Below are 72,089 nucleotides of genomic sequence, written 5' to 3' on the forward strand. Positions count from 1 at the left end.
TTTTTACCCTAGTGGGGTCTTTCCTGTCAGCCCTTTCTACATATTGTCATTCATAACTTTGCTAACACCACCACTAAAACCATCAGGCTTAAATTAATACAACAATGAGCGCAAGGGAGGGAGGCGAAAGGATTATTCTCTTTACACTTCACCTGCATTTCCTCATCAAGGCAGAATTCGAACACAGTAGCAAATCCACCTATTGGGAGTTGTGGTTCATTTATTAAAGCCAAGCTGGGCTCTCTTCTGTTTGGTTGCTCCTTTTCATGGTTTTGGGCAGCAGGAATGAGAATCCACACAGAGAAACTTCTAAGACCTCATGTCTCAGTCTGGTACCACCTCTTGGGCTTTGTTAAAGAAAGACCAACAGAGACAAGTCATGAAAAAGTCAATTAGTAGAAGAGTCCCAGTTGGGGCAGCCTAATCTCTCTGTCTTGTAACCATACAAATTAATCATTGCTTGGCTTTTCATTCCAGCTTGTGTTTTCTGTATCGCTGGAGAGGTTTATTTCCTTGGCTTGCTGTGTTGTGTCAATGGGCATGTGGGTTTTTAACACTGTGTTGTAGGCTGTTCAGGATCAGCTTCTCCAATCATGTTTTCCTTCCTTGATTTTTTTAAAAGAAAATGCTTTGTCAGCTTGACGGAGAACGCTGGTGGTCCCAGAGCTGCTCCAATGATATAATCCTCCATGATAAAGATATGTACATATCGTACAACGGAAGGAACAGTGAAACAAAGCGAATATATCCCATCGGGACATTTTTATATTTCCGGGTGAAATGCTTTTCTTTATTTTTATTATTTCTTTTGTTTTATCATTTCTACTTGTATACGTTTTTATTATCCATGAGTTCTAGATCCAATCTGGATTCACATGTTGTGTTTCACCTGACCAGAGTTACCAGCGTAAAGTCAAACCCTACTTGTATTAGCTATAGTACCAAAGAATCCTGCTTCTCAGTGTGGTCCTTTTTTTGTTGAGATAGTTTGATCCTTAAAGTGGACCTCTCATTTTCAAAAACAAAAACAAAAAACACCCTAATTGTGTTAAAATGCTGCCGCAATAACTACTGACCGGTTCTCTTACTTTCATTCCCCGGTTTTCGGTCCCTTTACCTATGGTTTGTAGCATTCAAAATCAATACTGCTGACTGGCTCAGGAGGTGAGATCACACTGCAGCGTCTACCATTGCCCTCAGTACCCACAATCCATTGCGGCCGGCATCGGGCACGTGCACTTCCGCTGTGTTTTGTTTCTGCGAAAAACACGATCTCTGCCTCACATTGATGTCAATGGGAGGTCAGAGACGGAAACACCCAAAGAAAGGGCATGTTGCTTCTATTTCCCGCGAGCGTTTTTTTATTGCTCGTGGGAAAAAACAACTGCGCCTCCCATTAAAATCGATGCAAGGCGATTTAGGCCGTTTTTTGGCGCTGTTTCCGATGCGGTTTCCTCGCCAGCGCCAAAGTACGCAGTGTGAACTAGGCCTAAACATGTATTCCCATCTTGCCGCTTACCTTCACTCCCAGCATGTCACTGCCTGCCACTTCCACGTTTGGGCCTCTTTGTGGGGGGTGATAATCCTCATTTTGGTTGACCGTCCAGGGCAGCAGCGATGTGCTGATATAATCGCACGGCTGCCCTGAAGGTGCGCGCTCCCAGTGCTCAACTGAATGTATCCAGGGTAACTGCACATCCAAAGAGCTGCAGAGAGGTGACTGGGCAGGAGGCCACCACGCTTGCGCCGTTAGGCGCGCTCCAAAGATCCCGGCCTCCCTCTACCTAACATGAATATATTCATTTTTGCTGTGATACCTAAGATGATTAATGAGATATGAATTCAAGCTATATACCTGACTCACAAGGCTTTTTTTAAATAAATGTATATGTAGTTCCTTGCAAATTAGCACGCCTGTAATAAATATAAAAAATAGTACGTTATATTATTCCCTTTACCTGGCTAAAAACGAATAGGTAACACACAGATAACAGTATGTATTATAGAGTTACCCTGAAGATGCTATGGGGCCCTTGAGGAAGCCTTATGTAATGAAGGGGTAGGGAGACAGACAGGTGAGCCCTAATCTACCCGCCACACAGTCCCTGCCTACTTGCAACGACCCGCCCTAGGCGACGGGGTACAACTGGGCGACGGTCCCTACACTCAATAGGTGCACGACAGACAAACAGACAAGGGTACAAAGAGCCGGGGAAATGGGGAAGTTGCCCACGGGAACACCGTGAGCAACAAGCGAGGTGAACGAGCCGAGTAAAACCAGGAGATGAGCGAGGTACAAAAACGCAGAGCAGAAGAGTGGTCAGTAAAGCCAAGGTCAATAACAAGCAGAGAGTCAGTAGTTCAAGAAGCTGCAGCAGGGCCAGGAAACCAGCAGAGAAGAATCACAAGCAAAGGAGGAACAGGAAAGGCAGGTATAAATAGACAGAGGGCGGGAGCTAGCTCCATCTGGCCAGGCTGTGATAGGCTCTCCCACTCCTAAGCCTGCCATCCTGAGTGGTGGAAGATGGAGTCAGTCTCACAGACATAGAAGCAGGTGCAGACTGATTACCTATGGGCGTGGATACAGAAGCTGTGCCTGGCAGATCCTTAACAGTACCCGCCCCCCCCCTTTTATGAGGGGCCACCGGACCCTTTCTAGATGGACCTGGTTTATTGGGGAAACGAAGGTGGAACCTCCTGACCAATACCCCAGCGTGAACATCCCGGGTGGGTACCCAAGTCCTCTCCTCAGGCCCGTATCCTCTCCAATGGACCAGGTACTGGAGGGAGCATCTGTGTCTGCACTAAGGGGGAACCTGTCATTGGTAGTGTTATGGGGGAACCCTTTGATTATGAGTGTCTGGCAGATCCTTTACACCTTATCTTGGGTTGGTTCTATTCCCCTTCTGCATGGGTGAAGTGAACATTCGCCAGACTTCCTCAAGCTCCATGGAAGGGGTAAACTTGACCGAAGGATTACATCACTCATATCTCCAATACGGGGTCGACTGAACAAGCCATGGGTCCTCCTGTACTTTGATAAAGGTGTCTAGATCTCCTCTCGTACTTTAACACTGGCAGATTAAATTGTTCTGTCTTGACATCAAATTTATCCTGGAATCTGTGAAATCTGTGAAATAACTAAAATATTCTAGAGTCAAATTCCATAATTATACTGGTACCAGGGTATTTTGGTAATCCAGAGAGTGCCTTAATTTCCTGTACTGGTCATTTTTTATACCTTTCCTCCACTTCAGATAATCTGGACCACCACCATATGGATACCTGTCTCTATGACCTTCAGATTGTCAATATTTGGACAATTCCAGTCTGTCTAAAATGGGCATAGAAAATATATTAAGTATATAACAGAAGAGTAGTAATCTAAAAATACATTTAGGTTAGGCTATAGTCACATATGCATTGGTGGCTCCGTCACAGATCCGGTCTAAAATACAGAGAAAAATATTATTTTTTCCAATAAAACAACGGACACCATGACTCAACCCAACAGAACCCATTAAATTTCGCTCAGGCACCGTTGGTGAGATCCGGCACTTACATTTTTTTTTTCGTTGTACTGCTCCTATGACAATGAAAAAACCCTAACGCAGATGTGATCGAAGACTTACCAAGATGTTTTCAAGTGACAAAGCTATAGGCCTAATAAAAAGCAATGCGTAGATGTTTAAGGCAAAACAACAGCAAATTGGTAATACATGCCTGGAGGAAAATAACACGGGCTACAAACTAAACACTGACAACAAAGTAAGTGTCTGGTCTATAGTCTGTATGGGTGTAAAAAATAAATAGAACCTTTGAATTGTGAATAAAGACAGCTTGAAGGAATGATTTTTGGTTTTAGGATGTGTATAGCATTAGCGACCACAATACTGGTTGACCAATGACATACAGTAGCTTGAATCTAGTTTACACTAAAAGCCACTGAAGACTACATTTCACTTCAAAGAAGACCAGACCTCAGAAATCATCAAATTATACTCCCAATGCCTGAAGTCTGCACATGGTTTACAGAAGGTTTTCCTGGCATCGCACATGTAATAGCTATGATCACAACAAATAAATATGGACTGTCTAATCAGCCAGAAATGAAATATGAAATAATCTCTGCTAACTGGAATTGGCTGATTGAATATTGAAATTCCATGCTTGACAAGAGGCCTCGCGGAAATGCTTGAAATCTACGGCCCTTCCAACCAAAGACCCTCAATTGTGGCCGCTGGTTTGCTTGAGTGTTTCTAATATAAGTAAACATGACACACAAGAGTCGTTTGTATTTTTTTTAATATACTTTCCAGTAGGAATATCCAAATACAGGTGATTCCTTTATTGACTCAGCTGAGTTAGATTTAAGATACAAGATATAAATACAACTTTGCGTTTAATATGTGCAGAAATAGGTTAAAAAATACTTAATTTAGTTGGTAATGAAATGCCAAACCAGGGACTGACTGAAACTACCCCGAGCCTCCAGGCTGGGACTAGTGACATCACAGCGCCAGGAGCAGTGACCTCACCATAGGTGAAATATTCAACTAATTGACTGGTCAAGTGTCAAATGTTAGCAGCGAAGCAGAAAGCAATCTTGGGGGGTTGGGTATCCTGATCTAATCAAAAATATAATTTTGCTACCTGAGCCTACAGACTGGGACTAGTGACATCACAACGCCAGAAGCGGTGACCTCAGCAAGTGTGAAATACTCAACTAATCGACTGGTCGATGGTCGAAATGTTAGCAGAAGCAGATGGCAATCTCGGTTGGCTGGGGGGACGGGTTGGGTATCCTGATCTGATCAGAAATATATCTTTGTTTCCCTGAGCCTCCAGGCTGGGACTAGTGACATCACAGCACCAGGAGCAGTGACCTCACAAAATGTGAACTACTCAACTAATCGACTGGTTGTCTATCAAATGTTAGCAGTGAAGCAGAAAGCAATCTTGAGGGGGGGGGGGTATTCTGATCCCATCAGAAATATATTTCTCTAGGTAATTTTAAAGGGATTTCCCACCTTAGATATTTATGACATATCCACAGGACCATTTACATCTTCCTGATCCTTAAGAAGTGTTGTGCTCGTCAGGCTTAGACCAGATTCGCACCACGTTTGGCCATACAGTTGAAATATATATGTCTGGAAACAAAAAAGACAAAAAAATTAAAAAACGTACCCAAAAGTACTGTTTACTGTATAGTATCCATAGGCTTCTATGGGGCAGACGTATGCCAATAGAGTATTGAAAAAAGTAGCCTTTCCAAATGTAGTGTTCTCCAACCTTTGGCTCTACACCGAAGATGATCGCACAATGGCACAATCTATTTATGTATCTATCCATTCATCCATCCAACAGCTTCGGGTTTCCAGACTACTGGTTGATACAGTTTTTAAAGGGATAATTTAGTTAACAATGTTGGTTTACGGTAGCTTTGCTCATCTCGATGGTCATTCTGAAAATACATCACATTTGTAATTTCATCGTCATTTCAGGCAATGATATGGTTAAGGATTTCATCCTGTCTGGATGTGTATTTGTACAAGATGATAAAACATATGGTGAAAGGAGCTGAACTGGTATAATTGTCTAAGGAATGTAGTTTTCCGCCCCAATCTTCCTGACATATCCACTTATTCCTCAAGGTGAACGTGAGAAATGGAGAAACCAGTGGAATTTGTGCAAAACCCCTGCACAATTTGGCAACCAAAAGCTGGACTGAGGAAAAGGAGATGATTCTGAAATCATCCACGTCTGGACACAATATCACAAGTCTCAGAATCCATGTAGAATAATGTTACAGATGTAACAAAGGTCAACATAACTTTTTAAGACTCCATTGTCCATTGTTATAGCATCATGATAATAACTCTGGATAATTCAGCAGATTTACTCGCAGTCCTACGTAGAACCACAAATAACACACATCACTGGGAATTGTCAAATTGCTAACTTTTTCATCCAGAAACTTCTAGATCTGACAAGCTTAGCTCTGCTACATTTTTGGTCACTTATGGTACGTAGCCAGTTGGACTGCCCAAAGGGTAATGGTGGCCATAGATGCCCAGAGAGAGCTGCAGGGTTCCAGCATGTTTCCAAGTGCCTGGGTAAGGCCCCATGCACATGAGAGTAAAAAAAAATCTATAACGCAATTACGGACCCGCCCGGTTCTATTAGCCGCAGAAACCTTTCCGTATCGCCATGGAGGGGTGTCCGTGCCGTAGAACCGTGCCGGGATATATGGAGCATGTCCTACCTTTCGTTTTTGTGCGGGCCGTGCTCCCATACTTTGTATGGGAGCACGGCACGAAAATGCGGCCCGCGGGTGTCGGCGGCCGGCCGTGCCTGCAATCACGGGCCGTGATTATGGGTATAGCCGTGTGCATGAGGCCTAACTGTCAGGGAATTGTGAGGGTCATTGTTCCCAGACCTCAACCAATGGAATCTTTTAATATATTTTCTTCTAAAATTGGAGAACCCAGTTTTCCCACATGAATATATTTTTTAGAAAAATCACATTCAACTTTAAAGGGAATGTATCACCTATATTTTTTTTAATTCAAACCAGATACTGATTAAAAAAAACAAAAAACTCAACAATTTTTTTTTTCTAATGATAGATATTTTTTATTTTATTTTCCGTACATGATTATGGGGGCAGCGAGCTGAGATTTCTTTACATTTTTTTTTACTATAGATAATGAAATGGAAAAAAAACCAAAAACATCAAAAATGGAAAAATATATGTTTAACACGTGGCGTTGTATTTTCGCAGTATCCCCTTTGATGGGCCAAATGGTTAAATGGCCAAGATCAGCGTTGTCTCCTATTTCACCGATTGGAGCAGGAGGCCAGCTGTCAATCACAGCCGTCATCCCGCAGGTGATGTCATGGGCACAAAGGCTACTACTATGCCGAATATTTACAGCGCTGGTCCTTAACTGCAAGCTATCAGCGCTGTTAATGTTCGGCGCTCAGCGCAAGTGACTTGTTGACATGGGCAAAAATGGCACAAGCCAGGGTATGACACAAACTACTATTGAGTCAATCTTGAGTCTTGACAATCTAACTCTGAGCTGAGTTTTTTTTTAAGACTGGTTTCTATGGATACAATGCCAACTAGTGCCTATTATGGAGTTGGCAGGCATGTCATGCCTAGCCAATTTGTCTCAGACCCAACGCTGAATTGGCACTAAGCCAAGGGCAGAGAAGAGGCAAGGAAGCTGGAACCTCTGTGCATCTTTTTATTTCCAAACCTGGGCGAAGAGACCACAAAGCAGGACAGGTTTATTCTAGTGCTAAATAAATATTAGAAAAACTGCAGTTTATTATCTGATCTCTGCAATCAGTGGTATAGAGATTTATAGTCATGTGACTATCAAAAATATCAAGAAGCTTTAAAGACCAATACAGTAGATTGTTCATTCCTCCGAGCCCCCGCCACAGCACTGATTAATAGTAACTGGTTTTATTCTACATTTTGGGGATCCCAGTTCGGTTTTTGAGACAAGCTCCCTTTTATTAGTCATGTATGTTTTGGAATTTATAAAAAGATGATTAAAGCCTGGTATCCATAGAACCTCTTTTAATATGTTCATGTATATTTCAGGAGGAACAGGACAGTGATCTTGGAGTTGTGCTTTTTGTTTTTTCTAGAAGCTCTATATCTTGACAATCCCTTAACCATATGCCCTGCTTTCAGAAACCATGCATATAGGGGGTCTTCCACAATTGCAAGGGGTGGCATAATGCTAGGATATGCCATTGCTTGTTGATAGGTAGGGATCCTGCTGCCGGGACCCCCATAGATCCTCAGAATAAGGACCTGTTCAACCAGAGGTTTTTTTACGTGGAAACCGCATCGGAATCCGCGCTAAAAAAATGCCTGAAACGAGACGCTCACGGGAAGAAAAAGCAACACGCTATTTCTCCCCCCGGTTCCGTCTCTGACCTCCTATTAAATTAAATGGAAGGCAGAGAAAGCGTTTTGCTAGCAGCGCTCTATGGCCGCGGCCGAAAAAACAATGCGAAAAAAATCCTCAAGGAATTTTGAGGCAGATTTTGTTCCAGCCTGCAAAATACTCCGTGTGAACAGGGCCTAAACGGCTGCTAGCCCTGTGTCTCCTTTAAAGTTTTTACCCTGCACAGTAGGGCTCGCAGACATCTTCTTTGCTGGGAACCGCAGAGCGGCCCTATTCACTTGACGACACCTGCACAGAAGGTAGCCAGGCTTCTGATCCTTTGCTTTTGGGATCGGTGGGGGTCCCAGAGGTCGCAATCTAAATACTATGTTATAACATTATGTGGTGGGAATATCTCATTAATACACATTTGCTCTGTGTTTTACTTAGATGTAGTAGTTTGGGTTCTAAGCTGCGCCATCCTTTGCTCATATTGTGGCACCTTCTGCATTCAGAGCTTCATAAGTTAGAGAGGACCTGTCACTAGGTCATATAAGTTGTACTGGTTTACTGACCCGAATAGCACGGTCTCCCTGATTCCAGTTCTGTTTTTCTTTTTTTCCTAGATCCTACCGTTCCCATGGCCCACTGTTATGTTGGCTCTCTCTATGTTGATTTACTGTAGCTAGCCAAGAGGGCGTGAACTACCCACAAGCTGCCTCACACTGATTGGTCAGCATATGAGACAGTGAAGCTAGCTCCACCCTGTTGGCTAACTACAGCAAATTAGCTTCTAGGGAAAAAAAAAAAAACTTGGGTCATATCTCTGATCCTGGAAAAAAAAATATAGCGCTGGAATTAGGGAGACGGCGCTATACTTAAAAAATATTCTCAGCAACCGGCAATTATCCCAGGGATATTGCTAGGAATGTCAATCATGTTATTTATATACAATTGTATCGACATTTAAGCTATTTCCTACAGACTATTCTAATTTGGAAAAAAATTTTTTATTGTCCTAATAAAAATGTAGTTGTAAAAGAAATAGCCTCAAACGCCATCCACCATCTACCGCACTATAACTCAAATATTCCTTTCCCTGAAAACGATGAGGTCAGCGTTCTGGAAAGTCCTGGGCATTGTATTGTTGTTGTTTTGTTTTTTTTTTCTTTCCAATCCAATTTTTCCTTTCTTCTTTTTTATTTTCAGAAGGAGCAGCAGAGAAATAAAAGGCAAAAAAGAAAAAAAAAATTGACAGAGGCGTCTGGCCAGTCCGACCACGTGAAGAGGTGGGTTCCATTGTAGGTGTTGACAGCTTAAAATAAATCCAGGGCCCTACCTAACATTTACAGGAAAGTTATAAAATCAGTGAAACAGCATGAGCGCGTTACTGTGGAGACCAGACACACACAATAAACAGCCAACACACCGACCAGTAGGCCTGAAATCCATCACTTTGCAAAAGCATTATATGCTGCTGAAATCTCTTTATTACCAAGCAGCCGCTTGTTGAAGTCTTAAAAAGTATTAACCTTTTCAGAGCCATGCCTACAATATGTCTGCATAACAAGCATTTATAGGTTATTATATGTATTTATATCTTTATATATTTATTAGATAGCAGATGATAGATTAAATACTGTAGATTTATTGATTAAATAGATGTCAGATAGATATTGTATGGATAAATTGATGGTTGTTTGGATAGATCGATAAATAGATAGATAAATAGATCGATAGATATCATAAATAGATATAATAAATAGATAGATAGATATCATAAATAGATAGATATCATAAATAGATGTCATAGATATCCTAGATAGATTGATATAGATATAAGAGATACATAAATAGTAGAAAGCTATGAGATAGATAGATAGATAGATAGATAGATAGATAGATAGATAGATAGATAGATAGATAGATATGGGATAGATAGATAGATAGATAGATAGATAGATAGATAGATAGATAGATAGATAGATAGATAGATAGATATGAGATAGATAGATATGAGATAGATAGATATGAGATAGATAGATGATAGATAGATAGATAGATAGATAGATAGATAGATAGATAGATAGATAGATAGATAGATAGATAGATAGATAGATAGATATGAGATAGATAGATAGATAGATAGATAGATAGATAGATAGATAGATAGATAGATAGATAGATAGATAGATAGATAGATAGATATGAGATAGATAGATAGCTAGATAGATAGATATGAGATAGATAGATAGATAGATAGATAGATAGATAGATAGATAGATAGATAGATAGATATGAGATAGATAGATAGATATGAGATAGATAGATATGAGATAGATAGATATTAGATAGATAGATAGATAGATAGATAGATAGATAGATAGATAGATAGATAGATAGATAGATAGATAGATAGATAGATAGATAGATAGATATGAGATAGATAGATAAATATGAGACAGATAGATAGATAGATAGATATGAGATAGATAGATATGAGATAGATAGATATGAGATAGATAGATAGATAGATAGATAGATAGATATGAGATAGATAGATAGATATGAGATAGATAGATAGATATGAGATAGATAGATAAATATGAGATAGATAGATAGATAGATAGATAGATAGATAGATAGATAGATAGATAGATAGATAGATAGATAGATAAATATGAGATAGATAGATAGATAGATAGATAGATAGATAGATAGATAGATAGATAGATAGATAGATAGATAGATAGATAGATAGATAGATAGATAGATAGATATGAGATAGATAGATAGATAGATAGATAGATAGATAGATAGATAGATATGAGATAGATAGATAGATAGATATGAGATAGATAGATAGATAGATATATATGAGATAGATAGATAGATAGATATGAGATAGATAGATAGATAGATATGAGATAGATAGATAGATAGATATGAGATAGATAGATAGATAGATATGAGATAGATAGATAGATAGATATGAGATAGATAGATAGATAGATAGATAGATAGATAGATAGATAGATAGATAGATAGATAGATAGATAGATAGATAGATATGAGATAGATAGATAGATATGAGATACATAGATATGAGATAGATAGATAGATAGATAGATAGATAGATAGATAGATAGATAGATAGATAGATAGATATGAGATAGATAGATAGATAGATAGATAGATAGATAGATAGATAGATAGATAGATAGATAGATAGATAGATAGATAGATAGATATGAGATAGATAGATAGATAGATAGATAGATAGATAGATAGATAGATAGATAGATAGATAGATAGATATGAGATAGATAGATATGAGATAGATAGATATGAGATAGATAGATAGATAGATAGATAGATAGATAGATAGATAGATAGATAGATAGATAGATAGATAGATAGATAGATAGATAGATATGAGATAGATAGATAGATAGATATGAGATAGATAGATAGATAGATATGAGATAGATAGATAGATATGAGATAGATAGATAGATAGATATGAGATAGATAGATAGATAGATAGATAGATAGATAGATAGATAGATAGATAGATAGATAGATATGAGATAGATAGATAGATAGATAGATAGATAGATAGATAGATAGATAGATAGATAGATAGATAGATAGATAGATATGAGATAGATAGATATGAGATAGATAGATATGAGATAGATAGATATGAGATAGATAGATATGAGATAGATAGATAGATAGATAGATAGATAGATAGATAGATAGATAGATAGATAGATAGATAGATAGATAGATAGATAGATATGAGATAGATATGAGATAGATATGAGATAGATAGATAGATAGATAGATAGATAGATTATGAGATAGATAGATAGATATGAGATAGATAGATATGAGATAGATAGATAGATAGATAGATAGATAGATAGATAGATAGATAGATAGATATGAGATAGATAGATAGATAGATAGATAGATAGATATGAGATAGATAGATATGAGATAGATAGATATGAGATAGATAGATAGATAGATAGATAGATAGATAGATAGATAGATAGATAGATAGATAGATAGATAGATAGATAGATAGATAGATAGATAGATAGATAGATAGATATGAGATAGATAGATAGATATATGAGATAGATATGAGATAGATAGATAGATATGAGATAGATAGATAGATATGAGATAGATATGAGATAGATATGCGATAGATATGCGATAGATATGAGATAGATAGATAGATAGATTATGAGATAGATAGATATGAGATAGATAGATATGAGATAGATAGATAGATATGAGATAGATAGATAGATATGAGATAGATAGATATGAGATAGATAGATATGAGATAGATAGATATGAGATAGATAGATATGAGATAGATAGATAGATAGATATGAGATAGATAGATATGAGATAGATAGATAGATATGAGATAGATAGATATGAGATATATAGATATGAGATAGATAGATAGATATGAGATAGATAGATATGAGATAGATAGATATGAGATAGATAGATATGAGATAGATAGATAGATATGAGATAGATAGATATGAGATAGATAGATAGATATGAGATAGATAGATATGAGATAGATAGATATGAGATAGATAGATATGAGATAGATAGATATGAGATAGATAGATAGATAGATATGAGATAGATAGATATGAGATAGATAGATATGAGATAGATAGATATGAGATAGATAGATATGAGATAGATAGATAGATATGAGATAGATAGATAGATATGAGATAGATATGAGATAGATATGCGATAGATATGCGATAGATATGAGATAGATAGATAGATTATGAGATAGATAGATATGAGATAGATAGATATGAGATAGATAGATATGAGATAGATAGATATGAGATAGATAGATATGAGATAGATAGATATGAGATAGATAGATATGAGATAGATAGATATGAGATAGATAGATAGATAGATATGAGATAGATAGATATGAGATAGATAGATAGATATGAGATAGATAGATATGAGATAGATAGATATGAGATAGATAGATATGAGATAGATATGAGATAGATAGATATGAGATAGATAGATATGAGATAGATAGACAGATGATAGATAGATAGATAGATAGATAGATAGATAGATAGATAGATAGATAGATAGATAGATAGATAGATAGATAGATAGATAGATAGATAGTTTGATAGACTAGATCAAGGTTTATAGCAGATGAGGCAGTTGAAGGCGGCAGCTGTAATGAAAATTGGCCCAAATGGGGTTGCACCATCCTTTTCCTCCATGGGTAGTGTGAACCCGCACTAGGCTCCCTCTCTACAGGGTCCTCCACTTTGGCCAATAATGGAATGGGAAAGCAGCCTGAGAGCCACAAGTCTGTTTAGTTCTGCAAGAAATGGGCAGGAGGTTTAACTGTTACAATGATGTTGTGGTGACATGAACCAACACCAGGTTATGGGACCCTCTCTACTACATCTTCACCCCCAAACTCCATTCCTACATTGTTGGATCTGATCCCTGCCTCAATTGCTTAAGTAAATAACAAGTAAGAAAGTTTCTTTACCATTATCTTCAGATCATCTCCGTTCTAGGTTTGCAATCTGTCGATTTTTTTCCTTTATAACTACAGACTAAAAATACACATTACTGGAAAATGTTGTAAAATACTCCATAAATACCCAGTACATGTGTATTTTGGATATATCCGTGCAGTATTGTACTTCTTCCCCGTCTCCTAGCACGTGTAATAGACAGATCAGCATTAAATCTTTGCAGATGGCGCATGTCTTCGCTCGTCTCCTCCACGTACCCGCTGCGTTGGGTTTTCATTTACCATTTTAACTGAAACGACATTGAATTTCAGCGAGAACCCACAGTGAGAAAAAAAATGTCAATGACAAAACTGCCGGCGTCTGAACGGAGTCTCCCCCTGGACCAGTAAAACACTGTTATGCAGACAGGAAAGAAAATAGATCATACAATTAATACCTTCGCTATATAATGCCTGTATATACTTCATGTTTCAGCTGTCATATGCCTCGAAGTCCATAATATCTTTCGGATTGCAGTGCGGCTGTAATAAAGGTCTTATAGGTACGAAATATGGAGTAGAGGAGTAAGAAGACTGAGCGGGGGAGGGCGTGGATGACGAAAATCATGTCATGGCTTATTTACCAGGGTTGTTACAAATTATGCAAAGGATAATCAGGCGTTTTGCTAGTTGAAGGAATTTTACATGGGAAAACTAATTCGGTAGCTGAGGTCTTGGGGTCGAATTTTCGGCATCCGGTTGACCATTTGGTCCATCATACCTATAGTCTATGACAGGTATAAACGGTTGGTGCGGGGACGGCAGAATGTAGGTCTCCGCAAACATTGGCTTCATGTCCCTCTCCCATATGAACCTCCACACAGCGCCGCACCTCACAGGTATTGCAATATAGTAATAACCTTCTGTCCTATAAGGCATGGGAGGAAGGGCAGAAGGATTTTCGGTTCGGAGCCCCTTTTATTTTGTTGTCATCTGTGATCTTTAACCCCTTAATTCCGAAGGTATTTTAAACCTTAGTGACCAAGCAAATGTTTACGTTTTTCCATCATCTCATTCAGAGAGCTATAACTTTTTTATTTTTGCGTAGTTGTCTAAGTACTTGTTTTTTTTGTGGGACAAGTTGTATTTTTTAATAGCACCAGGGTACTTATCATTTATTCATGAACTTTTATAAAAATTTTTGGTGGGGTAATAGGAAAAAAAACGGAAATTTCGCCACTTTTTTGTGTCTTAAATTTACGGCGGTTAACGGTTGATATAAATAACACGATAACTTTATTCAGCGGGTCGTTACGATTGCAACGATACCAAATTTATATGGTTTTCTTATATTTTACTACTTTTACACCGCAAAAACCCTTTTTTTCAAAATGATTTGTTTTTGTGTCTCATATTTCAAGAGCCGTAACTTCTTTTCATTTTTCCGCTGATGCCGTTGTGTGAGGGATTTTCTTTTGCAGGACGACTTTTAGTTTTTAATGGTGGCGTTTTGTTGTAGATCCGACTTTTTGATTACATTTTTTTGTAAGGCAGGATGAACAGAAAACACCAATTCTGGCACGGTTTCTTTTTTTTACGGCGTTCACTGTGCGGGTTAAATAATGCAATCGTTTTATAGTCGGGGCCGTTACGGACGCGGCGACACCAAATATGTGTAACTTTTTTCATAATAAACCATTTTGTAAGGGGGTAAAAGGGGGTTTTTAGTTTTGTTTTTACTTGAGACTTTTATTTATTTATTACAAACTTTTTGAAAACTTTTTTTAGTCCCACTTGGGGACTTTACTGTGCGATCATTTGATCGTTTTTATAATACACTGGAATACTTCTGTATCGCAGTGTATTACTGCCTGTCAGTGTAAAACTGACAGGCATCTGTCAGAGGCATGGCCTAACAGGCATTTACTGAAGGCAGACCTAGGGGCCTTTGTTAAGCCCCCGGCTGCCATAGAACCCATCTACACCCCGTGATTGTATCGCAGGATGCCGAGGGGGGTGAGAGAGGGTGCCCCCTCCCTCTAAAACGACTCAGATGCGGCGCTCGCTATCGAGCGCCGAATCTGAGGGTTTAAACACGATCGGAGAGCACTGCTAGTCCGATCGATGCCCTGAAGTCCGAAGCTGTTAGCAACAGCCCGGAATTCAAGAGCACCGCGCCTGATGCTGAAAAACATGTTCTGAAGCGCCGACGTGAAAAGGCGGCACTTCAGAAGAACTACCTTTAAGGGGCCGACGTAGAAACACTGTACGCCGGTCGTTAAAGGGTTAATACACCCGTTCTGCACAGGGTGGAATAGTAAGAACACAAGAGAGAAAAAAAGAGGATCCAGCGAGATGAACATACTGTGGGGAAACTATTTTTTCAATTCATTCGTTTGTGAACAGCAAATGACGGACACAGGAACAAAGTAATGTGACAAGGTGGTTAAAATGGCAAGGTATAAAGCAGCCTTAGTAAGAATAGTGAGAACGTCTGAGGTTTTCACGGACTTTGGTAAATATATCGCTACAATGAGGTCTACTGCTACTGTTTATGTCTTGACTTCTAACGCATTAAGTACCCAGTGGCAAGAAACGTTACCTCGGCTTCTGTTGTATGATCTCACGCTGCAGCAAGTTTTCAGACCGGCCTGTTTTGGGTCTTTAGGACGGAGCGTCTTTTTCGTTTCGTTCAGCATGGCATTCCGAGAGCCATTACTTTTTTTATTTTTCTGTCACAGTCATATTTTTTTTTTGCAGGACGGGTGACATTTTTTAATAGAACCATTTTGGGGTATATAGATTATTAGCTTTTTTTGGGGGGGGGAATGGAAATGAAACATCAATTCCACCGTGACTTTTTTTTCAATGATAAATTTTCGTTGTTCACTGGGCAGCATAAATAACATGTTACCTTTATTCTATGGGTCAGTATGATTACGGCAATATCAAATATGTATCGTTTTTTTTTTTTTACTACGTTTGTACAATGCAGATTTCACGGAAAAAATAGTTTTTATGTCGCCACATTTCTGATCCCCGATGTGGCAGTGGGATATCGGCTATATTGTAGTCGGCACCCGCTGCTGATGGCACAGGCACTGCTTCGGGGGTGCGCATAGGGGTTAATATTAAAGGAATATTAAACTTAGAAATGAATGATAAGAGTATATAGCAAATTAGATGCCTACAGTGTCTGTCAGTCTGCAGGATTTTCTGCATGCCCTGGAAACAAACAGTCTTACAGAAATCCTTGAACAGAGGTGGTCATTTCCCCCCGCTCCTTTCCATCTTCGGATAGCAATTTCTAGAGGGTGGGAGGCATCACTAAGGGTATGTTCACATGCTGAGCCAAATACGTCTGAAAATACGGAGCTGTTTTCAAGGGAAAACGGCTCCTGATTTTCAGACGTTTTTTGAGCAACTCGCGTTTTTCGCTGCGTTTTCGCAGCTTTTTTTTACGGTTGTTTTTGGAGCTATTTTCAATAGAGTCTATGAGAAAACGGCTCCAAAAACGTCCCAAGAAGTGTCCCGCACTTCTTTTGACGAGCCGTCATTTTACGCGCTGTATTTTGACTACGAAAGGTAAAATGACAGCTCGTCTGCACAGAACATCGTAAGGCCCATGGGCAGATGTTTGCCAACATATTGGAGCCGTCTTTTCAGGCGTAATTCGAGGCGTAAAACGCCTCCATTACGTCTAAAAAGAGGTCGTGTGCACATACTCTAAAGGTCCGCAAAATATATGGTGCAATGCTAGTTATGACCAGTAGAGGTCTGACAGTTTTCCTCAACCAATCTGTAAAGAGTAGTGGTCACATCTTTTTGTTTTGTACTGATCAGGGACCTAGCTAAATGCTCATAGGCTCTAATGTAAAAATTCTTCATAGGGCCCCCCTAACTTCTCTTCATGGCCGATGGCCGTGACCTGCAGCTTTTAGCTGTGTTACTAGGTCTCTTAAGTGGCCCATCGATGCAGCACTAGCAGCCGGGGGTGTTGCTAGGGGTCTTAAAAGATCAGGGGCACAGGCCCCAAGACATAGGTATATATATTGGAGAGAGCATACCTATAAGACTACGACCCGTATAGCTATGTCACTGGATAGGATTAGATACAGCGGCTCAACAGACATTATTACACATGATAGGATTAGATAAAGTGCCTCAGCAGACTGTATCACACATAAGATTAGATACAGCGGCTCAGCAGACAGTATCACACATGATAGGATTAGATACAGTAGCTCAGAAGACAGTATCACACATGATAGGATTAGATACAGTGGCTCAGCAGACAGTATCACACATGATAGGATTAGATAAAGTGCCTCAGCAGACTGTATCACACATAAGATTAGATACAGCGGCTCAGCAGACAGTATCACACATGATAGGATTAGATACAGAAGCTCTGCAGACAGTATCACACATGATAGGATTAGACACACTGGCCCAGCAGACAGTATCACACATTATAGGATTAGATACAGCAGCTCAGCAGACAGTATCACACATGATAGTGTTCATATACTTACCCTCCCTGCTCCTGATCCAGCTCCTCTTCTGCTCTGGGCGCTGCATTGGGTCCTGACTCCCCGGGGCGCTGAAAGTCATCAGGAGTCAGCGCTGCGACTGGACCCGATTCGGGAGTGAGGAGTTTAAGTATAAGGAGATGTTACTGTAGTAACCGGGGCCCATGTAGTTTAGTACATAGGTTCCTGTTACTACAGTAACTGTGGATAGACGTATGGGGGACCCCCTGGTCTCAGGGCCCAGTCACAATTTCGACCACTGCGACCCCTATAGCTACGCCACTGGTACTAATATTTTGAATAGTATTGATAATGAGCATGTACATACATATTTTCTTGCAGTGGGTAAGCTTTGCTTCAATTACGGTGGTCTGTTTGTCGTGTCTACATCATTTTTACCACCACATTTATTTTTATACATCCAGTTCAAATTCCGGAGATTGGAGAATTGCAATAAAAAGTGGCATACATGCCGTGCACCTGATCTATTATGTGTTTTAGGCACTTTTTGCACTACACTCGACAGTTTTGAAAAAGTTTCCGAAAAAGTGGCAAAGAGGAGTCATAAATTCACCTCTAGCAAGATGAGCAAAACTTACCATACAGTGTGTGCCACTATGATTCATTCAGTGCAGTTTCTGCCTGTCTGGTGTAGTATCATCCAGTCTAACTATTAATAAATCTCCCTCAATGATTGTTTATTTCATATAAACGTGATCCCATGTATCCAACACATTTCCAGCAGTAAAATACACTATTTCATAGTTTTAACATCTTGATCTTAGTGGACGGCTTTCGTTGAGGGATCTGTTACTGAGAGGCCCCCACAAACAATGGTTCTCTGCTCTGGTATATAGAAGGGGCCCCCCACTATTACAGTCATATGCCCTAACAGAGCATAAACAAAGGGAATGGCTAAGGCAGACAACCCCTTTGAAGACCTCTAGGTGTTATTCACATAGCAGTATTTATGCCCAATTTCGGTCATGATAGATAGATAGATAGATAGATAGATAGATAGATAGATAGATAGATAGATAGATAGATAGATAGATAGATAGATAGATAGATAGATAGATATGAGATAGATAGATATGAGATAGATAGATATGAGATAGATAGATAGATATGAGATAGATAGATAGATAGATATGAGATAGATAGATGTGAGATAGATAGATAGATAGATATGAGATAGATAGATGTGAGATAGATAGATAGATAGATAGATAGATAGATAGATAGATAGATAGATAGATAGATAGATAGATAGATAGATAGATAGATAGATAGATAGATAGATGTGAGAGATAGATGTGAGAGATAGATGTGAGAGATAGATGTGAGATAGATAGATGTGGGATAGATAGATGTGGGATAGATAGATAGATAGATATGAGATAGATAGATAAATAGATAGCTACAATAGATAGATAAATAGATAGATAGATAAATAGATAGCTACAATAGATAGATAAATAGATAGCTACAATAGATAGATAAATAGATAGCTACAATAGATAGATAAATAGATAGCTACAATAGATAGATAAATATAAAGACAAATACTATACATAGATAGTGTAGATCAGGGGTCTCAAGCACGCGGGACACAGAGCCGCTAATATAGGCTCTGCTCCCAGACTCTGGAATTCCCTGACATCGCTGTCCACATATGAACAGCGATGTCTGGGTCTTCCCCAGAGCGGAGTCCCGGGCAGAGCGCTAGTATCGACTCTGCCCCGGGAATCTGTAGAATTCCCTGACATCGGTGTCCATGTTTGGACACACGATGTCTGGGCCTTCCCCAGAGCCGGAGTCCCGTGCAGAGCGCTAGTATAGGCTCTGCTCCGGGAATCTGTACAATTCCCTGACATCGGTGTCCATGTTTGGACACACGATGTCTGGGGCTTCCCCAGAGCCGGAGTCCCGTGCAGAGCGCTAGTATAGGCTCTGCTCCGGGAATCTGTGGAATTCCTTGACATCGGTGTCCATGTTTGGACACACGATGTCTGGGGCTTCCCCAGAGTCGGAGTCCCGGGCTCTGCTCTGGGACTCTGTGGAAGCCTCTGATATCGTTGTCCATACATCGACAATGATGTCAGGGGCTTCCCCAGAGCAGGAGTCCCAGAGATGTCAGGAGCACAGCTGGAGTCCCAGGAAGAGCCTACTAGCGCTCTGCCCGGGACTCCAGCTCTGGCGTTGCCCCTGACATTTCTGTCCATATATGGACAGTGATGTCAGGAGCAGAGCTGGAATACCAGGCAGAGTGCTGGAATCGGTTCTGCTCCAGGACTCCAGCTCTGGGTAAGCCCCTCACATCACTGTCCATATATGGACACTGATGTTAATGGCTTCCCCAGCGTTTCAGCACAGAGCCTATACTAGTGCTCTGCTCCGGCTCTGGGGTTGCCCCTGATATCTCAATTCTGGTCCAGGAGGATCCCCTGACATTATTGTGTATGGACAGTGACGTCAGGGGCTCCAGCAGTAGAGAAATCCTCAGCCAAAGTGTCGGCAACGCTCTGGATTGGGATTCCACTCCTAGAGGGAGCCCCAATGGAGCTATCTACTTGGGGAGTGTGTGGCAGCATCTGCGGAGGGCACTGTGGCAGCATCTGCGGAGGGCACTGTGGCAGCATCTGCGGAGGGCACTGTGGCAGCATCTGCGGAGGGCACTGTGGCAGCATCTACAGAGGGCACTGTGGCAGCATCTACAGAGGGAACTTTGGCAGCATCTATAGAGGGCACTGTGGCAGCATCTATAGAGGGCACTGTGGCAGCATCTACAGAGGGCACTGTGGCAGCATCTACAGAGGGCACTGTTGCAGCATCTACAGAAGGGCACTGTGGCAACATCTACAGAGGGCACTGTGGCAGCATCTACAGAGGGCACTGTGGCAGCATAATAGAGTGCACTGTGGCAGTATGTACAGAGGGCACTGTGGCATTATCTAGGGGTGTGTTGCATTATCTACAGAGGGCACTGTGGCAGCATCTACAGAGGCCACTGTGGCACTATCTACAGAGGCCACTGTGGCACTATCTACAGAGGGAACTGTGGCAGCATCCACAGAGGGCACTGTGGCAGCATCCACAGAGGGCACTGTGGCAGCATCCACAGAGGGCACTGCGGCAACATCCACAGAGGGCACAGCGGCAGCATCCACAAAGGGCACTGTGCCAGCATACACAGAGGGCACTGCGGCAGCATCTACCGAGGGCACTGTGGAAGCATCTACCGAGGGCACTGTGGCACTATCTAAAAAGGGGCTGCCCAATCTTGAGATGTGTGTCTAGTAGACCCATAGGTGTCTAACCGCTGGGTCTTTGACTGCAGGTAATGTGGGTGAAAAACTAATAGGGCCCCAGCTAGGGATTCAGCTATTTGTTGTATGCCCAGCAAGGGTGGGGGTTAATAAGTTTCTTACCTCTGGCTGCTGCTCTTAGCCCCCTCCATCCGGGGGGAGGGGTTATGGTCCTTCTCCTTTCTCCATCCTTCCTAGTGCATTTAAGGAGCTATCTTCCGGGTCTCTGCCTCTTTTGGCCGTTACATTGCAATCTCCCTCCCTCCCGCCCCTTTTGAAAATTAATGTTCGGTGTTATATATTAAAAAATAAATAAATATAGAAAATAAAGAAAATAATAATAAATAAATGTAAAAAAAATAAATAAATAATAAAATAATAAGAATATTTGTACCAGCACAGGCATTCGTAGGTGCAGGATAGCTGGTTTGCCTTGCAGTTAGCAATACTTCAAAGTGGCAGATGGGACTGCCTTCAGAGCGGGGGTTTTTCTACAATTGTATTGTGTGGTATTTTGCACTTTTCTTGTGTTTATTAATTTATGTTCTGTTCATGGGTGAAATGTTGTTTTGTCACAGCTGGCGGTTTGGTAAGGTGAATTACCTACATGCCCACCTATGTCGGTAGGCCGGCATACGGGTGTTTACCTTAAAAAATGTTAAATAATATTTGTTATATTTATAATAAAAGCTGTGGCCGACCCCGAGTCAACCCACGTTAAAGGAACGTTTATGTTGTCCTGTGTCAATTTACAATTAGGCTATCCCTAGCTATGTTATCTAAGGGTTATGGTATACATGCAGTCTGCCAAACACTGCTAACTGAGACGCCGGACTGAATTTAGCGACACTTAGGCTGGGTTCACATGACCTATTTTCAGGCGTAAACGAGGCGTATTATGCCTCGATTTACGCCTGAAAATACGGCTCCAATACGTCGGCAAACATCTGCCCATTCATTTGAATGGGTTTGCCGACGTACTGTGCCGACGACCTGTAATTTACGTGTCGTCGTTTGACAGCTGTCAAACGACGACGCATAAAATGACTGCCTCGTTAAAGAAGTGTAGGACACTACTTTGGACATTTTTGGAGCCGTTTTCTCATAGACTCCAATGAAAACATCTCCAAAAACGGACGTAAAAAACGCTGCGAAAACGCCGCGAAAAACGGGAGTTGCTCAATAAACGTCTGAAAATCAGGGGCTGTTTTCCCTTTAAAACAGCTCCGTATTTTCAGACGTAATTGCAGTTATCGTGTGCACATACCCTTAAACTGGAAAACTGGATTGTTGAAATAAGCATGTGGAGAAATATCTCAAATTTTAAACCTAGCGCTATTATTATAGTAATGTAGTATTGTTATAGTAATGCAGTATTATTGTAGTAGTTCAAATAACTAATTGATTAACAATAATTTAGTATTGTATCAAATTTGAAAGTAATGCGGCCCGTCAACTTCCCATTTTTTCTATATGTGGCCCACTTACCAGGCCAAGTTTGAGACCACTGGTGTAGATAGATAGTGTAGATAGATAGATAGATAGATAGATAGATAGATAGATAGATAGATAGATAGATAGATAGATAGATAGATAGATAGATAGATAGATAGATAGATAGATAGATAGATAGATAGATGTGAGATAGATGTGAGATAGATATGAGATAGACATGAGATAGATGGATAGATATGAGATGGATGGATAGATATGAGATGGATTGTTATGAGATAGATAGATAGATAGATAGATAGATAGATAGATAGATAGATAGATAGATAGATAGATAGATAGATAGATAGATAGATAGATAGCTAGATAGATATGCGATAGATAGATAGATAGATAGATAGATAGATAGATAGATAGATAGATAGATAGATAGATAGATAGATAGATAGATAGATAGATAGATAGATAGATAGATATGAGATAGATAGATATGAGATAGATAGATAGATAGATAGATAGATAGATAGATAGATAGATAGATAGATAGATAGATAGATAGATAGATAGATAGATAGATAGATAGATATGCGATAGATAGATAGATATGAGATAGATAGATAGATAGATAGATATGAGATAGATAGATAGATAGATAGATAGATAGATAGATAGATAGATAGATAGATAGATAGATAGATAGATATGAGATAGATAGATAGATAGATAGATAGATATGAGTTAAGCAGTGTAGTGTTTGTCTATAAGACGCTGCTACATAAAGTTTCTGTGTTGCATTGAATACAGGACTGTGCGCATACCACCATCATGTACAGGCCAGGGTGGGATTACCTCGTCACCTTAAATAATTAGACCGACACCAACTTAACTTTTAAACGTGGGTTGACACGAGGGTCGGCCACAGCTTTATTTATTATTTATTTTCCAATATTTTAAAATAAACTGTTAACCGCTGATACCCGTATGCCAGCCTGCCTAAGGCAGAGCATGTAGGTCACTTCTTTTAATAGCAAAATTACCGCCACGAGGAGAATGCACATCCTTTACTGGGCATACCTCCTCCCCCCGACCCCCGGTCAACCTGAACAAAGCCTCCTCCATCCCATCCTGTAGTCCGGACAAAAAGATGTCCAACCCAATATCGGTGAGGTGGACCCCATCCTGCAAAAGTAAACACCTGTTATCTCCTTCCAATTGCCTATGCCGAATCACCACCCCTCCACCGGCCCTTACATACCTGGAGACCCTGGTGTTTAACAGGCGCCTCCCCCTTTCAATGGCTTGCAGGTCACGTGCACCTTGCCACTCCGCCCGGGGAATCACTTCGGACCAAACTAGAACTAACTGCGAGAAAAACGACGTGAACCTTTCAAGGTCAGATTGAATCAACGCTATCAATTCGCCTAGCCGGATGGAACACAGGTCGTTCCCGCCAACATTGATCACCAGCACCGTGGGAGTCGCGCGCTTCCTGCTAATAGCTACCACTTCAGGCAAGACCTCCAACCATCTCAGGCCACAAACTCCCCTCCAATGAACGTCAGCTCCCAACACACCCAACGAGAGACCTCCCGGTCGTACGGAAGCCCTTCGTTCGGCCCAAAAGACATACAAGTGCCCGAGGATCCATATCACGGGTCGAGAACCTGCAATGAACAAACAACGTCAATGTAAAATCAAATCCGGACGAATATAACCAGCAAAACATTCAGAACGCCACCGCCCAATGTGGCGGACCTCGCCGTCGGGCAAGCCCAATTTGCTAAATTATGAATATACAAAACAACTCATGCAGCACATGTGGGGCTAGATGCTTACGGTATAGCATACTACCCTAGTACTGAAAAGAGGCAACTCCTATATATACTGATATACACTAGAGACAAAATGGAGCATGATAGCCAAAAGTAAAAAGGAAAAACTTTATTGAACATATAAGCCCAATTCGCTGCCCGTAGTAGCAGCCCCAATACGAAAGGGATGGGTGCCAAACTGCTTGGGGGGGGGGGGACCCACACTAGATAGCGAGGACCTGAAAACCGCCGCAAACTGGAACCTAGTAAGAGGTTTCCCGTCAACATGAGATAGAAATTGAGAACCAGACAAACGTGCCCGCGAATAATGCACAACAGCCTGCACGGGGCAGGCCGGCCCAGGTACGGGCCGCAGGGATATCCAACAACCTTTACCGAATTTGTCCGTCTTGGACCTCCTCATGCGGAAATGAACGCCAGCGCTGGATAAGACAACATCGTTGACTAAAAGACCCCCTGGGCGGGCGGCTGACAAGGCAACTAATTTGGAAATGCGTAGGGCACCGAAAAACGCCAAAACAAAAGCCGCTGTGAATAAAGAAACTTCAAAAGGGAAAGAACAAACCCCGGCCAACCCCTGTAACAACTTTAGGAGGATCGGATAAGAGACCGGGCGCCTGGACTCCGGCCTAACCGCAGATTTCTTCCAACCCTTCAGCGCCTGAGTTATAAAAAAGGATTTAGTAACATCCGGCCAAGAGCGCAACTTTAAGAAAAAGGCCAGGCCTGAAAGTCGACGCTGCGCAACCGCTCCCGACGCCTCCCACTCACATAACTTCGACAAGTAAGTTAACACATAAGAACGAAGGATAGCTTCATCAGGCCCCAGGTCCCGCTCGCCAACAACATCCAGCCACTCGTTCCACGCCTTATTGTACGTCGCCCAGGTGGATGGGGCAAGAGATGATCTCACGAGGGGGGCCAGTTGAGATCCAGCATCCTCCACAACGAATCCGGGCAGCTGGCCCCCACCATGTCCGCCTGCGGGCAAAGCGAACGGAACACCTGCCAATTAAAACGCGACAAAGCATCAGCAACATTATTATGGACACTGGGGATATGACGAGACCTGAATAGAATGTTGTATTGGAGACATATTAACACCAGACGCCTGATCAACACAACCACAGGGGGGGGGGGGGGGAGAAGAAGTTAAGTGATTGACAGCATGAACAACACTGGAATTGTCTGACCAGAACACCACTGATGAATTAGCCAATCTTTTACCCCATAACTCGATGGAAACTATGATAGGAAACAGTTCAAGGAGCGTCAAATTCTTACACCAGCCCCGGCCGCTCCAGGATTGCGGCCAGGGGGCCGCGCACCACGAGGAGGCGAGTATAGCCCGCCGCCGTCCGTGAACAAATGAATCTCGTAGTTTGGCACCGGGGGGTGCCCTCCAGCATGTTTGCCCGCTGTACTCGGCTATAAAATTAAACCACACCTGGATATCACTCCTAGGGGCTGAATGAATGCGCACGTAATGTGTGGGGGACCGGGCGCCGGCCGTGGCTAATGACAAACGGCGCGAAAAAATACGACCCATGGGCATAACTCTGCTCGCGAACACCAACAAACCCAATAAGGACTGAATCTGCCGGAGCTGCAGCTTTTTGGCCACCATGGCCGCAGACAGGTGAGACCTCAACTTTAAAACCTTGTCCGCCGGCAAACGGAACACCATTTGGACGGAATCAATCTCGATACCTAGGAAAGACAATACCGTAATCGGACCCTCCGTTTTCTCTTCTGAAAGGGGAACGCCGAAACGGGCGGCCAAACTGCGAAAGGAATTAAGTAAAAATTGGCAAAGTGCCGACGCGGAGGAGCCTACGAAAAGGAAATCGTCCAAGTAATATGTAGTGGAAGCGCAACCTGTTAAGTCCCTCAAACCCCATTCTAAGAAAGAACTGAAGACCTCGAAATAATAACAGGAAATGGAGCAACCCATGGGTAAACACATGTCATAGTACAAATGCCCCTCCAACTGGCAGCCAAGTAAGTGGTAACAATCAGGGTGAACAGGTAACAATCGAAACGCGGACTCCACATCCGATTTTGCCATAAGGGCTCCCCGACCAGCCTGGCGTACTAACTCGACTGCCCTATCGAAAGAGACATACGAGACGGCGGACAGGCCCTCATCTATACCGTCATTAACGGAACTTCCCTTCGGGTATGATAGGTGGTGTATTAAGCGGAATTTACCGGGCTCATTTTTGGGAACTACCCCTAAGGTTGGGGAATGGCAATTCCGAAAAGGGGCCGGCCATCCTTGGACCTTGGACAACTTAGCTACGACAACCGCTGGGAAATCAACCGCCGATTTCAAATTACTCGAAAATGAGGGTGACGGGTTGTAAACTAAAGGGATAAAGAAACCAAATGAAAAACCCGTCCTAAGCAGGGCGGCTTTCCTCATCTTGGGGTAACGGTCTAGCCATCTCTAACATCTCTAACACGCGTATGGGGGTCCTCAATCCTACCCGTATTATTGGGACGCGGGCCTTGGGAGCTACGACGGTTGCAACGTATGGCTGGGTGGGCAGTCCCGCAGGAAGAGCCCTCGTGCTTAAACTTGCAGGATGCATAAAATTTGCAGTGGCCCTCATTGAAAAGCCAACAGGAACCATTACGTTTGATATTATGGGCCCCGACCCCTGCGGGAGAACCGCCAAATGCCGGTGGGGAAGGGGCCACTGGCTGAAAGGGGCGCTGCGACAACATAAGCCTTAGCCATATGTCGGTTGTTTTAGTATCCCAACCCACATCCGGTTTTTGCGCCATACGACTACGAAACTCCTCATTGTTTCGCCACCAAGCTGAACCCCCGTGGGACTTGTAAGCACTAAAAACAGTATCTAGGTACACAAAAAGCTTGAAAGATTTTTCCGGGCAATTCTGGGAAGCTACACAACCTAACACTGCAAAAGCCTGCAACCAAGTATTAAAAGTTTTTGCCACTTTTGGCTTAGCCGGAACGCCCCTTTCAAAGCGTCATTCCCTGTCAACCGTCGACTAATCCACTGACACTAAGGACCAAATATCAACGTATTCATTACGCGCAATTTTTTCCTGGGTATCGTCAGACAAGTGAGCCCCGAGGGGAGGAATGCCGCAAAAATAAGTATCCCTGAAGGCAGGCAAGGAAGGACCTGCCATAGACGTCTACGCCTCCACTAGCGTTTTTCCAGCCTCCGCCTGCGAGTCCCGGGGTGGCAGAGGCGGCTACCATGCCCGTCAACAGGGATCATAAGACATTAACTATCTCAACGTCAGATGTAACCCCTGAACCCAAGCCCGAAGGCAATAATACTCACTGCGTCCAGACGTCGTCACTGGGACCAGGCCCGTCGAAGGTGGAGAGGGAGGAGCAGGTGCTGAAGATGCTACTGGCACCTCTCCCATCCTTGATCTTGTGGACCGGCGCCGATCGAATGCCCGTGTGCTATGGCGACGCCCGTCATGGCTGCCCCTTTGACTGCCGTGGTGGGACGACCTAGTGCGAGAGCTAGACGATCCGGAACTCGAGGATGAAGGTGATCTTCTACGTCGCGGACGTCGACCGCTTGCACGCCGTGATGAGCGGCGTCTGGATGACCGCCGAGAGCGGGACCGACGAGTCCGATTGGTGCCCCTGGAGCTTACTGACGATGCCTTATCAGTGTTGTCCGCTACCACGAAACCAGGACCCAAACCAGCAGGAACTACCAGAGCAGTAATGGATGGGGGAGGAGGATGCGTAGGTAGTGGTGCCTGTTGCATCACTCTTGGCGGATCCTGGTCGCAATGGAAGAAATCCTCCTCGCTATCTCCCAGTGATCCGTCCTCTCCATCATTTAATGGGGGAGGTGACGTTTCATGCCACCCTCCAGTAACTCCACCTGGGGAAACATGCAGCGGGACCGAGCCCCTGGTGCTGTTTCTAGTGCCCATCACGCGACCTGGTGGAAGGGGGACCGCTACCGTACTAGTCTGAGTGGACAAAACTGTGTGCCTTTCGGCTACTGAGCGAGGCCTAGCTCTCCCCAGTCCGGTTGAAGATATCAGACCTGGAGATGGAGGGATCACGTCCTCTTCAGGCCGGTCTCGCGAGAGTTGCGGTGCGGCACTAGACTGCGCATGCGCGACCCGTCTAGAGGCCTCGGAGCGGACTTGTTGGTTGCTGGAGGGGGACAGCCGGGCTGGAGCGCCGCACAGAACACCGTGTGGGGAGCTGACAGGGCACGGAAGATTCCGGTGCCACAGTCTCGTTCAAAAGAGACTGCAGCCATACAGAGCCTTCGCTCTGAAGACGGAGGCGGATCGTCTCCTCAAGCTCTTGCCGGTTCATCCTTCCGACAGGTAATTGTACTCACTGTGACACTGTGTATGAACTGCAGACAAGTAACGGCCAGAAGAGGAAGATGTCTGCCCGCCCTTAGCTTATAAAACCCGGAAAGGGAGGGTGGGCCAGCCCGCCCACAAGACTGCCCCCCAAAACGCCCAGTGGGCCGGATGCCCTCAGTGCTTATATGGGCCTGCGCTCCTGCTGCCTAACCTAGAAAGGCACGCCCTGGCCATCAATGTCCCTCCTTTAACCCCTTCCGTGCCACACAGTCATGAGCCCAACGGCTAGTACGCCTGAGGGCTTCCAGGAAGCTGCCTTGAGACTGGAGGACTGGCAGCAGACATATTAGACCCGCAGCCTGAGGCACCATGTCCCACAGTGACACAGAATCCAGTCATGAGGTCATGTCGTCACCTCTCCATACTTCACCTTGACTGCTTCATCCAGTAAACATATAAAGTGCGCACCTCCTAACAGTCTGGTTTATCACAGGACTCCCCATGAACAGGGCCACTAAGAGGCGGGACTTATGAAGATTGGGAGTTTCTAGACAATTTTTGGCGCATTCTCTACTCCAGAGCAGCATGCGCCAGATTCATATATGCAGAGCATGCCTTGTTGATGAATCTGTCGTAGGGGGGAAATCTCCTGGTTAACAGAATAGACCATAAATGTCTGATAGATGCGGGTACAACCTATGAGAACTAAAGGAGGCGTTATTACTGTATGGAGCACTAAGGGGGCACTATTACTGAGAAGGGGCACAAAAGGAGCAGTGTTACTGAGGGGGCACTTTTATTGTGTGGGATACTATTACCATCTGGAGCACAGTGGGTGCTGAGTTTGTTTAGAGGATGGGGTATAGGTAGAGAGGATGCTGGTAAAGCAAGGAACTAACATGTCTGTGTGAAATTCTGCAGTATTCAGTAGCAGTATGGGGGTATTATTCAGTAACCGTATGGTGGTATTATTCAGTAACAGTATGGTGGTATTATTCAGTAACAGTATGGGGGTATTATTCAGTAACAGTATGGGGGTATTATTCAGTAACAGTATGGAGGTATTATTCAGTAACAGTATGGGGGTATTATTCAGTAACAGTATGGGGGTATTATTCAGTAACAATATGGCGGTATTATTCAGTTACAGTATGGTGGTTATTTGAAGGTGTTCAGGCCGCACTAGGTTTCGTATGGGTGCATGTGTAGGGCCCAACCCGTGTAGTATAAGAAAGGTACAATGCACACCAATTTTTTTCACTATCCAAAGATAGATTTTTAATATTCGTAAATATGCCAGTTTAAGTGCGACGTTTCGGTCATCTCTGACCTTCATCAGGCACAGTAATATCCTGGGTTCTGCGTAATGGCGCTTAATGTATGGCGGCTTGCTGCATGTGGAGTATGGGAGTCTTATTCAGTAACAGTATGGGGGTAATATTCAGTCACTGGTTATGGTGTGGCGGTATTATTCAGTAACAGTAAGGGGGTATTATTCAGTAACAGTATGTGGGTATTATTCAGTAACAGTATGGGGGTATTATTCAGTTACTGATTATGGTGTGGCGGTATTATTCAGTAACAGTATGGGGGTATTATTCAGTAACAGTATGGGGGTATTATTGAGTACCAGTATGGGGGTATTATTCAGTAACAGTATGGGGGTATTATTCAGTAACACTATGGGGGTATTATTCAGTAACAGTATGGGGGTATTATTTAGTAACAGTATGGGGGTATTATTCAGTAACAGTATGGGGTATTATTCAGTAATAGTATGGGGGTATTATTCAGTAACAGTATGGCGGTACTATTCAGTAACAGTATGGGGTATTATTCAGTAACAGTATTGGGGTATTATTCAGTAACAGTATGGGGTATTATTCAGTAACAGTATGGGGGTATTATTCAGTCAGTGTATGGTGGTATTATTCAGTAACGGTATGGGGTATTATTCAGTAACAGTATAGCGGTACTATTCAGTAACAGTATGGGGGAATTATTCAGTAACAGTATTGGGGTATTATTCAGTAACAGTATGGGGTATTATTCAGTAACAGTATGGGGGTATTATTCAGTCAGTGTATGGTGGTATTATTCAGTAACAGTATGGGGTATTATTCAGTAACAGTATGGGGTATTATTCAGTAACAGTATGGGGGTATTATTCAGTCAGTGTATGGTGGTATTCAGTAACAGTATGGGGCATTATTCAGTAACAGTATGGCGGTACTATTCAGTGACAGTATGGGGGTATTATTCAGTAACAGTATGGGGGTATTATTCAGTAACAGTATGGGGGTATTATTTAGTAACAGTATGGCGGTATTATTCAGTAACAGTATGGGAGTATTATTCAGTAACAGTATGGGGGTATTTGAAGGTGTCCAGGCCGCACTAGGTTTCGTATGGGTGCATGTGTAGGGGCCCAACCCGTGTAGTATAAGAAAGGTACAATGCACACCAATTTCTTTCGTTATCCAAAGATAGATTTTTAATATCCGTAATTATGCCAGTTTAAGTGCGACGTTTCGGTCATCTCTGACCTTCATCCTGGGTTCTGCGTAATGGCGCTTAATGTATGGCGGCTTGCCGCATGTGGAGTATGGGGGTATTATTCAGTAAAATCATGGGGGTATTATTCAGTCACTGGTTATGGTGTGGCAGTATTATTCAGTAACAGTATGGGGGTATTATTTAGTAACAGTATGGGGTTATTATTCAGTAACAGTATGGAGGTATTATTCATTAACAGTATGGAGGTATTATTCAGTCACAGTATGGAGATATTATTCAGTAACCGTATGGGGGTATTATTCAGTAACAGTATGGGGGTATTATTCAGTAACAGTATGGTGGTATTATTCAGTAACAGTATGAGGGTATTATTCAGTAACAGTATGGAGGTATTATTCATTAACAGTATGGAGGTATTATTCAGTCACAGTATGGAGGTATTATTCAGTAACAGTATGGGGGTATTATTTAGTAACAGTATGGGGGTATTATTTAGTAACAGTATGGGGGTATTATTCAGTAACAGTATGGGGTATTATTCAGTAACAGTATGGCGGTATTATTCAGTAACAGTATGGTGGTATTATTTAGTAACAGTATGGGGGTATTATTTAGTAACAGTATGGGGGTATTATTTAGTAACAGTATGGGGGTATTATTCAGTAACAGTATGGGGGTTTTATTCAGTAACAGTATGGCGGTATTATTCAGTAACAGTATTGGGGTATTATTCAGTAACAGTATGGCGGTATTATTCAGTCACAGTATGGGGGTATTATTCAGTGACAGTATGGGGGTATTCAGTAACAGTATGGGGTATTATTCAGTAGCAGTATGGGGTTATTATTCAGTAACAGTATGGCGGTATTATTCAGTAACAGTATGGGGTATTATTCAGTAACAGTATGGAGATATTATTCAGTAACAGTATGGGGATATTATTCAGTAACAGTATGGGGGTATTATTCAGTAACAGTATGGGGGTATTATTCAGTAACAGTATGGTGGTATTATTCAGTAACAGTATGAGGGTATTATTCAGTAACAGTATGGAGATATTATTCATTAACAGTATGGAGGTATTATTCAGTCACAGTATGGGGGTATTATTCAGTAACAGTATGGGGGTATTATTTAGTAACAGTATGGCGGTATTATTCAGTAACAGTATGGGAGTATTATTCAGTAACAGTATGGGGGTATTTGAAGGTGTTCAGGCCGCACTAGGTTTCGTATGGGTGCATGTGTAGGGGCCTAACCCGTGTAGTATAAGAAAGGTACAATGCACACCAATTTCTTTCGTTATCCAAAGATAGATTTTTAATATTCGTAATTATGCCAGTCTAAGTGCGACGTTTCGGTCATCTCTGATCTTCATCCTGGGTTCTGCGTAATGGCGCTCAATGTATGGCGGCTTGCCGCATGTGGAGTATGGGGGTATTATTCAGTAAAATCATGGGGGTATTATTCAGTCACTGGTTATGGTGTGGCAGTATTATTCAGTAACAGTATGGGGGTATTATTTAGTAACAGTATGGGGTTATTATTCAGTAACAGTATGGCGGTATTATTCAGTAACAGTATGGGGTATTATTCAGTAACAGTATGGGGGTATTATTCAGTAACAGTATTGGGGTATTATTCAGTAACAGTATGGGGTATTATTCAGTAACAGTATGGGGGTATTATTCAGTCAGTGTATGGTGGTATTATTCAGTAACAGTATGGGGTATTATTCAGTAACAGTATGGGGTATTATTCAGTAACAGTATGGGGGTATTATTCAGTCAGTGTATGGTGGTATTCAGTAACAGTATGGGGCATTATTCAGTAACAGTATGGCGGTACTATTCAGTGACAGTATGGGGGTATTATTCAGTAACAGTATGGGGGTATTATTCAGTAACAGTATGGGGGTATTATTTAGTAACAGTATGGCGGTATTATTCAGTAACAGTATGGGAGTATTATTCAGTAACAGTATGGGGGTATTTGAAGGTGTCCAGGCCGCACTAGGTTTCGTATGGGTGCATGTGTAGGGGCCCAACCCGTGTAGTATAAGAAAGGTACAATGCACACCAATTTCTTTCGTTATCCAAAGATAGATTTTTAATATTCGTAATTATGCCAGTTTAAGTGCGACGTTTCGGTCATCTCTGACCTTCATCCTGGGTTCTGCGTAATGGCGCTTAATGTATGGCGGCTTGCCGCATGTGGAGTATGGGGGTATTATTCAGTAAAATCATGGGGGTATTATTCAGTCACTGGTTATGGTGTGGCAGTATTATTCAGTAACAGTATGGGGGTATTATTTAGTAACAGTATGGGGTTATTATTCAGTAACAGTATGGAGGTATTATTCAGTAACAGTATGGGGTATTATTCAGTAACAGTATGGGGGTATTATTCAGTAACAGTATGGGGGTATTATTTAATAACAGTATGGGGGTATTATTCAGTAACAGTATGGGGGTTTTATTCAGTAACAGTATGGCGGTATTATTCAGTAACAGTATTGGGGTATTATTGAGTAACAGTATGGCGGTATTATTCAGTAACAGTATGGGGGTATTATTCAGTAACAGTATGGGGGTATTATTCAGTAACAGTATGGCGTTATTATTCAGTCACAGTATGGAGGTATTATTCAGTAACAGTATAGGGGTATTATTCAGTAGCAGTATGGGGTTATTATTCAGTAACAGTATGGTGGTATTATTCAGTGACAGTATGGGGTATTATTCAGTAACAGTATGGGGGTATTATTCAGTAACAGTATGGTGGTATTATTTAGTAACAGTATGGGGGTATTATTTAGTAACAGTATGGGAGTATTATTCAGTAACAGTATGGGGGTTTTATTCAGTAACAGTATGGCGGTGTTATTCAGTAACAGTATTGGGGTATTATTCAGTAACAGTATGGCGGTATTATTCAGTCACAGTATGGAGGTATTATTCAGTAACAGTATGGTGGTATTATTCAGTAACAGTATGGGGTTATTATTCAGTAACAGTATGGGGGTATTATTCAGTAGCAGTATGGGGTTATTATTCAGTAACAGTATGGCGGTATTATTCAGTAACAGTATGGAGATATTATTCAGTAACAGTATGGAGATATTATTCAGTAACAGTATGGGGATATTATTCAGTAACCTTATGGGGGTATTATTCAGTAACAGTATGGGGGTATTATTCAGTAACAGTATGGAGGTATTATTCATTAACAGTATGGAGGTATTATTCAGTCACAGTATGGAGGTATTATTCAGTAACAGTATGGGGGTATTATTCAGTCACAGTATGGAGGTATTATTCAGTAACAGTATGGGGGTATTATTCAGTAACAGTATGGGGGTATTATTCAGTAACAGTATGGGGTATTATTCAGTAACAGTATGGGGGTATTATTCAGTCACAGTATGGGGGTATTATTCAGTAACAGTATGGGGGTATTATTCAGTAACGGTATGGAGGTATTATTCAGTAACAGTATGGGGGTATTATTCAGTAACAGTATGGAGGTATTATTCAGTAACAGTATGGGGGTATTATTCAGTAACAATATGGAGGTATTATTCAGTAACAGTATGGCGGTATTATTCAGTATTAGTATCGGAGTATTATTCAGTAACAGTATGGGGTATTATTCAGTAACAGTATGGGGATATTATTCAGTAACAGTATGGGGGTATTATTCAGTAACAGTATGGAGGTATTATTCAGTAACAGTATGGGGGTATTATTCAGTCACAGTATGGGGGTATTATTCAGTCACAGTATGGGGATATTATTCAGTAACAGTATGGGGGTATTATTCAGTCACAGTATGGGGGTATTATTCAGTAACAGTATGGGGGCATTATTCAGTAACAGTATGGGGGTATTATTCAGTAACAGTATGGGGGTATTATTCAGTAACAGTATGGGGGTATTATTTAGTAACAGTTTGGAGGTATTATTCAGTAACAGTATGGAGGTATTATTCAGTAACAGTATGGGGGTATTATTCAGTAACAGTATGGAGGTATTATTCAGTAACAGTATGGGGGTATTATTCAGTCACTTAAAGCGTTTCTTAAAAATGCGTCACGTATAAAAAGAAGCTTCAGGGCAATTCTTTGGTGCGTAAAACACCTAATTCCCATAGTCAATTGGAGCCCTAATTACACGCCCAAAAAACGCCCTGAAAGCGCGCGCACAACACGTCAAATAGCACTAGAATTTTTTACACGTTTACACGTAGTTTTCTTTAGCACTGTGTGAACAAGGCCTAACAATGCCTCCTTTAGTTCTCACTATAGGTGCGGGTCTCAGAGTTGGTACCTGCATCTGTTAGACATTATTGCCTATCCTGTGGATGTGACATAAATGTCTGAGATGGGAAGAATCTTTCATTTGCTTTCTGCGCTTTTCTTTTTTTCCCCTGTGAAGAAGCCGCAGTAAATACAGGAGGTTTTATTCTCCTCCAATCACAGCGCAGCTTATACAATCTGGCTGCATGATACTGATGGAACGTAGAACCCTGCCGCATCATAGACATTGTGCTCATCTCCCGGGTGATGACGTCGTGTTGCGGCATTTCTTGTGGATCGGTGAGAGAAGTCAGACACGTCTTCTAGGAGCTGTCCAGCGTTTCTACCACAACAGGATCTTCTTTACTTTGCAACGTTCTGACAACCTGTTCCCGGCTGGAGATACAGGTTGTCACCACCATGGAGCAGGACATCATGGAGTTTTTCGCATGGAGGAGGAGGACTGTTCCGCATCTGATGTGTAGCCCCCTGGTGGTGGTCGTCTGGTCCTCCTGCCTCTTTCTCGGGGTAACAACCCTTGGACTCTGCATCCCAGCTCTTCCCGTCTCCTGGCAGCCTGCAGGCTACACCCTTCTTTTCTATATATACTTTGCTCACGCGATCTACTCAAGGTCTCCATGAACTTTTCAGACATGGACGACGTTGTGAGCAGATTTTTCCCTGTGTGTGGGACAACATTCATCCACGTCTCCATGTCTCACATGTACACACGCAGGAGAAGACAAAACCTTTGGTTTTACTCTATGTGTGTCCCCGTTACTGTTATGGGGGCCACAATCCTGTCCCTGGCCTCTCGTTGTGTTATTTTAGAGATCGGCCATTGGTCCGGTGTCTCCATAGGAACACTGGTGGGATACGCCCTGTGCCTCCACCTTTACCTCCTGTACCAAGTCGTGACCACATGGGAAGGTGACGAGGACTGGACCGTACCGGACTGGGAATAGAGGCAGAATACAGGCCCATATGTCATCTCCTACACATATACAGATCCGCAATGAGGAGGCGGAGCTAACAAATCATTAATAAATATTAGAGTGTCTTATAATCAGCGCTGGTTTCATGTTTCACAATAATACGGTTTATAGGGAACACATGGACAAAAAGTGACATGAGAGGAGATGATCCTGGAGAAGCACTGGCTTGTCAGTGAATGGAGACATGGATGGTGGGTGACTATTCACTGACAAGGGTACTGGCCTGTGTGTATGGGAGCAGCACCGGTATGAGTGATGGGTAAGACTATGCTATTAGGGCCACAGGTAAGTAAGAAGAAGAGTATAGCCAGTAATAATACTTACACTTTCCTCTATGACGGTCTGATAATCCAGAACAGGAGATAATCCGGCACATATCAGATCCCGTTAATAGAACATTTATAGATTGTTCCTGTATTTGCATTTCACCAGGCTGTATCTAGAGAAAAAACCATGATGTGACAGCCCCATGTAAATCTCTGTTTCTATCACTCTGTCATTCTACTGCCCCATCACAAACTACATGAGGAGATCTCCTCACTAAAATATCGCCACTGTGGTCAAGTTATCAGAACTCTTGCAAATTTTTTTGGGATTATTTTGTCCCTAGATGGCGCCATTTATTGTAAACCCACAACGTATCCCCAACAATGGTATTGGGGTGTCAGCTCTTACTGAAGATATTTCACACAAAAGACAATTAGGGTCTGTTCTCACGCTTAGGCTGGGTTCACACGACCATGTTACGTCCGTAATGTACGGAACGTATTTCGGCCGGAAGACCCGGACCGAACACAGTGCAGGGAGCCGGGCTCCTAGCATCATAGTGATGTACGATGCTAGGAGTCCCTGCTTCGCTGCAGGACAACTGTCCCGTACTGTAATCATGATTACAGTACGGGACAGTAGTTCCACGCAGAGGCAGGTACTCCTAGCGTCGTACATCACTATGATGCTAGGAGCCCGGCCCCCTGCAGTGTGTTTGGTCCGGGTCTTCCGGCCGAAATACGTTCCGTACATTACGGACGTAACATGGTCGTGTGAACCCAGCCTTAGCAAAAAACGTCTGAAAATACAGAGCTCTTTACAAGGGAAAACACCTCCTGATTTTCAGGCGTTTTTTAAGCCACTCGCGTTTTTCGCTGAGTTTTTTTTACGGCCATTTTTGGAGCTGTTTTCTATAGTCAATGGAAAAATGGCTCCAAAAACATCCCAAGAAGTGACCTGCACTTCTTTTTCGCGGCCGTTTTTTACTCGGCTGTTTTTCAAAACGGCCGTGTAAAAGAATGGCCCGTCGGAACAGAACACAGTTTTTCCCATTGAAATCAATGGGCAGATGTTTGGAGGCATTCTGCTTCCGATTTTTCAACCGTTTTTCTGCCGAAAACAGTCGATAATAGCCCGTGTGAACATACCCTCAGAAGTATAAATAATACAAGAATGAGGTCACTATGCTACGCACCTAATAAAAAGAAAGACTGTATCCTTGTCAATCTTTGTGCTGCGTCATATATAAGGCCCCGGCACTGCTTGGCGTCAGATCCTTGTATGAGCCGCGCTGGAAAGCTGAGGAAGCCTGAGGGGAGGAGAGCAGCGGCAAGGTGAGTTTTTCTTTTATTGCTGATGTGGGGGAAGGAAGGAGCATGGACGGCTGAAATAAGTGACACATTTATTGAGAGGCCTTACTGCAACTTTTTATTGTATTAGGACTGGTCTGTGAAACGTCTTCATAAATTGCCCCCAATAAGTTTTCTGTTCTCCACACTAAGGCTATGTTCACACGGAGTATTTTGCCGAGTTTTTTGACGCGGAAACCGCGTCGCAAAACTCGGCAAAAACGGCCTGAAAACGCCTCCCATTGATTTCAATGGGAGGCGTCGGCGTCTTTTTCCCGCGAGCAGTAAAACTGCCTCACGGGAAAAAGAAACTACATGCCCTATCTTCGGGCATTTACGCCTCTGACCTCCCATTGACTTCAATGGGAGGCAGAGAAAGCGTATTTCACTGTGTTTTATGCCCGCGGCGCTCAATGGCCGTGGGCGAAAAACGGCATGAAAATCGCCACGAAAATCGGCGTGCAGGGAGAGGAAAATCTGCCTCAAAGTTCCAAACGGAATTTTGAGGCAGATATTCCTCCTCCAAAATACTCTGTGTGAACATAGCCTAAGGCCACATGCACATGACAGTACAGTTTCTGCATAATTACAGACCCATTCACTTCTATTGCCCACAGACACCTTCCGGGAAATTTATGGGAAGGTGTCCGTGCCGTAGAAAGCCTCCGCAAAAGATAGGACATGTCTTACTTTATATGGGAGCACGGCCCTAAAATGCTGGTGGCTGTCAGCGGCTGGCCGTGCCTGTAATCACAGGCACTAATTACGGGCATTGTCGTGTGCATGGGGCCTAAGATATATACAATGGTCCTCAAGCTGACTGTCCTGACCTGTAGGGAAGATACACACGAACGTTGCGTTTTTGCGCGCGCAAACAACGCTGCGTTTTGCGCGCGCAAAAAACATTTGACAGCTGCGTGTGTCATCCGTGTCTGATGCGCGGCTGCGTGATTTTCGCGCAGCCGCCATCATAGAAATGAGGCTAGTCGACGGCCGTCACTGTCCAAGGTGCTGAAAGAGTTAACTCTTTCAGCACCCTCGATAGTGAATGCCGAACACAATATCGCAAAACCTATAGAAAGAAAAGAAAAAGTTCGTACTTACCGAGAACTTCCCGGCCGTTGCCTTGGTGACGCGTCCTTGGTGACGCGCCTCTCTTGACATCGGGCCCCACCTCCCTGGATGACGCGCCAGTCCATGTGACCGCTGCAGCCTGTGCTTGGCCTGTGATTGGCTGGAGCTGTCACTTGGACTTAATTGTCATCCCGGGAGGTCAGACTGGAGGAAGACGCCGGGAGTTCTCGGTAAGTCAGAACTTCGTTTTTTTTTACAGGTTCATGTATATTGGAATCGGAAGTCGCGGTCCATGGTGCTGAAACAGTTTAACTCTTTCAGCACCATGGACAGTGACTATCTCCTGACGTCGCGTACCGATAATTTTTTTGCCGGGTTCGGCCAAAACTAGTTCGGCCGAACCCGGTGAAGTTCGGTTTGCTTGTCCGGCTTCGCTCATCGCAAAGACACTCCGTTTGGATGTTCGGAAACAGAAAAGCATGTGGTGCTTTTCTGTTTTCATTCATCCTTTTCACTGCTATTGCGCGAATCACGCTCGTCCCACGGAAGTGCTTCCGTGTGGTGCGCGTGATTTTCACGCACCCATTGACTTCAATGGGTGCGTGATGCGCGAAATACGCAGAGTTATTGAACCTGTCGCGCTTTTTGCGCAGCAGACAAACGCTGCGCAAAAAGCACGGACTGTCTGTACTGCCCCATAGACTTGTATTGGTCCATGCGTGCCGCGTGAAAACCACGCGGCCCGCACGGACCGAATACACGCTCGTGTGAATCCCCCCGTAGTAAGAGCAGATTCTAGACCAGAGTCCTAAACAAATACAGACTCCAGACCCCCTAGATACAGAAATACTGACCCCCAGACCAGAACCATTAAATATATACAGACCCAAGCCAATCCCATTAACCCCTTCCCAATGGAGCGGTGTGAGGGCTTGTTTTTTTGCAGAGCGAGCTGTCGTTTTTATTGGTACTATTTTTAGGAAAATACAACTTTTTGGTCACTTTTATTTAATTTTTTGTAGGAGGTGAGGGGACAAAAAAATGCAATTCTTGTGGGTTAATGTTGTTTTTTTTGCGTTTTGACGGATGCGGCGATAACAATTCTGATTATTACTTTACTTTAGAAGACAAGGGAGTTTTCTGTTTTTTTTTATACTGTTAGGTCTAGTTCACACTGCGGGTTTTTTCAGGCAGAAGAATTCTGGCTCAGAATGCCTTCAGAAATTTTGAGGCAGATTGTGAACTTTCAGCGTTGTTTTAATGTTTTTTTGTTCTGCATTTTCGCTGCGTTTTTTGCCCACCGCCGTTGATCTGGTGCAAATGACTGTGGGGGAAAAATGCGGCAACGCGGTTTCCGCATCGGAATCAGTGCCAAAAAACTCTGTGTGAACTGCCCTTATTGTCATTTATTTCCCATATAATCCTAAAAATTTGATTCAACTTTTTTTTTTTTATATTAGTCCCACTAATGGAGCGTGCCCAGCCTGAGAGCCTACTAGATACAGCCCCTCCCGACTATGACATAAATGTACCCCAAATGTCAGAAAGGGGATAAATATATACAGATGTATAGATCCATTACACAAAACACCCCAAGCCCCAATAAATACAGACTAAAGATAGATTGATTGATAAATAAAGATAGATAGATAGATAGATAGATAGATAGATAGATAGATAGATAGATAGATAGATAGATAGATAGATAGATATGTCACTGCATGCCATAAACTGAGAGAGACATGATATGCCATGGACTCGTATAACCCCGACCCTAGATGTGTCCCTATCCCCAAGCCCTCAGTCCCTATCCCTCATTCCCTTACTTCTTACTTGCTTTGGCAATGCTAATATGTATTTGGTCCTGCCAATAAAGCTTCTTTGAATTGAATTGAATTGAATTGAAAATAGATAGATAGATAGATAGATAGATAGATAGATATGAGATAGATAGATATGAGATAGATAGATATGAGATAGATAGATATGAGATAGATAGATATGAGATAGATATGAGATAGATAGATAGATAGATAGATACATAGATAGATAGATAGATAGATAGATAGATAGATAGATAGATAGATAGATAGATAGATAGATAGATAGATAGATAGATAGATAGATAGATAGATAGATAGATAGATATGAGAGAGATAGATATGAGAGAGATAGATATGAGAGAGATAGATATGAGATAGATAGATATGAGATAGATAGATATGAGATAGATAGATAGATAGATAGATAGATAGATAGATAGATAGATAGATAGATAGATAGATAGATAGATAGATAGATAGATAGATAGATAGATAGATAGATATGAGAGAGATAGATATGAGATAGATAGATATGAGATAGATAGATAGATAGATATGAGAGATAGATAGATAGATAGATAGATAGATAGATAGATAGATAGATAGATAGATAGATAGATAGATAGATAGATAGATAGATAGATAGATAGATATGAGATAGATAGATATGAGATAGATAGATATGAGATAGATAGATATGAGATAGATAGATATGAGATAGATAGATATGAGATAGATAGATAGATAGATAGATAGATAGATAGATAGATAGATAGATAGATAGATAGATAGATAGATAGATAGATAGATAGATAGATAGATAGATAGATATGAGATAGATAGATAGATAGATAGATAGATAGATAGATAGATAGATAGATAGATAGATAGATAGATAGATAGATAGATAGATATGAGATAGATATGAGATAGATATGAGATAGATATGAGATAGATATGAGATAGATATGAGATAGATAGATAGATAGATAGATAGATAGATAGATAGATAGATAGATAGATAGATAGATAGATAGATAGATAGATAGATAGATAGATAGATAGATAGATAGATATGAGATAGATATGAGATAGATATGAGATAGATATGAGATAGATAGATAGATAGATAGATAGATAGATAGATAGATAGATAGATAGATAGATAGATAGATAGATAGATAGATAGATAGATAGATAGATAGATAGATAGATAGATAGATATGAGATAGATATGAGATAGATAGATAGATAGATAGATAGATAGATAGATAGATAGATAGATAGATAGATAGATAGATAGATAGATAGATAGATAGATAGATAGATAGATAGATATGAGATAGATAGATATGAGATAGATAGATATGAGATAGATAGATATGAGATAGATAGATATGAGATAGATAGATAGATAGATAGATAGATAGATAGATAGATAGATAGATAGATAGATAGATAGATAGATAGATAGATAGATAGATAGATAGATAGATAGATATGAGATAGATAGATATGAGATAGATAGATATGAGATAGATAGATATGAGATAGATAGATATGAGATAGATAGATATGAGATAGATAGATATGAGATAGATAGATAGATATGAGATAGATATGAGATAGATAGATATGAGATAGATAGATATGAGATAGATAGATATGAGATAGATAGATATGAGATATATAGATATGAGATAGATAGATAGATATGAGATAGATAGATAGATATGAGATAGATAGATATGAGATAGATAGATATGAGATTGCTGTATATGACTGGATTATCCACAAGTGAGTTCCGACTCTGTGATCTAAAATAATTCATGTTTCCTAAAATAAAAATAAAAAATCCCTTAAGGGATTTATTTTTAGGAAAGACACATGGGCAATAAAAAAAAACATTTAATCGATATAGCAAAAGCCAGACAGACAGTATGGAAACTCACAGAACGAGTCACACAGAAAGTATGAGATATGTACACGAAAAAGATACATTATTCACTAACAAAATATACAGAGCATTGTAATGAACATCTGTACTTTTACACTTAGAGCTCGGAAAATACCGTCGTTCTGTTCTTCCTTAGACATGTTTAAAGCTTATGTCTCCGTTCCACCTAACGGCGTGTGTTATGGGATGCGGGAGGAATGCAGACGCCTAGAGGAAACCAGTGCAAACAATGGGACAACATGTAGTCTCCATGCTGATGGCACCATGTTTGCAATCATAACAACTTCTCTACTTCTCACCACTGTGCCAGCATACCCTATGGTAGTCTACAAAGAATGCAGATGATGGCTTTTCCCATTTGTAGACAGACAGGTGCACTGGAGTTCTTGGGTTGAAGTCAATGGGCACCTTGAAAGTCCTCGACTATGTAGTGCACAACAGGAACCAGCAGACAAGGGTGAGGACAATGCATGGTGCGAGCCGAAGGTTTGATGACAGCGATACCAGAGAACAGACCAGAGACGTAGTCACAAACCTAGCCAAGTCAGCAGCTGAGATGTCAGAACAAGGGATGAGCACAGGAACCAGGAATAGAGGGACATAGAGCCGGGAACAACCAGAAAAAGTAAGGAATAAGGACTAGAGTAGACAAGGGACAAAAACACTTAGTAAGTATCAGGTTTGAATCCCTCGCTGAGATGATGTCATCAGAAAGTGCCAGTTTCCGCAGCAATGCGATGCAGCCAGCTGATACAGACAGAAAGATGGCGAGAGACAGAAACCAGGAGAGGTGCGCAACATAATCTGTGCCAAAAATAGTCCCTAAAGGATTATCCGTAATTTACATGATCGTCTTAGAATTGGTGGGTCCTTGGTGCACCCATGACAGACCTTTAATGCCTTTAAAGTTTACATTGTAGTTTGTGGCGCAACTGCTGGTGCTGACACGATTCTCCTTATTTATCTCCTAAATCAATATATCGCGTAACACTTTTGATAATAATTTTTTTAAAAATGATTTAGAAGAACATTTTACACAGTAATGATCACAAAAAAATTTCCTGTGAAAATCTGACTTTTAGGTAGGGAGATCTATTGTACAACAAACTTCTTGTGCCATTTCAGTCTAGCTAAACCCTTCGCAAACTATCTAAGGCTTCATTCACATCTGAGTCGGGACAGATCCGGTGCCAATGGTCTCCGTTTGTCCCCGTTGTGCGGAGATTCCACCGTTTTGACGGAATAAATAGCGCAGTCGACTACGGTATTCATTCCGTCAAAACCACGGAAACCTTGCACAACAGGGACAAACGGAAACCTTGCACAACAGGGACAAACGGAAACCATTTGCACCGGATCTGTCACCATTGAAATCAATGGTGATGCCAATGGAAACCTATGGTTTAGGTTTGTTTCAGTTTGGATTCTGTTCATGGGTTCCCCTGACGGAAAGCTTTGATGGAATCCATGAACGGAGTCCAGACGCAGATGTGAACGAAGCCTAAAGAGCACAAACTTCTATATCCTGGTGTGGTCCATAGCCTTAGCAATGCATCATGTCCTTCAACATTGAATCATATGCACATAGTGTGGCTGTGGTCCATCGTGTCCCACCTCCAACAGACTACAATTTCATTGCTGGGAGTGGGACAACCAACAACAGCCGGTGTCTTTACAGCTACTACAGCAGTGGTGCTCCCATTGTCGCTACAAATCACCGTGTTACTTTGTAGCCCGAGCCTTGCTCACATAATTTCAAGAATTTGAAGCCAACGAGGATTGAAACAGGATATCAAATGATGCAAACGTCTTTGCTTTTGGATGTACAGTATATTACACATAATGTTACTTCAGATTGTAACACCTGCAATATGGGCAATTTCCCTGAGAACCTCACTGGCTTCTTCTTCATACTCCTTAGACAATAGTTTAGCATTGTCTATGTTCTTGATGTTCTCCTCAAGGTTTTCCACTAGACGTATCTGGTCCAGGTATCCAGTATTGACCTCCTTTATTTTCTTACGCATTTCTTCTTGCATCTGACTCACAGAGAACACCATACCCCCCAGCTTTGTCTGACTGCCGATAAGGATCTTAGTTGCCCGACTCAGTTCTTTCATGAGGTCCTGGGATTCCTGCAGGTTTTTTGGCACCTCCTCGGTTGTTTTTACCAGCAGAGAAAAGTTGTAGCCTTTCATTTGTATCTGAATGTCATAACTACCTGCAAAGCAACAAAGAAACGTATCAATTGGACGTGAGATGCATGTAGAGTCTTATGCCAAGAATATAACGGAACCTCATATTGAACGCATTGCAATATTACCCTCTTAAAGATTCATTTCGGAGGCCGTATCCTTCTAAATAAAATACAGTTTCGATCTAGATATCATGTCGATTAACCGGAACACTCCACCACTTATCTTGAGTCACATCATATTTTCTCTACTTACATCTATAACTCAATAATGAACTACGCTGGATGTATTATGGCCTTGAGGCAGAATTTTTCTAAACCACACCAATGCAGTATTACCCATACTGCACCAGAGTAGATTGCACTCACACTCAGCCAGCAGGGGGAAGCAGTGAGATAATGTCCTGCAGCCTGAAAGCTGTGAGGAAACCAGCAGAGTTGTGAATGCAGCTCTGGATGACATTTTAATATAAAACATGATGTCATGTAAGATCACTTTAAGATGACATATCTGAAAAGTTAGTTAACATTATATTAACATGCAAAACTGTACAATTTTTAAAAATGGAACAAGGCCTCAAAATAACATTCATTTTATTTAAATAATGTTTTCTATCATTACAGATCCAAACTGTAATGCGCTCCTCGTCACTCCATACTCACCAGTCCCCGGAGTCATCATTCATGCTGTCGGCCTCTACTTCTCGTTCAGCATCTGGCAGCCGCTCCAGCTCAGGACGCACTCCTCTGGGTCCTAGTGCGCGCACTGACCCTTGTGTTCTTAAAGTGCCAGTGCGTGCCATAAATTTACATTGAGGTATATAAGCTACTCTTGCTGTGGAGCACAATGCCAGAGGAATTTGGTTCCCTTGAGTTCCTAGTGTCCAAGTGTATCCCTGCAGTTTTTTTTCCTGAAGTCCTTTGTACCAACTTTTGCCTGTCTTTTACCATCTGTGCCTGCCGCTTGCCCTGACCTATTGCTTCGTTCACCGTATTGAACCTCTGCCGCCTGCCCAGACCTATTTCTACATTTACCGTTCTGAACCTCTGCCAACTGCCCTCACCTATTGCTTCATTTACCACTCTGCCCACCAAAGGTGACTACTTTTGGGGTAGCGACCCTGCAGCAAAGTACACATCCCTGCACAGGAGTTAAAGGGTGAAGACCAGAGGTCCCCTCAGACTCCACTCCATGGAGTAGCCCCAAGTCCAATCCCTTGGTGACAAGTTTGGCTCATACCACCCCCTGATGGCTTTACCACAGCCCAATCAAAATTTTATGAGGAAATTATAAAATATCCTGACTTTCCTACAAAAAATGTTGCGTCGTAAGCTTTGGGGATGCCACTAGTTTATCAATATTGGAAATGGCACAGCCATATATTAAATTCTATTATATTGTAGTATAGCATGGTCTAGTATAGGGTTTTATGTATGAATACATAGCAGATCGGGAACTAATAAGAGTAAGTATTGGGAAACAGGCTGCTGTCCACGTTATCTATTGTCAAGCCTCTGTCTTTTCAATCTCTCTGTATAATGAATTATCTGACCGGTTAGAGCATTTTCCTCAGAGTATTAGACCCCCAACCTAATGGAATTGCCTCATGATCCGCCTGGAACTCTGCGAGCTGCTGGTTTATTTTCCTTAATGTGGGTTTGTTTAAGAGTCATATGTATTTTGGCCACATGTTTGCCTCTTTCTGTGACTGGCCGGACAGATTTATGGCCAGCGAGAAGGTTTTGACTTGCACACACCACCAAAAAATAAAACCTGTAAACTGGACTGGGATGAGGAAAATTTTAGAACGCCTGAAAAGGCCCCTTAAGTCTCTTACGGAAAAGTTATGATGCTACTATGTTGCCCATTGGATCAAAAAACAGACCTTCAAATAGAAGTGCAAATAAATATAGATCTCTTATAGCTAATTATTGGGGGAAAAAAGTGAAGAATATCCTATTTTTTTTTTTTGTTCAAATTGGTTCCCATTGAAATCAGCAGGATCAGATGCAGAAGGAATCATGCACATGACACACACAGGTACATGGTGCTACATGGATTGTAACTTGGGTCCACAATATGAACCTATATTGCAATCTGTGTGGTGCATCTGTGCACCTCCATGTTTCACAGTATTCTCTCTAGAATCAATACTTCTGTAATATGACATGCATTGCACCTCATTTGTTTCTCATGGACTCTAAAGAAAAACCCTGTACCCCCATGTCAGAGACACAGAGGTTCAGCAGAAAAGTAGAATACTATGAGCAAAGTATTTGGGATCTAAACACCAAGGATCTCGATTATGCACATGTCCATGAGGCCGTAGGGGTTGTGACCGTTCTCCAACAATTTGAGAAAAACCATCAACAGGTCATGTACCTGAGGACATATATAATACATCCTATAAAGCTAACCTCTTGGGCACAAGTTCTCCTCCTTAACAAGTGTCAGGGGGCCAGAAAATACGGAATATAGTGCATGTAAGCCTTCACTGAAATGTTAAAAGGCTTTGAGGATGATTGTCACTTCTGAATGGGAAAGAAGGTTTATAGAGATGAGTCAACGTATAATGATGGTGTTGAAGGGGGTGTTTAGTTGATTCAAGTACAGCCATTTAATCAGATATGATAATTTACTGTATATACTAGTCTATAGGGGTTAGAACAGATATCCTTTATCCTGCTGCTCTTTAGCTTATCAAGTATACTTTATAGCGGCCATAATGGTTAATACGTACTTTTCACGGGGTGTGCACATATAGTTTCACTTACTGTATTTTTCCTTCATTTTCTCCATACAACTGGTGAGGTTGGCAGAATCGTTGACCTCATTAAATTCGAATAAACTCTTTTTCATAGTCATGTAATTTTCCACCTGGTTGTTGTACAGCTCCGCAATCTCAACAAACTTGACATCATATTCTTTGACATTTATGTTCTTTACAACAAGCGTCTTGCCTTTCTCCAGCACTGAAATTAAGGGGAAATATGTAATGTAAGCTCCGTAGTCATCGGGAGGCAAAGTATAGAGTTTTTGTAGTCATCGGGGGGTAAGGTATAGTGTCTTTGTATTCATCGGGAGGTAAGGTGTAGTGTCTTTGTATTCTTCCTTAGGTAAGGTATAGTGTCTTTGTAGTCATCGGGAGGTAAGGTATAGTGTCTTTGTAGTCATCGGGAGGTAAGGTGTAGTGTCTTTGTAGTCTTCCTTAGGTAAGGTATAGTGTCTTTGTAGTCATCAGGAGGTAAGGTATAGTGTCTTTGTAGTCATCAGGAGGTAAAGTATAGTGTCTTTGTAGTCATCGGGATGTAACGTATAGTGTCTTTGTAGTCCTCGGGATTTAACGTATAGTGTCTTTGTAGTGATCGGGAGGCAACGTAGAGTGTATTTGTAGTCATCAGGTTGTAACATACAGTGAAGGAAATAAGTATTTGATCCCTTGCTGATTTTGTACGTTTGCCCGCTGTCAAAGATATGAACAGTCTAGAATTTTTAGGCTAGGATAATTTTACCAGTGAGAGATAGATTATATTTAAAAAAAAAAGAAAATCACATAGTATTTGATCCCTTTGGCAAACAAGACTTAATACTTGGTGGCAAAACCCTTGTTGGCAAGCACAGCAGTCAGACGTTTTTTGTAGTTGATGATGAGGTTTGCACACATGTTAGATGGAATTTTGGCCCACACCTCTTTGCAGATCATCTGTAAATCATTAAGATTTCGAGGCTGTCGCTTGGCAACTCGGATCTTCAGCTCCCTCCATAAGTTTTCGATGGGATTAAGGTCTGGAGACTGGCTAGGCCACTCCATGACCTTAATGTGCTTCTTTTTGAGCCAGTCCTTTGTTGCCTTGGCTGTATGTTTCGGGTCATTGTCGTGCTGGAAGACCCAGCCACGAGCCATTTTTAATGTCCTGGTGGAGGGAAGGAGGTTGTCACTCAGGCTTTGACGGTACATGGCTCCATCCATTCTCCCATTGATGCGGTGAAGTAGTCCTGTGCCCTTAACAGAGAAACACCCCCAAAACATAATGTTTCCACCTCCATGCTTGACAGTGGGGACAGTGATCTTTGGGTCATAGGCAGCATTTCTCTTCCTCCAAACATGGCGAGTTGAGTTGATGCCAAAGAGCTCAATTTTAGTCTCATCTGACCACAGCACCTTCTCCCAATCACTCTCAGAGTCATCCAGATGTTCATTTGCAAACTTCAGATGGGCCTGTACATGTGCCTTCTTGAGCAGGGGGACCTTGCGGGCACTGAAGGATTTTAATCCATTACAGCGTAATGTGTTACCAATGGTTTTCTTGGTGACTGTGGTCCCAGCTGCCTTGAGATCATTAACAAGTTCCCCCCATGTAGTTTTCGGCTGATCTCTCACCTTCCTCAGGATCAATGATACCCCGCGAGGTCAGATTTTTCATGGAGCCCCAGATCGATGTCGATTGACAGTCATTTTGTATGTCTTCCATTTTCTTACTATTGCACCAACAGTTGTCTCCTTCTCACCCAGCGTCTTACTTATGGTTTTGTAGCCCATTCCAGCCTTGTGCAGGTCTATGATCTTGTCCCTGACATCCTTAGAAAGCTTTTTGGTCTTGCCCATGTTGTAGAGGTTAGAGTCAGACTGATTAATTGAGTCTGTGGACAGGAGTCTTTTATACAGGTGACCATGTAAGACAGCTGCCTTTAATGCAGGCACCAAGTTGATTTGGAGCGTGTAACTGGTCTGGAGGAGGCTGAACTCTTAATGGTTGGTAGGGGATCAAATACTTATTTCTCTGTGCACAATGCAAATAAATATATATAATTTTGACTATGTGATTTTCTTTTTTTTTATATATATATATATATATATATATATATATATATATATATATATATATATATATATATATAATCTATCTCTCACTGGTAAAATTAACCTAGCCTAAAAATTCTAGACTGTTCATGTCTTTGACAGTGGGCAAACTTACAAAATCAGCAAGGGATCAAATACTTATTTCCTTCACTGTATAGTGTAGTCATCGGGAGGTAAGGTATAGTGCCTTTGTAGTCATCGGGAGGTAAGGTATAGCGTCTTTGTAGTCATCGGGAGGTAAGATATAGCGTCTTTGTAGTCATCGAGAGGTAAGGTATAGTGTCTTTGTAGTCATCTGGAGGTAAGGTATAGTGTCTTTGTAGTCATCTGGAGGTAAGGTGTAGTGTCTTTGTAGTCATCGGGAGGTAAGGTATAGAGTCTTTGTAGTCATCGGGAGGTAAGGTATAGTGTCTTTGTAGACATCGGGAGGTAAGGTATAGTGTCTTTGTAGTCATCGGGAGGTAAGGTATAATAGTGTCTTTGTAGTCATCGGGAGGTAAGGTATAGTGTCTTTGTAGACATCGGGAGGTAAGGTATAATAGTGTCTTTGTAGTCATCGGGAGGTAAGTTATAGTGTATTTGTAGTCATTGGGAGGTAAGGTATAGCGTCTTTGTAGTCATCGGGAGGTAAGGTATAGCGTCTTTGTAGTCATTGTGAGGTAAGGTATAGTGTCTTTGTAGTCATCGGGAGGTAAGCTATAGTGTCTTTGTAGTCATCGGGAGGTAAGGTATAGTGTCTTTGTAGTCATCAGGAGGTAAGGTACAGCGTCTTTGTAGTCACCGGGAGGTAAGGTATAGTGTCTTTGCATTCGACAAATGACAACCTGAGACACACATTATCTCACTATGGCGGATTAAAGACCATGATCCAATTCAGTGAGGTCCAAAGTCAATATTCTCCTAGCCTGGGCAAGTTATCTGCCAAAGCTAGAAGACCTCTGCACCTCCTCACTCTTATGTGGATGAATGGTATTGGCAACAGTTCCTAGCCCAGGTCAGTTTTCACTTTTTGTTTTAAAAAACACTGAGGTGTTAACTTACGGTGCAGACCCTACAATGGGAATATAAACTGCGTGGAATGGGTCCAGACATTTTTCTTTTTATATATTACAACCATTTACTGGCTAAGCTAACCACAAATCACAAACCATGTTATAATACAAATATATCCAAGGTTGGGTAGAACTATTTGCAGCATCATCATGAACTACTTTCCTTGAACATAACCACATGTTATGCCTAGTGCAGGGCCTGAAGGGGTGGAGCGTGACACAAGGATTTAAAGGGCAAGTAAACTTTACAAAAACTTTTGGCATGTTATAAGTTTTGATCGGTGGGGGGTCCCAGCACTCAGACCCCACTATCGCTAAAATAAATCAGCAGAAGTGCTCAGGATGAGCACTGTGCCGCGTAGTTTCTGATCGGCTTCCCTCCAGCGGTGCACTTTCTATTGAGCCCGTACAACACTTTAAGGAAAGCCCATTAGAAAGTAAACAGCACAGCTCTCACCTGAGCGCTTCTGTCACTTTGCTTGAGTGATCGGTGTGGGTCTCGGATACCCACCAATCAAAACTTCTGACATGTTACTATGACATGCCTTAAGTTTTTTAAAAGTTTAGTTACCATTTAAAGACAGTGAAATTCAACCACAAAAAAGAGAATCCCTGTTTCTTTCAGCTTCACCTTTTATAGCAATATTTTAAATGTAGAAATGACTTTCTGGTGAATGCTTTCATTGATCACTCATACATAGATGTGGCAGAAGGGAAGAAGCCACCCCAGGAGTGGTATGGCCAGTCTCTATAATGGGTAAGCTTCTGTCTAGGATGGATGAGAGTCCATGATAGGTCTTCCCCTATTTTTGCTATTTGTAAACTCATTAAAATAAATATCCCCAAGACCCCTTTTGTAGCAGGAGTAGAGTAGACTCCACACACACTGAACCATACGCAGTCAATGCAAATACATTGTATACTATTATTATTATTATTTCCTGAAGACCTGAAGTCCACTTGACATGACTCATTTCAATACACGTAATCATTAACTTTCTCATATCAACGTTCAGAAACTCCAGTCCTTCAGTCTCACAAGTGCTGTGCTCATAGGTTCACTACTGCTGCTTTTGGGTGCTATATTTCAACAATTCTGTGGACAGCTATCTGTATCATTCACTATATACAAAACAAGTGTTGATACTCCACCTGCGTTACACATTCCACAACCCTGAAGCTTGAAAAGTCAACCCAAATCATTGATTTATTTTTTTTTGTGATATTTATTTTGTTTCTTTTTTTACTTCTCTTTTTTAGCTCTTAGGTTTAGGTGGCTCCAGCAGGACATTGTCTTCCTACCAGATTGTTTCTGTAACAAAGAGCCAACTATGTAACAATTGTCTGCTCAACAAAATATTTCCAGATTTTCACATTCACATAAAAGGAACACATTGGGGTACATTTACTAATACTGCCTTAAATTCATGCACACGAACGTGCTTTTGTGGCTGCAATTGCCCCGAAAATCCACGGGAGAATTGCGGCCCCATTGATTTCTATGGGCACATGTACACGACCATGGTTTCCACGGTCCGTGCATGGCCCAGATCCAGGCTCATAGAGATTAATGCATGCGGCCATGTGCACAGCCCGCAATTACACTCCGTGGCCGCCAGACCTGAAATTCACGGCCGTGCACATGGCTAAGGTCATGTGCATGAGGCCTTAGGCTATATTCACACTTTTTTTAAATGGCCGTTTTCAGAACAATTGAGTTTATGGGTGTATTTAATGGCCGTCTTCAGAAAGCTATCCTTGTGACAGCCGTTAAAATTGTATTCTGGCCCCCACAAGGCTTTGTGAGAATCCCCCGCCAGAGCGCCGTCAACACTCTGGCTGGGGATTTCCCTCTAGGGGGGTATGTGTGGTGCTATCTACAGGTGGGGGGTATGGCACTTTCTACTTGGGCACTGTGGCACTATATATGTGGGCACTATCTACAGTGAGTTCTGTGGCATTATCTACATGGGCACCGTGGTGTTTTCAGGGGGTTGGACCAAATTAACCCTGACAAATGAAATCCATCTATTTTTGTTAAAAATTTTCAAACGGCTGGGAAATGCATGAAAATGTGGACACACACTGATGCAAAATGACCAGGAAAATCTAACAGTTGATCTGTTTTCTTACATTCTCAGTGTGAATGTAGCCTATAAGAAATAGATAAGATGTATCAAGTTCATCACAGTGGCTCATGCTGGATGATACATTTGTCCCACCGTTAGACACCTTTGTGTTTTAACTTTATACCGCCACTTGGTTGGCTCATTTTAAACCAATTTTGCACCTCTTAAGCCAGGCCCCTTTCACGCTAAATCATGCCCCTTGCCGGGCGAGTCACAGGCATCTGTTCTTTTTGGCGCATTACATTTATAAACGTGTCTACAATGATTTGCGACAAAAAGAAGGTGCAACAGGCGCATCACCAATACTAAATCTGCCCCAGTCTGACATAATAAAAAATACGATATCAATGGCTTACCCTTCACTTGCTTTGGGACCTGGGCAGACTTAGAAAATGGTACAGTCTGCAAAAGAAATAAAAAATGGAATCCATTTAATGGAAGATTGAATTCAGTGATGCCGAGAATGAAATGTAATTTATGTGATCTTCAATCCATCAACAGGCATTTGTGACTAGAACAGGTTGTCATAGTAAAGTTACAATCGTTTTTAGTTTTTTTATTTAATATTTCACCGTTAAATAAGTGTTGATAATATTGTATGTACTATGTGATCGCGGACCCTACGGGGCACATGGAATACTTTATACAGGCCCGGTTGATGAATGTGGTGCAGACCAAAAACAACGCTGGTCTAATAAGAAAAGTGGGGAAAATTGCTCGAAAGTTTTTCGTGCATCCCAGTTGCACCAGTCAAAAAAAGTGGCACAAGAGTTTGTTAAGCATTAGGACCATGCATCAGATTTATTAATGTATTTGCACCAGAAAACTGACGTAAATTCATAGATAAATCTGCCCAGTAGGCTTTATAATTCTAGAATTCTTATGTAAATGTATAAGGGGTTCAGTGTCTCCTTCTTTACAGTCACTGGATACACTTCCATATGAGAAACTTATCAGTGTTTGCACAGGCGGGCTCGGCCCTGTTTACTTAATCCTAAAACAAAGAAATACCATCTGATCTCCATCATTATGTTCTCTCTACCTGTTTCCAAATCTACAAGTAATGGATGTCATGAAGTTTTACCCAATGCCTAATACTAGCAAAATGAGAAGACTGAAAGATATTATTATGTGTTGTGTCTCTGCCTGGGTTATTCCTGTCCTGTAATTACATCTCTAATAACCAGTTGTATATTTATTACTATTCTGAAACTAAGTTAAGCCAAGAAAGTTTTGCTTTATCCTTTTATAAAACAATCAGATTCAGCCCCATATGTGTAATTATATATAAAATCGCAATGTTAAATATCCTCTAGACAAAGGAACTTTAACCCACAGGTCCTAAGGAGCTTCATGGATATGACCGAAACTGGAGCAATTGTCCAAACTGCAACCAATCGGATTACAATTTTAATTTTTGTAGCAAATACACAAGGTTTGATCTGATTGGTCGCTCTAAAGAACAGCTCCGATATTATGTCTGCACTGGTGTTTATTTGGTCCACAATTTCTAACAAGAAAACATGAAAAAAATCTTAGTCAATCCTTTAATATGCCTAAGAAGCATGCATTGGGCCTAGTTACTAAACCTGTACCAGTGCCCACTACCTGATGACATCACTCGTCATAGGATCCAATCTACAGTAAATGCATTGTAATTGTATACGACTCATTTGTAGTATAGGTCCGCCTAGTGTGATGACATCATTGTGAAATGTATTCTCTCATTTTGCATATCTTCCAAACATCGATGGGAAAACAGGTATATGTGGTACGGTACGTGCAATATTTTAATATGTCACAGTGACGCATATCGGTAAGAGCCTCAATACCCAAAGTGGAGCCGGCCACTGTTCCCCCATAACAGAGCCAGATAAAATAAAGCACTTTCCTGTACTCTACGCTCCTTCTGTCCCATTGCATTATAAGGAAGATAGCTGGCAGTCGGTTGAAGAAGGGATATCAGACAGATCACATTGGTTGGGCCAGAAGCTTTCCATCTGAGGCATGTCAAGAGTGGCAAAAATCAAATCGGAGAGACCCCTTCTGTGTCTGGTTCAGAGCACCACAAACTGCCCACTGGCCATACGTGTCATTACTTATTAGTCCCCTAGACCTTTCACATCTTCTTGGGACTTTCCTACCCCATTGTTTGCTAGTGTTGCAGTGCCCCTAGGGAAAGAGGGCAAGACCAACCTGACCTGGGGCCCCGTTCTCCAAGGACCTGCATGGCATGCCTGTATAGTATGTACACTCCTGCTTGAGAGGCCTGTTCTGTTAGCCCCCAGACATAAGAATTTTTTTTGCAATAGCAACTCCTTTTGCTATGCCACTGCACTGACAGTGGGGTATCGTGGTTTCAAGCAGATTATATTAGTTGATTCATCTACTCGTGGGCATGCTGAAAATTGTAGTGCAACTTGCCATCCCTATTAACATAAGCAATTCAAGGCTACCTCCTCAGCGGGTAAGGGGGCCCTCTACTACCTGAAGACAGCTAGCAGAATCCTACTGTATTGCATGTAAGGGACTGAGCTAATAAATATCATAGCTCACTATTATTGGTGGATTGTTAGCAAAACATTGGGGGGGGGGGTATTACTACGATAAGGGGATACTCTATCATTTAAGAGCAAGGGTCCCATGAAGTGTTCTACTGTCTATGTCTGCCCCTCGGAGGGTGGGGGTGACTGAACCACAGCTCTGTAGTGGAGCTCTGTGCAGCTGTTTCTTATTGCCCATCATACTGTACATAGCTGATAGGATAATCTCACAGAGCTCTCAGAGGTGGAATGTAAACATTAAAGATAACTTGTCCCCTCTCCTAACATACCTATATTAGTAAATACTTGAATTCCCTATGAAATACTAGGACATATTTTCTTAGAACTCTGCGTTGTGCCATTCCTCTGTTATTCCTCTTAGAAATGTATGAATAAATTGACAACCGGGTGTTACCATTCCTCTTGTTAAAGGAGGCGTGTCCCTTCACAGTCTCACTCTGTCAGCACTGATTGGACAGTGTTAGTCTGTGTAGGGACACACAACCAACTGGTAACACCCAGCTGTCAATTTATTTATACATTTCTAGGAGGAACAACAGAGGAATGGCACAACATAGAAAAGATGTTCCAGAATTGTTATTTCATGTGGAATACACTTATTTACTAAAACAGATATGGGTGTGATTTTCGTATGTGCTGGTATACAAGTCTGTAACTTTATACACATGCTTATGTCTCCGTTTATGACAAAACATGGGGGGGGGGGGGGGCAGGGAAATTCCTGGCCTTCCTGTCAGGTCATCCCATTGAAGAACACTACAGACAGCCTTTCCCCAGTCTGAGATGACTGATAACAGTATACAATAGCCTATACAACATATCTAGATAATAGGCTGTGTTCACAGCTCCGTCACTTTCCGTTCAAGGGTTCCGTCTGAGGCTTCCATCTGGTTAACCCCTCAGCAGAAAGGCAATCGGAAACCTCAGCTTCCGTTTCCCTCACTATTGAACTCAATGGTAACGGAAACCTACCTAATGGTTTCCGTCTGTCACCGTTGTGACAGGGTTCTGTCGTTTTGACGGAATCAATAGCGCAGTTGACTGCGCTATTGGTTCAGTCAAGAACAACGGAACCCTGTCACAACAGTGACAAACGAAAACCATTGGCTGGGTTTCCGTTACCATTGAGTTCAATAGTGAGGGGAACGGAAGTTGAGGTTTCCGCTTGCCTTTCCGTTGAGGGGTTAACCCGACGGAAACCTCCGACAGAACCTCTCAACAGAAGGGCAACGGTGATGTGAACAGACTTTAGGTTTGTTGTCCCTTTAACACACACAATTGTGACCAATTAAGTAGTGAATTAATAATGAATTTGTGCCTACCTCGTCATCGTCACTGGCTGGTAGACAGCAGCATAAGACGGACATGATTCACACCCCACAAGGCTTCATAAGAAGAGACACTTTTAGGGAACGATTCAGGCTGATCGAGAGAGATCACGAGGCTGCACAAAGTGAAACAACTGAGCACTGGTGACGCGACAGAAAAAGGAGTTTAACCAGTTCTGTGTTGTAACTACATGTTATTTTCCTCTTTAAAGGGGAAGGTGATCAATGGAGCAAGATAGTCATTCTCCACTTAGTTCTGTTTTTATATATCGCCACGACAAAAACTAAATGACAGATAAATATCTAAAATTTCAGACCTGCAAATGTGAAAAAGCTTTAAACTCATTGACCCACATTTATCATGCAGGTTACATAGTGACATAGGTTGAAAAAAGACACAGGTCCATCAAGTTCAACCATTCTCGATCAATTACACGTCTTTTATTGCTAGATTAGTTATAACCCTCAATGGCATTTGTCAGTAAATAAACATCCCACCCTTTATTTAAATGCTGACATAGTTTCTGCCATTACCACCTCTTGGGGTAGGGCATTCCATAGCTTGACCACATTAACTGTAAAGAACCCTTTCCTATATTGATGTCTGATACATTTTTCTTCCACTCGCAATGAATGTCTCCTGGTCTTTTGTAAAGTCCTTTGAAACAATAAATCACATGCTAGTTCTTTGTATTGACCACACATATACTTATACATATTAATAAGATCACCTTTTTTCAAGCTGAACAAGCCCGATTCTAGCCTTTCATTTTAAGGGACCCCTCCCATCCCATTTAATAATTGAATCGCTCACAATTGAACCCTATCCAGTTCTCTTATATGCTTTTTACAATTTGGAGCCTATATTGAAGATGTGGCCTTACAAGGGATTTATAGAGGGGGGATATTACATTTATAGAGCGGTAATATTACATTCATAGAGGGGTGATATTACATTTATAGAGGGGCAATATTACATTTATAGAGGGGTGATATTACATTTATAGAGGGGTAATATTACATTTATAGAGGGGTAATATTACATTTATAGAGGGGTGATATTACATTTATAGAGGGGTAATATTACATTTTATCTGTCTTTTTATAAACGCTAAAATCCTATTTGCTTTTGCAGCTGCTGCCTGACATTGGGCGCTGCTGCTTAGCTTATTTGTAACCAGAATACCCAGGTCCTCCTCTTGCTCTGTTACTCCGTTTTATTCCATTTAACATTTTATTTCATTCAATATATGAACCACAGAGTGTAACAAATTTGTGGTAAAATTTTCACACTTTCTTATTACTCGCCAAATTTGGAAAGTGATGCGAAATATAGGGTGATGTAGTTTTAGTCAGATTTGTTGAGTAAAAAGGTGAAAAATTTGTTGCAAATTGCTCATTGCAGGCGTATATTTGTTTTTCTGCCTCTCAGAGAGAGCTTAATGCACAAAAATGTATTAACAGGGACGCACCTTTTGATAACTTTGGCTCAAATCATGCCAACAATCTCCTTTACTAAGACTGGCGTAAGATATGAAACTCTTAGTAGTTGTGGGCCATTATTTTTTACAGCATATCAAGTTAGATATGCCATAAAACTATCTATGGTGATGGTACGACTGGGGACCCCCATTGATCCCAAGAACAAGGGATGCCTGTACCCTATTTTTGGCACATGTACTGTCATTCTCCATAGGAATGAATGGGAAACACAGAAGATTGAGGAACTCCCTAATAAATAATTACAATAAGGAAAGTTTGTCCTTTATAATTGTCTGAGGACGGGTTCACTTTAATCTTGCACTTAACCTGACAACCCCTGGTTACGTTACACTTAGTCCATAGCTACGATTGTCTGTCCATCGTCTACAGTTCACTTTAGCAGGAAACCAGATGGGGGTAACCCAGACAGTAATCATCTGGTAGGTGGGTGGGTGGCTGCTGATAATTTTGGACACTTTGTGATAGTTTTGGACATCTGCCAGGCTTTGCATGCGTACAAAAAATAATAAGACTGGCAGATGTAGGTAAAACAATATGGTCTTTACAGTGTTGTAAAATGCTCCGCTGTGGTTAGTGCTGCGGCTAGGTATGAGTCTGCAGAAAGCAGTGTTCCAGTAAGATGTAACTAGGAATCCATCAACCTCCTATATGCTAGTAAAAGTCGCTTATAGATGTTACACGTTTACAAAAATGTGTTATTATGGACTTGCAAGGGAGTTCCAAAGGGCTAAAATAATGGAAAAGATAAAGGAGATGTGTGTGAAATAATATAATGGGTTGACTGCAGAACAATGAATTGGACTCAGATGAAAGAATGATGTTCTTGTCCATACAATCGAGAAGAAGAAGAACCAGGATGAAGCACTACTGAGATAGCAATGATCACTACTGTTATGTATCCTGCAGCTGAAGGGACTCCTCGGGCACCTATTTTATCACAGATGAGAACCTAGATGCCACAGGGCGGACTCCAGATGTTCTAGATGCCACAGGGCGGACTCCAGCCTAAAAATTACCATGTACCACCTTGGTTTCTGAGATCAGCTCTGCTACAGCTATACGTCTCCAAATATTCCACTTTTTTTATAAACACACTTTTCCAACTGATCATAGAATATTTATTGCAATAAAGTTCTAAATATTCTGATCATGTGGGAACTGGTTAAAAAATCACAACCGCAACTGTGCCGAATGGAATCACGAATGGCTGAGGACCGAGACAGGTCTAGCCAGGTCTTTCTCATGGTTGCCCTGGACTTCTTTAAGACGAGCCCACTCTTGATTGAGCTCCATGTGGGCTGCCTGTAGGTGACTGGAGGTTCTTTGTCCTTCTACTTATATCCAGAACCCCGTTTACTTGCCTGCCCTTCGCTCCTCCCTCTCTCTTCTTTTTCCTTTTTTTTTCATTCTTCTTTTTTTTCTTTTATTTTCCTCTTTTTTTTTTTCTTTATCTTCTCTTTCTTTTCATCTCTGCTCTCTGCTCTCTATGCCTTGTTTTTGCCTTAACTTTCTACCTTGACATACTCTCACAAATGACTAGCCATAACACCTTGATTCTTTGGAAGCCATATTAATTGCTTAAAGGGGTTTTCCACCTTCTGACAACTGATGACCTATCCACCGGATAGGTCATCAGTGCATGATTTGTGGGGGTCCGACATCTGGACCCCACACAGATTAGCTGCTCCAGTGCCTCCGTGCACTGGATGTACATCCCGGATGCAGTTAGCTCTGGCCACGGAATAGCGGCAGAGCTGCAGTACTGCAGCTCTGCTCCTATTCAACTGAATAGGAGTGGAAATGCAATTCTGCAACACGGCCGCTATGCTATGTACGGAGCCAACTGCTTCCAGCTCCGTACATAGCATTATGGGCCATAACATCCAGTGCCCGCAGGCCACCGGAGCGGCTTATTGGTGCAGAGTCCGGGTGTCGGACCCACACCGATGATATACTGATGACCTATCCGGTGGATAGGTCATCAGTTGTCAGAAGGTGGAAAACCTGGCTGGTGTATACCATTCATATATTTATGTTTGATATTCCGAAAGTAGCAGGAAAAAGGTTCAATCTCCAGAGGCAACAAGCCTTCTTTACTGTGAGAGCTGTGAATCTGTGGAATAGCCGACCACAGGAGCTGGTCACAGGATGAACAGTAGATGACTTAAAAAAAAGTCTGAGATAATTTCCTAGAACGAAAAAATATCGGTTCCTATGGCAATGTGTAAAATTTTTGTTTCATCCCTTCCCTTTCTCCCATCCCTCGGTTGAAATTGATGGACATGTGTCTTTTTTCGGCCATAACCGTGTAGCTATGTATATAATATATTGGGGCAGATTTATTTTTCCCTTTGAACCTCGATTACAACGTTTAGCGCACCTATGTTCTTGCCACATACATTGTTGGCCAAATGTATTAATGCATGCTCCACAAACAACCTTGATTTGCGACATTCTCGCCATGTCAGGTCGCATTCTTAGAATATGGCCGTAGATTAGTCGAGTCGAGTTTACACCATATTTATCACTTGCGTTCGCCAGTTTTGAACCGTCATATACTGGTCTAATTATACCAACGAAATAGTTGTGTAATGAAGGGAAAGGAGTCTAACATGCGCCAAGATGTGCCAAACCTATCAAACAGTGTGCAAGTCATTGAAAATTTTGGCGCATCTACAGCTTAGCACCTCTAGCTTTAGACTACCTATCTTTAACCCCTAAAGGACGCAGCCTAGTTTGGGCCTTTAGGCTCCGAGCCCATTTTTGAAATCTGACATATTTCACTTTATGTGGTAATAACTTCGGAATGCTTAAACCTATCCAAGCGATTATGAGACTGTTTTCTCGTGAGACATTGGGCTTTATGTTAGTGGTAAAATTTGGTCGATATATTCAGTGTTTATTTGTGAAAAATTGCAAAATTTCGAGAAAATTTTGAAAACATAGCATTTTTCTGAATTTAAATGCATCTGCTTGTAAAACAGACGGTTATACAACCAACAATAGTCACTAGTTCACATTTCCCATATGACTACTTTAGATTGGCATAGTTTTTTAAACATTATTTTATTTTTCTTGGAAGTTACAAGGCTTAGAACATAAACAGCAATTTCTCATATTTTTAAGAAAATTTCAAAAGCCTTTTTTTTAAGGTACCTGTTCAGTTCTGAAGTGGCTTTGAGGGCCCTATGTATTAGAAATCCCCATAAAACACCCATTTTAAAATCTAGACCACTCAAAGTATTCAAAACAGCATTTAGAAAGTTTATTTAACCCTTTAGGCATTTCACAGGAATTAAAGCAAAGTGGAGGTGAAATTTGCAAATTTCATTTTTCTTGCTGAATTTCAGTTTTATTCAATTTTTTTCTGTAACACAGAAAGTTTTACCAGAGAAACACTACTAAATATGTATTTTCCAGATTCTGCAGTTTTTAGAAATGTCCCACATGTGTCTCTAGTGCGCTTGTGGACTAAAACACAAGCCCCAGAAGCAAAGAAGCACCTAGTGGATTTTGAGCCCTCTTTTTTTATTAGAATATATTTTAGACAGCATGCCAGGTTTGAAGAGATGTTGAGGTGCCAAAACGGTAGGAATCCCCCAAAAGTGACCCCATTTTGGAAACTACACCCCTCAAGGAATTAATTTATGGTTGTTGTTACCATTTTGACCCCACAGTTTTTATACAGCACCTATTTGAATTGGGCTGTGAAATGTAATTTTTTTTTATTGTTTCCAATAATTTTTCATTTTTCATCAAAATTTCTTATTTTCACAGGGAACAAAATACCCCATTTTGTTGCCCAATTTGCCCTGAGTGCAGTAATACCCTATTTGTGGTGAAAAACTGCAGTTTGGGCCCATGGGAGGCCTCAGAAGGGAAGGAGCGCTGTATGTTCTTTGGAGTGCAGATTTTGCTTGATTGGTTTTCGGGTGCCATGTCGCATTTGCAGAGCCCCAGAGGTATCAAAGCAATGGAAGCCCACCAGAATTGACCCCATTTTGGAAACTACACCCCTCAAGGAATTCATTTATGGGTGTTGTGGCCATTTAGACCCCATAGTTTTTTCACAGAACTTATTTGAATTGGGCTGGGAATTTAAAAAAATAAGTATTTTTTTCCAATAAGATGTAGTTTGGGCTCAAAATTTCTTATTTTCACAAGAAATAAAATACCCCATTTTGTTGCCCAATTTCTCCTGAGTGTGACAATACCCCATTTGTGGTGATAAACTGCCGTTTGGGCCCATGGGAGGCCTCAGACGGAAAGGACCACCATTTGGCCTACTGGGGATTTTCTGGAAGTCATGTATGCAGAAGCCCCTGAGGTACCAGTACAGTTGAAACCCCCAAGAAGTGACCCCGTTTTAAAAACTACACCCTTAAGGCATTCATCTAGAGGTGTAGAGGTGAGCATTTTGACCGGAGACCTACACCCCATAAACTGTAATGTGGGTTCTCACGGGTACGGCAATACACTCAATGTGGCTGTTATCAGCTGCCTGGGCACATGGCAGGGCTCAGAAGGGAAAGACGAGGGGGGATAATCTGTGCGGAGGGCATCAGGGTAAGTAAAACTGGGGTAGATTAAAAATCTAAGGGATGTATGATACATTTTGAAGCACTCTTTCATACAGAGCCCTGTTTTTTCGGGACACGTGTCACATTGATATATTGTGTCCTCCCTTATTCCCCTCTTATAGCAGACTTTGCACCTCTTTCGACTTTTTCCCTTCTTGCCAGTTTGGGGAACTTCTCCTGGAATGTGTTGCCCTGGTACGATGCGTGTGGCCCCGCTTCCAGAAGTACTGGGTGCCCCCCTTCCTGGTCCCTAAATATTAGTTTCTTGATAACCACCTCTTGAAATTCCAGGAAAGTTCCCGTCTGGCCTGTACATCGACGTAGCACGTACACATTGTACAATGCCATCTGTATGAGGTGCACGGCCAGCTTCTTATACCACACCGCATGGCGCTGTAGGGCTTCAGGACTTGATCTGACAAGTCCACCCCTCCCATGTACCTATTGTAGTCCAGGATGCAGTCTGGTTTGGGGGTCTCTGTACTGGTACCTCGTACAGGTACATGGGTACTCGTGTGGCATCTCTCTTGTCTTGTACTTGACACACAATATGTTGCTGCTGGATTGTGCCATGCTCTCACCCCTTCTGAGTGTTTGCCCAAGCAGAGTCTTTGGGAGGCCTCTCAGATTTCTTCTAGCAGTGCCGCATGCCGCAGGACTTCTGGAAGCGAGGCAGTTGAAGAGTGGGACGCTGGTATAAAAATTATCCAGGTAGAGGTGGTAACCCTGGTCCAGCAGTGGGTGCACCAAATCCCACACAATTTTTGCATCAACTCCCAGTAAGGGGGGGGCATTCTGGGGGCTGAATACTGGTGTCCTTCCCTTCATATATCCTAAATTTGTAGGTATACCCTGATGCACTCTCACACAGCTTATACAACTTCACGCCATACCTTGCCTTCTTACCCGGCAGGTACTGGCGGAATTGAAGCCTCCCTTTAAAATCTACCAAGGACTCATCAATAGAAATACACTTCTCGGGGGTGTATGCTTGGGAAAACCGGGCACTGAAACGGTCTAATAGGGGTCTCCATTTATACAAACAGTCAAAACTGGGGTCATCTCGGGGTGAGGACGGCTCATTATCAGTATAATGTAAGAAGCGAAGTATTGCCTCATTTTTTTATTTTTTTTTAGGTTCCAGTTCAGATCTGAAGTTGCTTTGAGGGGCCTGTATATTAGAAACCCCTATGAAACACCCCATTTTAAAAACTATACCCCTCAAAGTATTCCCAACAGCATTTAGAAAGTTTATTAACCCCTTAGGTGTTTCACATGAATTTAGAGCAAAGTAGAGGTGATATATTGCCCATATTCTGCAGTTCTGAGAAATATCCCACATGTGGCCCTAGTGCGGTAATTTTTTTTGTTGTCAGAAAATCCTCTTTATACCATTTTTTTTATAACACAAAAGGATTTATCAGAGAAACGCAACTTTATACTTCTTGCCCAGATTCTGCAGTTTTGAGAAATATCCCACATGTGGCCCTAGTGCGGTAATGGACTGAAGCGCCGGCCTCCGAAGCAAAGGAGCACCTAGTGGATTTTGAGGCCTCCTTTTTATTAGGCACCATGTCCGATTTGAAGAGGTCTTGTGGTGCCAAAACAGTGGAAACCTCCCAAAAGTGACCCTATTTTGGAAACTAGACCCCTTGAGGAATCCATTGTAGTTTTCTTGGGGTGCATGCGGCTTTTTTTTATCAGTTTTTATTCTATTTTAGGTGGCGTGGTGACTAAAAAACAGCAATTCTACTATTATTTTTATTCTATTTTTTCTACAGCGTTCACCGTGCGCTATAATTGACATATTCACTTTATTCTGCGGGGCGATACGATTACGGCGATACCAGATGTTTATAGTTTTTTTTATGTCTTATGGCGTTTGCACAATAAAATACTTTTTGTGTTACCTTATTCTAAGAGCCAGAACTTTTTTATTTTTGCATCAATAAAGTCGTGTGAGGACTTGTTTTTTTGTGCAACGAACCGTAGTTTCGATCAGCACCATTTTTCGGTACATGCGTCTTTTTGATCTCTTTTTATTCCATTTTTTGGGAGGTGAAGTGACCAAACAATTGTGATTCTGGTGCAATTTCTTATTATTTTCTTTTACGGCGTTCACCGCGCGGGATAAATAACAAAATAATTTTGTAGTTCAGGCCGTTACGAAGGCGGCGATACCAATTATGTATAGTTTGTTTGTTTATATATTTTTATTAATAATAAACGTCTGATAAGGGAAAAAGGAGGATTTTTACTTTTATCACTTTTAAAACTTATTTTCACACAACATTTTTTTAACTTTTTTTTAACTTTATTACTTTGTCCCACTAGGGGACTTGAGGGCAGGAGGCCCTGATCGCTATTCTAATACACTGCACTACATTTGTAGTGCAGTGTATTAGAGCTGTCAGCTACTCACTGACAGCAAGCATAGTGTTCGTCAGGACCCACTAGGCTTCCGTAGATGTCATAGCCAGACATCATTGTTAGGCGTCCGGTTGCCATAGTCACCATCGCCGGCCGCTATCATGTAGCGGGCCGCCGATGGTGGTTTAACCCCTAAGAAGCCGCGATCACTATTGAATTTTAAGGGGTTAATCAGCGGGGACACAGAGATCAGTCCCCGCTATAGGAGCTGCTGCAACCTCTGTACTAGACAGCAGCTGTCACAGCTCCTGTATGTGTCGGGAAGACGGCTGAAATGGCCGTTACTCCCGTGACGTACTATTCTGTCATGGAGCGCGAACTGAATGGTTTCCATTACGGAATAGTACGTCACTGAGCGTTAAGGGGTTAAAGTCTAACTGAACTTTTAAAAAACTTTTGCATGTCATAGTGACATGCCAGAAGTTTTGATCGGTGGGGGTCCGAGCACTGAGACCCCCACCAATCGCTAAAACGAAGCAGCAGAAGCGCTCGGGTGAGCACTGTGCCACTTCATTTATTATCAGCTTCCCTCAGATAGCTGAGCGACCGGTGTACTGACCCATAAACTATCTATTGAGCCTGTATACCACTTGCTCGGCTTTCTAAAGAAATGTGATCAGTAATGAAGCAGCACAGCGCTCCCTCGAGCGCTACTGACGCTTTGTTTTGGCGATCGGTGGGGATCTCAGTGCTCGGACCTCCATCGATTAAAACTTCTGACATTTTACTATGAGACATCAAAAGTTTTAACTGGTTCGCGACCGCTGGCTGTGTTTTTACGGCCAGCGGTCAGGGTCCTTAAAACCCGATCCATAGACTTTTTACGGCTCGGGTTTTAACTTGCTGCCCGAGCGGGCAGCTGAATGTCGGGTCTCTGGCTGTCAGTGACTGCCGGGGACCCTGAGGAGAGGAAAGAAGCTGCTTTCGCTGCTTCCGTCTTCTCCGATCTCTTGTACACAACGCTCAATGAACGCTGTGTATAGGAATAGAGGCAGCGGCCGCGCCGCTGTCTCTATTGGTCCCAGTGATCATGTGACTGGTCACATGATCGCCAGGTGCCGTTAGTGACAGACTGCTGCTGGGTCTTACTAGACCCCGCACAGCCCTATTAGTGACAATCGTCACTATGAGAGGGCTGATTTCCCTGCTGTGCAGCCCCAGTTACAGTGGAAAAACATGGTGTAAAAGAAAGAAAATAAATATATAAAGTTCCCCAAAGGTCTTTTTTGACCTTTGAGGGACAGATTATAGTAATAAAAAAATAGTAAAGTAAAGTGCAAAAAAAAATTAATAATAAATACACATGAAATACCCACCCCCAAAAAAAACGTTCCCCCCCCGCCAATCATTGTTGTAACGCTAGCGCTGACCCAATTACCCTAATGTAGACATGTAATATATTAAAATTTACGGTAGACAATGACGATCACAAATAAAAGGTCTATTTTAGGGTAAAACTCTGTTATTACCAAAAAAAATAGCTGAAACGTAAAAAAGCTTATTTTTTTTACTATTATTTTGAAACTTTAAGAATAAAAATTTTAAAATAGCAAAAAAGGATGTGTATAAAAACGATAAAAAAAGGAACCTGCATTGTCTACAGAAAAAAACATCGCAAAAATCATGTATTTAGCCCAACAAATAAAAAAGTTATAGCCATTTAACTAACAAGGGCTAAACGGTGTCTGGTCCTGAAGGCTCAAAATAGCCCGGGCCTGAAACGGTTAAGTTACCCCTTAAGCCATTATTAATAAATCTGCCCCATTGTTTTCTGTTTGTATTTTGTAACTTTCTTTCTGATTGTACAATGATAAAATAATGATGACAAATAAAAATGATGCAAAGTAAAAAATCATGACGTTGGCAGGTCTCATCTCATAACGTTATAATGTTAGAAGAGCTACTGTAAAACTTGAAGTCGAGTTTCAGGCCAGTGGGTGCCATAGGTAGGGAGGCCATATTTTTTTTATAAACTGTATTAGGTAAGCCTTATTCTTCATGAATAGGAGGACTAGATAAAAAGACAAAAGCCTGGAAAACCCCTTTAATATCAAGAAGAGACAAATTATAAAAAAAAAAATGTATCCGTTGGATTTAGTTCCACAATTTGTTTTTCCATATTCTGCTGCGCGGACCCTGTACATTTCCGTATTATAGATTCTATGGGCCGGAGTGTGATGCTGCTGTATTGTTCCCTAATAATAGCTCTGTATTATAGCATGCAATGAAAACATGTCATGAATAGACCATTGTATAAAATCGAAGGCACATGGAGGTACAGTTTAGGTTCATAGATTCTATAGGTGCCGTATAACTTATACATTTGACACAAATTTATAATACAGCCAAGTGCATGAGCCCCAATGGTTTAAAATGGATCACAATGCATCTGTTTTCCCCCCTGTTAAGTTTCTTGGGACAGAAATACATGTTTATTTATTATGTTTTTTTTATTATTATCATTATTATTATTATTATTATTATTATTATTATTATTATTATTATTATTATTATTATTATCATTATTATATGGATTGAAAACTGATTGAAAAAAATAAGCAAACTAACCCCGTCTGTATGGGTATGTTCACATGCCGATTTTTTTTCTGCTAATTTTGGCCTGTATTTCGGAAAAAACACGTGTCTGTAAAGGGGTCGTGGAAATTCTACACTCGGATTAGCCCCATTGAATGGGGTTATTCCACGGCACATAAACTGGAAATCAATGTCAGACTTCTAAAGACCTGTTCACATCTGCGTTGGAGGCTCCATTAGGGGCTTATCTCACAGATCCAACCGAAAAAAACGGAAACTATAGTGCTACATGCTGAATTATTGGTTCCGGTTAAAGCACAAACACCCTGACGGAAATCCAACAACGCCCATTAAAGTTAATGTGTTCCATTGGGCACCGATGGTGTCCATGATACAACGGAACTGGCACTTCCTGTACTCTTGTTGTTCTGTTCCTCTGACAAAGCAAAACAACGCAAACATTGACACCGGTGTGAACAGGCCCTTACGTGCAGCTTTCTGACGCGGATTTCCCTGGATTCTTTCTATAGTATAAACATAGTTTATCAGTTCTAAAACAAATATATAAATAACAAACACAAGTGTGAACCTGCCCTGATAGACATGCATCTGTTTAGGTAGTTACAGGGTTTGTTTTACACAAAAAAAAATATTATTAATAATGGTGACAATAGCTAAAAATTCCCAGTGTATGTCTTCAAGTATTCAGTCTGAGTAACATTTATATGTGACATGCCTCTTGTAAAGGAAAAGTCTCACTGCAGAGGGAGATATTGGTCCTCCGAAGGTCTGTACGAAGCCAATCAGTGCAGTGAACGAGAGCCATATGCCTTGGGCTCTGTGGTTTCATTGCACACCACAAACACCCATGCAAGCTGTCAGTTCCCTCACACCCTGTGCCCAGGCTCGTGAGCTGAGCAATCACAGGCTCTCGTGTGACAAAATGTGGGGTGATTAATCAGGTGGCCCTACAATCAAGATACATATTTTCTAATTTGTTTAGAATAGATAAAAGCATTTATTCATTACATTGGCATGGCAACCGGGAAAACAGCAGGCACAGCGAGAGATGGATGATGACCAGCTGACCCCCATTTTATTAACTCTAAGAGTCCAATAAAGCAGAACTTAATAAAGTCGATACTATAATGTAGATTTGTAGAAAACTCTGTAATCATAAGTTATCACAAAGCTTAAGAGCCTAAATATAATCAAAAACCCAAATCTCACCTGGCTTATTTCTTAATAAATCTGAAATGTCATAGGATGCCAGTTGTGTTGAGTTTTGGCTGTGAAAGCAGCAGTTTTCGCTTAAAGGGCAATTCGGCCCTTTTCCAAAACACTAATGCACAATTTGCACAGATAATTTAGTGTAAATGTTACTCATTACGGTTATTTAATGGCCACCCTTCTCAAAGTGGCATTCAGAGTGGTTGGCACTTTACCCTCTGGCTATGTTCACACGTTGCATTTTGGTGCCCTTTTTTTTTTTATAGCTAAAATTGGGAATGGATCCAAGAGGTAGAAAAAGCAAAAAGCTTTCATTTGTATATATCCTGCCTTAAAGGAAATGTGTCATCAGAATAATGACCTATTTTTTAAATCAAGTTTTGTTTTTTTTTTAAGTTTTTATGTTTACCAATTTTTTTTTAAGAATCTTTGGTCATTATCTATATTAAAAAAAAAATTATCCTGAAATCTTGCAGTTTTCTCTCTGACCACTGAGCCTAAGGGTATGTTCACACGGCCAAATTTCAGACGTATACGAGGCGTATTATGCCTCGTTTTACGTCTGAAAATACGGCTCCAATACGTCGGCAAACATCTGCCCATTCATTTGAATGGGTTTGCCGACGTACTGTGCAGACGACCTGTTATTTACGCGTCGTCGTTTGACAGCTGTCAAACGACGCCGCATAAAAATACAGCCTCGTCAAAAGAAGTGCAGGACACTTCTTTGGACGTTTTTGGAGCTGTTTTCTCATAGACTCCAATGAAAACAGCTCCAAAAACGGACGTAAAAAACGCCGCGAAAACGGCGCGAAAACGCAGCGAAAAATGCGAGTTGGTAAAAAAACGTCTGAAAAGCAGGGTCTGTTTTCCCTTGAAAACAGCTCTGGATTTTCAGACGTTTTTGTTGACTACGTGTGAACATACCCTCACAATAGACTTACCCTTCCTGCTCTGTAGAGATCACTTCTCAGTATCATCTCATTATCATCACAGACAGGATTACGCTGACAGTTAACATCTATATATACATAAAACAGGATCCACAATTCATAATAGACTGACCCTTCCTGCTCTGTAGAGATCACTTCTCAGTATCATCTCATTATCATCACAGACAGGATTACGCTGACAGTTAACATCTATATATACATAAAACAGGATCCACAATTCATAATAGACTGATCCTTCCTGTTCTGTAGAGATCACTTCTCAGCAGTCATCTCGTTATCATCACAGATAGGATTACACTGACAGATAACACCTATATATAGATAACACAGAATACACCATTCATAATAGACTGTCCCTTCCTGTTCCATATAGATCACTTCTCAGCAGTCATTTCATTATTATCACAGGCAGGATTACACGGACAGGTAATACCAATGGCGGATTATAATATGGGCGTTTCGGGTGGTCGCCCGGGGCCCGAGGCTGCCAGGGGTCCCATCGGGGCCCGAGGCTGCCAGGGGGCCCATCGCGGCCCGAACCTGCCAGGGGGCCCATCACGAACCGAACCGCACACAAACGTCAAAAACTATGCAGCGCTCCCGCACTGCCCGCTTCCAACTGAATCTGCATTCGCTGGACGCAGATTCAGTTGGGTTGAATGCTGGAGCCTCGCTCCAGCATTCACTCTGCCGTGAGCGGCTTGGTGCAGGCAGGCGCGATGTAGTGACATCATCGCGCCTGTCTGCACGGAGTCACTCACAGCACAGTGCAGAGGAGGAGAAGCATCCCCCACCGTCGTGGGAACCGGGATAGGTAAGTAATTATGTTTTCTTTTTTATTAGGTACGCACATATGGGGCATTATGCTGTGTCAGCTATGGGGCATTATAATGTGTCAGCTATGGGGGCATTATACTGTGTCAGCTATGGGGGCATTATACTGTGTCAGCTATGGGGCATTATGCTGTGTCAGCTATGGGGCATTATACTGTGTCAGCTATGGGGCATTATACTGTGTCAGCTATGGGGGCATTATACTGTGTCAGCTATGGGGCATTATACTGTGTCAGATATGGGGCATTATACTGTGTCAGCTATGGGGCATTATGCTGTGTCAGCTATGGGGCATTATACTGTGTCAGCCATGGGGCATTATACTGTGTCACCTCTATAGGGCATTATACTGTGTCACCTCTATGGGGCATTATACTGTGTCACCTCTATGGGGCATTATACTGTGTCAGCTATGGGGCATTATACTGTGTCAGCTATGGGGCATTATGCTGTGTCAGCTATGGGGCATTATGCTGTGTCAGCTATGGGGCATTATACTGTGTCAGCTATGGGGGCATTATACTGTGTCAGCTATGGGGCATTATACTGTGTCAGATATGGGGCATTATACTGTGTCAGCTATGGGGCATTATGCTGTGTCAGCTATGGGGCATTATACTGTGTCAGCTATGGGGCATTATACTGTGTCACCTCTATAGGGCATTATACTGTGTCACCTCTATGGGGCATTAT

At 41.7% G+C, this 72,089-nt stretch overlaps 1 protein-coding gene across 1 annotated transcript; it reads right to left on the minus strand.

Annotated features, from left to right (window-relative positions):
* Nucleotides 1-43,135: 43,135 nt before the first annotated feature.
* LOC142665479 (uncharacterized) lies at nucleotides 43,136-57,442 on the minus strand. The gene is made up of 4 exons (XM_075845183.1): nucleotides 57,326-57,442; nucleotides 53,796-53,841; nucleotides 48,172-48,369; nucleotides 43,136-45,423 (listed from the first exon to the last, which is right to left on the minus strand). Exons 1-4 carry the CDS (start codon nucleotides 57,368-57,370, stop codon nucleotides 45,053-45,055), a joined length of 660 nt encoding a protein of 219 aa, XP_075701298.1. The 5' UTR covers nucleotides 57,371-57,442; the 3' UTR covers nucleotides 43,136-45,052.
* Nucleotides 57,443-72,089: the final 14,647 nt, after the last annotated feature.

The sequence above is a fragment of the Rhinoderma darwinii genome, chromosome 13 (assembly GCF_050947455.1).
Source record: "Rhinoderma darwinii isolate aRhiDar2 chromosome 13, aRhiDar2.hap1, whole genome shotgun sequence".
Classification (NCBI taxonomy): domain Eukaryota; kingdom Metazoa; phylum Chordata; class Amphibia; order Anura; family Rhinodermatidae; genus Rhinoderma; species Rhinoderma darwinii.

What these genes read in the sequence shown, in the direction of transcription:
- LOC142665479 (XM_075845183.1), bottom strand. Translation starts at nt 57,370, where the DNA reads ATGTCCGTCTTATGCTGCTGTCTACCAGCCAGTGACGATGACGAG. An exon ending in GGTCCCAAAGCAAGTGAAGG is followed by an intron (nt 48,370 to 53,795) that starts GTAAGCCATTGA and finishes CCTTAATTTCAG; the next exon opens with TGCTGGAGAAAGGCAAGACG. An exon ending in GAAAATGAAGGAAAAATACA is followed by an intron (nt 45,424 to 48,171) that starts GTAAGTGAAACT and finishes GTTGCTTTGCAG; the next exon opens with GTAGTTATGACATTCAGATA.